General features: G+C 37.6%; 2 protein-coding genes across 2 annotated transcripts; both read right to left on the bottom strand.

Moving 5' to 3' along the window:
• Window positions 1-28436: 28436 nt before the first annotated feature.
• Window positions 28437-28910, bottom strand: LOC145039944 (zinc finger protein 5-like). Its single transcript, XM_078987938.1, has one exon. It carries the CDS (start codon window positions 28908-28910, stop codon window positions 28437-28439), a length of 474 nt encoding a protein of 157 aa, XP_078844064.1.
• Window positions 28911-29944: 1034 nt separating this feature from the next.
• LOC145042452 (DNA glycosylase superfamily protein) lies at window positions 29945-31405 on the bottom strand. Its single transcript, XM_078990876.1, has 4 exons — window positions 30905-31405; window positions 30540-30740; window positions 30413-30469; window positions 29945-30335 (listed from the first exon to the last, which is right to left on the bottom strand). The coding sequence occupies exons 1-4, from the start codon at window positions 31301-31303 to the stop codon at window positions 30105-30107; spliced, it is 888 nt and encodes a 295-aa protein (XP_078847002.1). The 5' UTR covers window positions 31304-31405; the 3' UTR covers window positions 29945-30104.
• Between the last annotated feature and the right edge of the window lie 40684 nt (window positions 31406-72089).

Genomic DNA, 72089 nt, shown 5'->3' with positions numbered 1-72089 from the left:
ATTAAGTTTTCTAATCTTACAAAAATTAAATAACTTCCACCTATGGAATCATTTCCATATTCTCATTTTGACTATCACTTCTGAACAAGAGTTGACTCTTTTCAGAATATGTCAATATGGTCCTTCCAAAAATTAACACTATACTTCCAACTGTCCTTGAGCAACCAATCTTTGGTAAACCTTAGATTGTCCTCGACAATTGCTTAATCATTTTAGTCATGTCCAATTCTAGACCTTTTCCCCTCTTAATGCCCCATGCATTTGGAAAATTTAGAAAGGATAAATATTATAGCACATGCAATCGATCCTGTACCCAAAACAAATGGAACACGATTCATGATGACTCACATAAAGACATGATTATAGACCAGTCTTTTGCTACAATATTTTTTATTTGCCATGTTTTCAAAATTTAACTATGAAAATGGATGTCATAATCATAATCGAATTTTGAGAACGCAATATATAGAATTTTATTAAGTTGAACCAAACCAACATAAAATTCATATATATTTTCTTGACTAAGATGATTAAAATTTCAATCTAAGCCTTTTAGAATTGAAATGAAGTATAATATCATCTCCCTTAATTATAGCAAAACAACTTTTTCAACCCCTGCAACCTCACAAATTGAAAATTTTGTTTTCCATATGACAACACATTCTAAATAGAATCATATCTATTCATAATAATGTTGATATGGTCCATCTAATACTATACTTCCAGCTGCCCATAAGTGACCAATCATTGGCGAACTTTAGATTGTACTTGACAGTTGTTTAACTTACTTTAGTCATATCCGATTCTTGTCCTTTTCCTTCTTAATTCCCTAGGCATTTGGAAAATTAGAATGGTTAAATATTACAACATATGTAATCGATCCTATACCCGAAGCGTATGGCATACGATACATAATGTCTTACATAAATACATGATACTTTACCAGTCTCTTACTATAATATTGCCATATATAGAATTCTCTTATGTTAAATCTTTTCAACATAACATTCATATATGTCCTTTGACTAAATTTGATTATAATTTCTCGATCTAAACTTTTAGATTTGAAATGAAGTGTAAATTTCTCTCCCTTAATTATAGCAAAACAACTTTTTAAACTCTACAACTTTGCAAATTGAAGCTTTTGTTTCCTATAATTAATATTGCTAACTTGCAACATAATAATCATGCTCCCACTAACATGATAATTATATCTTTACTAGCATAACACTTATGCTTCTACTAGCTTTGACATGTACTTAGAAAACAATTGGACTTCTAGAAATCAATACGTATTGACTTTCTTACCAAAGTTCATAATTTTGATAGGGGATGCTTCGATAAGACTTTATCTAAGCTCATACACCTTTTATTAGAAAAGCTCATATGTGTGTCAAAACTATTTCAAAACTTATATCAATAAGCCCCAAATGTTCATACCAATTGCCAAATCTCACAATTCAAACTATGAAGAGGGATGTCGTAATCATAATCGAATTTGAGAATGCAATTTACACAATTGTTATCTCCTTAAAATCTTCCTAGTAAAAGCATTTCCTCACAGTCATTTTCATGAAGTGGAAAGAAACCTTACCACTTCAATTTTCTGGTGTATACGTTCATACAAATGTGAATTTTTCATAACCATTATCACAAGACAAAGTTTGCGACAAATCCATACTCATATGGACTAAAATTGTTCAATCTTTATTTCTTGCCATCTGGCAGCACAAGGGCCTACCATTTCTTCCAAGTAGTTGAGCAGCTCACGCATACAGATCAATGAACTTTCATTGATTAAGGTGCTTTGCCTTTATGCATTCAAATAAGAATTCATAGAACTCACATTCATATTCAATTCAACTGGAATGGCACAGAAAAAAGAATATGTCAACACAATAGGTTACAAACCTCAAGTCGTGTGCTAGTGATAAACAATAGGTTTAGCTTGATCAGTTTTGAAGCTACTCAAGACCATTATGATTCCCACTGACCTCTTAACATATAAGATTCTCTTGTTAAGAAACATTCATCGACAAACAAATATTCATGAGTTAGTGCAGATTCTTATCAAGACAAACACTTCATACAATTAGTCTTATTTTATCTTTGTCTTATCCAAAACATCACAACTTACCAATTTCAGATGTGCAGGAATAAGAAGACATTTTCTAATCCATATTTGATGAGTGTGTTATAAACCTTCTTAAGATGTGTCACTCAAGTCACAATCTTGCAGTTCAACTCTAAGAATCGATTTTGTAACAAAGTATGATTCACCTTTTGATTTAGCCATTCCAATAATTTCTGATTCCTCTTCTTAGCCATACTAGTGCACTAAGGTGTCCTTAGAGGATCAATTTTTGTACTTTTCATAATCACTAGGTTAATCATAAAACACGATACTTAAGTACTCTCCCTTCTTTTCAGATTGGAGAAACTTTTATCTTTCTGCCTAATTGATTCTTCCTGTTTTTTCTGCTTAACATTGAAACCTTTTCAACGATTCAGAATTACACTTAATCTAGTAAGTATAACCATATTTACTAAACTTTTAGTAAATCATGATGAATAGTCTTGTCGTTCTTTGTTGTGGACTTGACCTACTGCACAACAATGCGTACTAGATCCTTTAGTCCTTTACTTGACTCACATACTTATGTGAACAAAGAATTAGTCTTAATTTCCCAAATACGAAGGTTCTCATTCATCATACAATACAAGTTGCATGATTCCAAGTTTCTGTCCAATTGAAACTTGGGTGATGAGAATCATTCCTTATTTGGTAAATTTTCGACACTACCACAAATCAAATAAATAAGAATCACATCCATTTTCAATATTGCTAACAATAGAAACATACAAACATCAATTTTCACAAAATGTCACACAAAATCAAAATTTTATTTTATTTATAAAAATAAGGAAAAACTTGTTCTTACAACGCAATTACAAATGAAAAATATGTTACTAAATATACCTAAGCAATCTATCATAACTCTTATGAAGCAGCTCAAAAATCCGATCATCGAACCATGCGATCGAAATCCATCTCTTCTCGATCAGACTCAACTTACTCTTCCTTTAAACTTCCTTTCTTTTCTTCAATCCTACAAAACATCAAAATGCAATATTATCACATCATGTACTAAGAATCTACAAAAAGGTACTTAACAGAGTTAGATAGTGGATTTTACCTGAAGCAGAGTCATACATCTTAACTCTCCCATCCTTGCGATCTTTCAGGTAAATATGTGTCACACCCCAAAACCAAGAATGGCGGAAACGTTCTAGGGCGGAGGACGTCATGTAAAGTATCACAACACAGTAAATGTAAATAAGCAAACAACATCATCCATTGCATTAAATATAAAATTTTAATACAAGCGTGTTCCGTACAGTTTTAGACACCAAAAATATAATGTAAATCACAATAGTATGATGAGTCTTGAATGCGCTCTATCTTCTCAAAAGCTAGCATCGGTACCTGTCTACTGATGACCTGAGAATACAAATTATTTTGAAAGAGTTTATCAGCATTAAGCTGGTGAATTCATAAGTATTTTAGTGTCGAGGTTTATTATCAAAACGTTTGAACCTGTCGCAAGTATGAGTTGTAAATGTATGTAAGTATTTGTAAAAGTTTGAATCTCTCAGAAAAACCTATATTTTCTGTTAAAGTAGCCCTCTACCAAGCTTAACTGTTTTGTATGCTCGTTTGATGTAAAAGTGTGTAATTTCCCAAGTGTAACTATCATTTAACAAAATATAGTTTGTACATTAAAGTTTAAGTGAGGTTATCACCAAAATGTAATGGGTAAATTATTGTAGTACGGTAGTTTTGTTTTATAGGAACTACTGATGTACTAACTACCTTAAACCGGGTTTATATTAAGGTATCATGTGATAAATTGCACCATACTATCGACTGGTAACATCGACAACGTATAGTCGAAAAATAAGGTATGACATTTGGCACCCGCAGACCTGTCGGTCCCACTGTAGCTAGCAGTGAGGTGTAGGACAGTCAATCCAGTATAGATCTATACGCAAACTCACGCTCTCCCTCCAAGAGACTCTGGCTACAACTCGGGTCATGACAATTAAGACATGCTCCCATACAGTGGATCACAATTGTTAACGTATTCGTGTATATGCAATATAATGTTACTTGTTCTAGTATCGTTGTATATGTTCTCTTAGTAATAAGTATTGACTCCTGAATGAACTGACTCGTTGATCTAGAAATTGTAGTAGTATGATCCCGTGTTACCCCGATGGTAACTTACTAATGATGTGCTGATAAGTATGAATATGGAAGTACTTTTATGTCTATACATGTATATATGATATATAACTAATATTGAAACGACCCTCGGATGGTCACCCGAAATCCCACCAGACCACATCTCAGTGCGCGAAAAGGAAATAGGGCGGATGGCCTTCCTAAGCCCTTTAAACATTTCTTATATATCTATACATATATGGACATGCAATTTATAAGTAGTAAAACAAAGTTTAAATAAAAGCATTTGATAAGTAAAAGAGTTTGTGAAACATTTTGAAGTAAAACAGTTTGAACAGTGATAAAAATCATTGGTTTCCTAGTTATTAATCACATGTGATTAATGCAATCACATGTGATCGAAGCAATAACTATAAGTGTTTAACTTGTATCCCCCCATAAAGTATTTAAAACATTTAAAAGCATTTCAAAGGTTGAATAAAGGGGTATGAACTCACTTAGAAGCTTGAAGATAGCGAGATCGAAAACCGGGCAGAGTTTCGTCTCGGGAAATGGATTTTTCTCGGGATTCTCGGGAATCTCGGGAGTAAAATCGACTCTCGAGACTTGAGCAAAAAGACCAGAGCTTCGGGCTTGAACGGGCACGGAAATCGAGGCAAGATCGTGAGAGAAAGAGAGAAAATGAACAAATTTTTCGGAAAGGCTCGCATCCCTTTTATAGGGGTGCTGAACCGCCTCCGAACGCGGGGCGTACGGGCGTACGCAGCGCGTACCCGTATGTCATCGCTTACGTATTTCGGATGGGGCGGGTCGGATAGCTTCGCATAGGGTGACATGGACGATCTGAGGCCGTGGCCTCGAGTACGCGGGGCGTACGAGGGTACGCGGCGCGTACCTCGGCCCTAGGCTGACTCCTCTTCGGATAATACCGAATTTTTAATAAAAATTATATATAAATTAATTATCAAACTTCAAAAATTCATATCTCCTTCATACGAACTCCGTTTTCGACGTTCTTTATATCCCCGAGAAGGTGAGACTACGATCTACAACTTTCGTTTAGATTCCGTTGGCAAATTCCGAAATTATTTTTATTATTTATTTATTAAAATGACGTGATTAAGGAATTTCTTTAAAAATTCATAACTTCTTTATCTGACGTCGGTTTTTGCTAGACTTTTTACCGTTGAAATACCATTGTCGAGACCTTCGATTCTCGTTTAGGTCATTCCGGCCAAATGTCGCTCGATCTCCGTTTCGAGTTTTTAGCTGTCTGTTGCTAAGTTGAACTTGGAAAAATCATAACTTCAATATACGAAGTCGGATTTGGGCGTTATTTTTACGTACGATCATGGTTTAATGATATTTAAACATAGAAGAATTTAAATAGAAACTTTTTGGACATTTTATTATCAAAGTTAATTTTATTAACTCAAAAATGTTTACAATACTTGACCTATTAGGCCATTACAAAGAGTTGAAATATCGGGTTGTCACGTCATCCCCCCGTTAGAGGGAATTTCGTCCCGAAATTCAAAGTAAGAGAACACTCGTGGATTAGGGAAACAAATGTGGGTACTTGCGTTGCATCTGATCTTCGCATTCCCATGTGAATTCAGGTCCCCGCTTAGCGTTCCAGCGAACCTTCACGATGGGTATGCGACTTTGTTTTGTTTGCTTGACCTCTCGGTCCATGATTTCTACTGGTTCTTCCACAAAATTGAGGCTCTCGTTGATCTCGATCTCTTCGAGTGGGATTATGAGAGTCTCGTCGGATATACACTTTTTCAAGTTAGATACGTGGAATGTAGAATGTACGTTACGAAGTGCGCCTGGTAGATCGAGTTTGTAAGCTACGGGGCCGACTCTTGCAAGAATTTCGAAAGGCCCTATGTACCTCGGATTAAGCTTCCCACGCTTGCCGAAGCGTATTAAGCCCTTCCAGGGTGAGACTTTGAGAAGGACTCGGTCTCCCACCTGAAATTCCAAAGGTTTCCTTCGTTTATCTGCGTAGCTCTTCTGTCGGTCTCTAGAGGCTTTCAATCGTTCACGGATCTGAACGATCTTCTCTGTCGTTTCCCGGATGATTTCCGGACCGGTAAGAGTAATGTCGGAAGCTTGCCCCCTTGCTAGTTGGGTATCACCCACCTCAGCCCAGCACAGAGGGGATCTGCACTTTCGGCCGTAGAGGGCTTCAAATGGAGTAGCCTTGATGCTCGTGTGATAACTGTTATTATAGGAAAACTCGACAAGGGGTAAATGAGTATCCCATGCCTTCCCAAAGTCAATCACACAGGCTCGCAACATGTCTTCCAGTGTTTGGATGGTCCTCTCACTCTGTCCGTCGGTCTGAGGATGGTAGGCTGTGCTCATGTCTAGCCTTGTTCCTAGGGAATGTTGTAGTGATTGCCAAAATCTTGAGGTAAACCTACTATCTCTATCGGAGATAATGGACATAGGTACACCATGTAGCCGTACGATTTCCCTAATGTATGTTCTCGTAAGTTTCTCCATCTTGTCGGTTTCTTTGATAGGCAGGAAGTGTGCAGACTTGGTTAATCTATCAACGATGACCCATATGGTGTCAAGTCCACCTGTTGTCTTTGGCAACTTGGTTATGAAATCCATAGTGATCCGCTCCCACTTCCATTCCGGGATCTCTGGTTGTTGCAATAAACCAGAGGGCTTCTGGTACTCGACCTTAACCTTTGCGCAAGTAAGGCATTTACTCACGAAGGTTGCAATCTCTGCTTTCATATTAGGCCAACAGTATAGCTTTTTAAGATCCAGATACATCTTATCTGAACCTGGGTGAACGGAATACCGAGTGTTGTGCGCCTCGGTCATGACCAAGTCTCAGAAACCACCGTGTTTCGGTGTCCAGATCCGATCCATGAAATATAAGGCTCCGTCACCCTTGGCTTATAAATTCTTGTCCATTCCTCTGAGGGATTCACTCGTCACATTTTCAGGTTTCATGGCTTCAAGTTGGGCCGTCTGAATTTGATTAGACAAGTGTGAATGGATGGTTATTGACAATGACTTGATTTTTCGACCAAAATATTCCTTCCGACTTAGGGCGTCTGCTACTACGTTGGCTTTACCCGGATGATAACGAATATCGCATTCGTAATCACTGAGTAGCTCGACCCACTGTCGTTGTCTCATGTTGAGCTCCTTTTGATCGAAAATGTGTTGTAAACTCTTGTGGTCGGTAAAGATAGTGCTTTTCGTTCCATACAAGTAATGTCTCCAGATCTTCAGAGCAAACACCACTGCTCCTAGTTCACGATCGTGGGTCGTGTAGTTAACCTCGTGTGTCTTCAACTGTCTCGAGACGTAGGCGATGACCTTACCTCGCTGCATCAGGACACATCCGAGCCCTTGATTCGATGCATCGCAATAGACTACGAAGTCTTCTATTCCTTCGGGAAGGGATAGTATTGGTGCAGTGCACAAGGCTCGTTTGAGCGTTTGGAACACTCTTTCTTGTTTCTCTTCCCAGTCAAAGGCCACGCCTTTCTGGGTTAGGGTCGTAAGAGGTTTCGCTATTCGAGAGAAGTTCTGAATGAATCTGTGGTAGTAGCCAGCGAGACCTAGAAATTGGCGAATTTCTGTAGGCGTCTTAGGTGCTGACCAGTTCTCAATGGTTTAATTTTGGATGGGTCCACGTGGATTCCATCTTCGCTTACCACGTGTCCTAAGAATTCGACTCTCCGGATCCAAAATTCACATTTCAAGAACTTCGCATAAAGCTTCTCTTTTCGTAATGTCTCTAGAACTTGTCGCAGGTGATCGCCATGCTCTTTCTTACTTTGGGAGTAGATCAGGATGTCGTCAATGAAAACGATGACGAACTGATCCAAATAAGGTCGGCATACTCTATTCATCAAATCCATGAAGAATGCGGGCGCATTGGTCAATCCGAATGGCATCACCACGAACTCGTAATGTCCGTAACGAGTTCGGAAGGCTGTCTTCGGCACATCCTCCTCTAGCACTCGTAACTGGTGATATCCGGATCTCAGATCAATCTTAGAAAAATAGTTCGCCCCTTGCAGTTGGTCAAATAGATCGTCTATGCGAGGCAGAGGGTAACGATTCTTGACCGTCAGTTTGTTGAGTTCTCTGTAGTCAATACACATACGGAATGATCCGTCTTTCTTCTTAACGAGCAAGACCGGTGCTCCCCAAGGTGAGAAACTCGGTCTTATAAAGCCCTTGCTGAGCAGTTCGTTAAGTTGACCAGAGAGTTCCTGCATCTCAGCTGGTGCTAAACGGTAGGGCGACTTGGCTACTGGGGTAGCTCCTGGGACTAAGTCGATTCTGAACTCGACCTATCGTTGCGGAGGTAACCCGGGTAGTTCTTCTGGAAAAATGTCGGGGAAGTCGTTCACTACAAGGATGTTCTTTAGTTCTTTCGTTTCGAGGCTCGTGTCGACGACGTGAGCAAGGAATGCATGGTATTCCCTACGCAGATACTTCTGTGCTTGAATACTTGATATGATGCGAAGACTTGCACCGGGTTTGTCGCCGTAGACTATAAGAGTTTCGTTAGACGTAAGGTTTAGACGGACTGCTTTCTCATAGCACATGATGTCGGCGCGGTGAAGGCTTAATCAATCCATGCCAACGATAACGTCGAAACTTTTTATTGAGACTGGCATGAGGTCGATTGGGAATGAATGGTTATCTAGAGTTAGGGTACAACCTAAATATATGCTACTCATACTTTCAGTTTTTCCATTAGCCATTTCTACTGTGAATAGTTCTTTGAGTGCGTGCGGTGGTTGATTAAGCATGCGACCAAATTTATGGCTTACGAAGCTTCGCTCCGCTCCACTAACAAATAGAATGCATGCATAGGAGTCATCGAGGAGGAACGTACTAGTCACCACTGTCGGGTCAGCAACTGCTTCCCCGTGGCCTATAGCTAGTACCCTCCCTGCTCCGCCAGCATTTTTCGTCTTGGGGCAGTCCCTCTTATAGTGGCCTGCTTCGCCACATCCATAGCAGGTCGGGCTCACGCCAGAGCCGGGGACTTGGGCGATCGGTCTCGCCGGAGATTTACAGAAACGGACTGTGTGTCCTCTCCTGTGGCAGTTAGAGCACTGCATTTCATGGCAGGGGCTATTGTGGTGGTAGTTGCATTTGTTGCACTTGGGCGAACTTCCAGCATACCCACCCACCGAAGTAGTAGTAGCAGCAGCAGGGGTTATTGTAGCATGTATTGCCACAATTTGCTGCTTTTTGGCAGCCTGTTGCTTCTTCTTTTCATCCCAGAATTTCCGCTTAGTATCAGCGGGTTTGGAGAGTTCCGGGATGGCTAGGGTGGTTGTGGTTGCAGGGGTTTTGACTCCATGGTCAATGAGTCGTTGTGCCAATCGTTTGGCACTGTCGAAGGTAGCGGGGTTTGATGCTAGAACATTCCCCTGATACGGAGGCACAAGCCCCCATATGTACCTTTCGATCTTTTTCCCTTCAGTGGGAACCATATTAGGGCAGAGGGCCACCAGTTCGCTGAATCTGGCGGTGTAAGCGACAATGTTGGTGCCCTTCATGGTCAGGCTCCAAAGCTCCTGCTCTAGTTTCTTGGTCTCGCCCCTCGGGCAGTATTCCTCAATCATGAGGTCTTTCATCGCTTCCCAGCCTATGTCGTTGGCTACGACAAGAGTTAGAGATTTAACGTGGCCGTTCCACCACGTTAGGGCCTTTCCTTCAAAGGTGCATGCGGCGTATTTCACTTTGCTCGCAGCAGGGCATGAACAAATTTCGAAGACCGCTTCAGTCTTCTCGAACCATTGCGAGAGAGCAATGACTCCGCCGGTCCCATGAAAGGACTTCGGCTTGCAGTTGGTGAAATCCTTGTAAGAGCACTCTCTCGAGCGCACAGGGGTTTCAACCGGGATTGATTCTACAGGGGTTCCACCTCTGCTGGCATCAGAAGAGTGATACTGAGCCATGGCAGTTGCCACTGCTGCAGCTACGGCAGCATTTAGGGCTGCAGTATCGATGACCGGAGGCGGAGGAGGTGATGGTGCATGATTATTCCTGGGAGATTTGCGAGGAGGCATCTTCCAGCTATAAGTTTATAAAGGTAAGAAAAATGGTAAGAATCATATTGTAAGCAACGTGAGAGTGACACATGGACTAACTAACCATAGCCCAACAGTTGAATGAGTGTTTGAAATCACAACAAGAAATATTAGTAGGGAAAACACAAGTGCATAGATTTTTCCCACAATTTAGATAGATTTCAATAACACTGGTATTACTGATGTAATAAGTTCAAGGAAAATCGACCTAACAGTAGGTCTTACATCATACCATATAGAAAAGTTTGACAGTTCTTAGATTCCTAATTAGAGTACTGAAAGTTAGGAATATTTTACAAACAAGTGCTACTGAGAGCACAGATGTTAAAGGCTAATCCTTAACCCTAAAGATAATGATGTACTAGACATCATCTAACGGCGATGAATATTCCTCGGGAGAACCCTAAGGTCTCTCATTTGACGGACCACCTCTTGAAGGTGTTGCTCATGAGCACTTTGACGAGCGGAGTTCCATGACTTCAGCTTGAGAGGCAACCAGACGTTGCTGTAGGGTTTCATTGGTTCTCCATGTCCGTTCCATGTCTTCTTCAAGACGGCGGATGCGGACTGTGTTGACACCTGAGTTGGCATCAATCTCCATGACCCGGTCGATGGCTGCTCTACCTTGCTCGACATTACGAGCTATTCTGCGGATAATGACAGGCAGGGCTCGGTCAGCAGACTGACGTTGTAAAAGCTTTGGTCCCCAAAGTATGGTAAGGGTTGACCCTGTTCATCACTCCAACGATTCAAGTTGTTTGCCCATAAGGGAGTAGGACCTGGAAAAGCTGGTCGAGGGTTGTTGTTCGGGGGTTGACCTACGAGCAGTAGGTTGTTGACTTCAGGCTCAGAGTCTGATCCATCTGAGAAGCCTTCAGCTTGATGATCATCCAACGGAATTTGGTGTTCATTTTCAGACTCTGCTTCGAGCATTCCTATGTTTCCTTCATTTGGAAAGTACGGGTCGTCGTGATGGAATCCAGCCATTTAAATCTACGCGAGAAGAGAGGTATAAAGATGTAGTATGTATGTAGTTAATAGCACAAAATACACCTATAGTATTTTAAGTTTAAGTTCCACTGATCTTTTTGTGGCATTGTTGGTAAGTTTTTAGACTTGTTAACACATCACAACTATTCTAGGGCATATGCTAATCACTCCTCGGACCAGCATAGTTGATCAGGCTATGCCATTCCCAGGACTAACCATACATCCCCTAGCTTACCTGTGATATTTAACAATCGTAATACTCTTGTTCTTGTCGTTGTGACACTGGTTTTAGTATGAATGCAGACTAGTATACTTAATTAATTTTTTAGTATTTAAAGTACAGACTCTTGGTCAGAGTGTTTTAATCCCAAATGGGTTTATAGTTTAGTATATCTTTTATGGGTTGATATACTTGCTTCACTATAAACAATGCTCTGATACCAATCTGTCACACCCCAAAACCAAGAATGGCGGAAACGTTCTGGGGCGGAGGACGTCATGTAAAGTATCACAACACAGTAAATGTAAATAAGCAAACAACATCATCCATTGCATTAAATATAAAATTTTAATACAAGCGTGTTCCGTACAGTTTTAGACACCAAAAATATAATGTAAATCACAATAGTATGATGAGTCTTGAATGCGCTCCATCTTCTCAAAAGCTAGCATCAGTACCTGTCTACTGATGACCTGAGAATACAAGTTATTTTGAAAGAGTTTATCAGCATTAAGCTAGTGAATTCATAAGTATTTTAGTATCGAGGTTTATTATCAAAACGTTTGAACCTGTCGCAAGTATGAGTTGTAAATGTATGTAAGTATTTGTAAAAGTTTGAATCTCTCAGAAAAACCTATATTTTCTGTTAAAGTAGCCCTCTACCAAGGCTTAACTGTTTTGTATGCTCGTTTGATGTAAAAGTGTGTAATTTCCCAAGTGTAACTATCATTTAACAAAATATAGTTTGTACATTAAAGTTTAAGTGAGGTTATCACCAAAATGTAATGGGTAAATTATTGTAGTACGGTAGTTTTGTTTTATAGGAACTACTGATGTACTAACTACCTTAAACCGGGTTTATATTAAGGTATCATGTGATAAATTGCACCATACTATCGACTGGTAACATCGACAACGTATAGTCGAAAAATAAGGTATGATGTTTGGCACCCGCAGACCTGTCGGTCCCACTGTAGCTAGCAGCGAGGTGTAGGATAGTCAATCCAATATAGATATATACGCAAACTCACGCTCTCCCTCCAAGAGACTCTGGCTACAACTCGGGTCATGACAATTAAGACATGCTCCCATACAGTGGATCATAATTGTTAATGTATTCGTGTATATGCAATATAATGTTACTTGTTCTAGTATCGTTGTATATGTTCTCTTAGTAATAAGTATTGACTCCTGAATGAACTGACTCGTTGATCTAGAAATTGTAGTAGTATGATCCCGTGTTACCCTGATGGTAACTTACTAATGATGTGCTGATAAGTATGAATATGGAAGTACTTTTATGTCTATACATGTATATATGATATATAACTAATATTGAAACGACCCTCGGATGGTCACCCGAAATCCCACCAGACCACATCTCAGTGCGCGAAAAGGAAATAGGGCGGATGGCCTTCCTAAGCCCTTTAAACATTTCTTATATATCTATACATATATGGGCATGCAATTTATAAGTAGTAAAACAAAGTTTAAATAAAAGCATTTGATAAGTAAAAGAGTTTGTGAAACATTTTGAAGTAAAACAGTTTGAACAGTGATAAAAATCATTGGTTTCCTAGTTATTAATCACATGTGATTAATGCAATCACATGTGATCGAAGCAATGACTATAAGTGTTTAACTTGTATCCCCCCCCATAAAGTATTTAAAACATTTAAAAGCATTTCAAAGGTTGAATAAAGGGGTATGAACTCACTTAGAAGCTTGAAGATAGCGAGATCGAAAACCGGGCAGAGTTTCATCTCGGGAAATGGATTTTTCTCGGGATTCTCGGGAATCTCGGGAGTAAAATCGACTCTCGAGACTTGAGCAAAAAGACCAGAGCTTCGGGTTTGAACGGGCACGGAAATCGAGGCAAGATCGTGAGAGAAAGAGAGAAAATGAACAAATTTTTCGGAAAGGCTCGCATCCCTTTTATAGGGGTGCTGAACCGCCTCCGAACGCGGGGCGTACGGGCGTACGCAGCGCGTACCCGTACGTCATCGCTTACGTATTTCGGATGGGGCGGGTCGGATAGCTTCGCATAGGGTGACATGGACGATCTGAGGCCGTGGCCTCGAGTACGCGGGGCGTACGAGGGTACGCGGCACGTACCTCGGCCCTAGGCTGACTCCTCTTCGGATAATACCGAATTTTTAATAAAAATTATATATAAATTAATTATCAAACTTCAAAATTTCATATCTCCTTCATACGAACTCCGTTTTCGACGTTCTTTATATCCCCGCGAAGGTGAGACTACGATCTACAACTTTCGTTTAGATTCCGTTGGCAAATTCCAAAATTATTTTTATTATTTATTTATTAAAATGACGTGATTAAGGAATTTCTTTAAAAATTCATAACTTCTTTATCTGACGTCGTTTTTTGCTAGACTTTTTACCGTTGAAATACCATTGTCGAGACCTTCGATTCTCGTTTAGGTCATTCCGGCCAAATGTCGCTCGATCTCCGTTTCGAGTTTTTAGCTGTCTGTTGCTAAGCTGAACTTGGAAAAATCATAACTTCAATATACGAAGTCGGATTTGGGCGTTCTTTTTACGTACGATCATGGTTTAATGATATTTAAACATAGAAGAATTTAAATAGAAACTTTTTGGACATTTTATTATCAAAGTTAATTTTATTAACTCAAAAATATTTACAATACTTGACCTATTAGGCCATTACAAAGAGTTGAAATATCGGGTTGTCACAATATGGCAGCTTCGCATCCAATGCACCTTCTCTTGGCAGTAGAAGCAAACCGACTCTTTTGGAATAGCACACGAGATAATTTCAAATTCAGCCTTTATCTTTACCAACCATTCAAACAGTTTGACCATAGCCGATCTCTTTCCATTGGGAAGAGAAGACTTTTCTGGAATTGCAATGTTACCATTGTCAATGTCCATGGAAGTTTGGGAAGTTGATCTACCAGTCAAATTTGCTTTACCAGTACGCCAAATCATTTTTGATTCAACAACAATAAGCAAATAGGTAAGATCAATGAGGGTCACGTTGTGATCCATCATATAGTAATCTTTAATGAACTCATTATATGATTCAGGAAGTGATTGAAGAACCAAGTCACCAACCAACTTCCTTGGGAAAACGACACCCAACATCCTTAATCTATCAATATGCAATTTCATATCCAAGACATGAGCACATACAAACTTTCCATCTTCGTGTTTGCTTGCCAATAGGGCTTGAGTGACCTTGAACTTTTCAAGTCTTCGAACACGTGGGTTAGGGAGAACTATTGGAGGAGGTGGAAGAAGTGAAGCATGATTTCCGTTTCCACGATCCAATCATGGAACATCATCTTCATGAGGAAACTTTTTCCAAATGATTCAGGAAGACCATAGTTGTTAGATTTTGACATCTACAAAAACAGCAGAAATTCAAGTTAGATGATTCAATTTTTAATACAACACCCAACTGAAATATTAAGGCTAGGACCCAACACAATATTCTATAACTTGGAAGAGGGGTGTCGTAATCCAGTTGCAAAATATTTGAAGGTAGGTAAATGACGATTTACCAATTTCCACCATGAAAAACAAAAACAAAAATTAGATTTTAAATGAATTAAAACTCCTAGATCTTTTGAGATTCATTGAACTTTTCAATGGAATGTTTAATCTCGATTATTCCCTTCAAGTTTGTGACTGGGATACCGGGGATCACAAACATGGTATGAATAACCATGAAAATTAGCTTGGTACACTCAAAGTCATTTATCACGTAATCAATGTGTCGGTTAACCACACACACTCTATTGATCTATGACAAACTACGAGCTACCCATTTCCATCGTTCATTGGTCCCATGTTAGTGTGTCGGTTAACCACACATGCTCCACTAACAACCAACAAGGTACAATGCGCAATTTCATGGATTAGCATCAAATTCACATTTTTCCTAAAGTAGCTAAGATTTAGGAATTTATAAAAGTGTTTAGTTACTTTGTATTTCATTATACTTATAATGGAAGTTTGTGTCCTATCCTATTCGTTCAGCTAACGACTCTCCACTAGTCAAGGGTGCGGTGGGTAAGAGTGGATACCCAATGTCGGTCATTTTACAGGCCGCTTCCTTAAGCACCCCTTATAGAACAGCTTCGTGGATGAGGCCTACTAATGGTAAGACTGACCTTTTATACATATATAATATATTAGACCTTTAATATTATACCGTATAAGGGTGTATTTTGTACATTTAAAATACTAAGTAGTTTAATCTATTATAAATTAGACTTTTAATTTGATTAAACTTAAATCATATTGTTATGGATTTATTAATTCTCTCTTTTAATTAAACACTTAATTAATTTAATAAAATCATAAGGGTGTAATTTGAACTTTTCAAAGTACTAGAGTTTTAGAATTTAATATTTCAAAATTAATACCTTTTAATTAAATTTTAAATTCCAAAACTTGAGGACAAAATTTGAAACTTTTCAAAATATTAGGGTTTAACTATTTAAATTTAAACTAAAACTTTTAATTTCAAATTTAAACTATAAACCCTAAAAGGGTGTAATTTAAAACTTTTTCAAAATTACTTGGCTAAATATTTGAATTAAAATAATCTTATATTATCCACATTTAACCAAATCCACTAATTTTGATAAGGATACCCATACCAATCATAAAAAATCAAATTTAGGCAAGAAAAACGAGTTTTTTTTAATTATCCTAATCAAAATCTGGCCAGAAAATCAAAAATCCTGGCACCAGGTCACTCAACTCGCCAAGTCCACTATGGAACTCGTTGAGTTCATGTAACTCGTCGAGTCAGCCAATCAGGCAGCAAGTTTTTCGATTTCATGATCTTTGGCAGTTCACTTTTGCATCTATTTAATGGAAAAATGACCTAGGCTTTGATACCATTGTTGCATTTTGAGCATAACATCATTCCTATGGTGTACACGCAACCCTAATTTCTTTGGATCTAGGTTTTTCTAATTTGAACATACAACTATGAATGCCATAGCAATAACCCTATGACTAGCATACGTATATCGGAAATCACATATAATTAGGGTTAGAAACTTTACCTCACTTGTTATATTGTAATAATAAGAATTCCTTGACCTTTGAAAGCTTAGTGACCTAAGTATTGCACCTCTAATGGAGTCACAAACACCACTACCAACAAGGAAGAACAAGAGAGAGAGGAGGAGGCTTCAAAAGTTGGCTAGGATTCCTTTTAAAGGCATTCGCCAATTTTGAGAGCCATTGGGGTTCCTTTTATAGTTGAGGATTACTAGGGTTTTCAACTTGGAAACCCTAATTCCCTTGATTAGGCCCTAAGCAACATATGGACTCCTATTTGTCAAGCCTTGGATGAAATCTTTATGGACTCTCATATGGATTTCGTCCACCTTACACTAATAAGGTCCATGATCCCAAACTATAAATATTATTGATTTACATAATCAGTCCCCGCTAATTTAATCAATCTCTTTTGATCACCAAATTAATTCCAAATTAATTTCTGATAAATACTAATTAAATAATATGATTTCTCAATTAATATGTTATTATTATAATATATTAATAAATCATAAGTCATCCTTTTTCTCTATAATTCATCATATCAGTTGTTATGGTGAAGGCAACCCAAAAAGACCATGCTCATAATCAAATCAAGTATGTACCAAAAATAGTTATGGGCTTAGACATCTAATCCAACAACAACTTACGTTGCGGCAGGCGTGGAGAAGGGGAAAAGAGCTTTAAGATAACTGATGATTGTCGGGGAGTTTGATCTAGAGGTGGAGGTGGATGTGACATCCCCAAAATCATGGCCAGAAAAGACCGATTTCATTTATGCTTTTTAAAATAATTTCAGAGTAAATCCTTTTGATTTAAAAGTGTTGCGGAATTTGTTCCCAAAACAAAACATGATAAAATAATATTTATCAAAGCATTTCATCAAGAGATGCATTTTCATTATATAATTAAAACTCGGGGTGTCATGTTCCGATACATACCATAAAGCATAAACGATAACATTACAAGTCATTCAACAAATATATACATATACAGACTTGTAAACAAAACAACTTGATGGTTCATCCATCTTACGCCCTTGCGCCACTTCCTGTAATACAAATAAAACTGAGTGGGTCAGGCTTGGGAGCCTGGTGAGCATATAGGGTTTTCAACCCACAATAAATAAATTATATTTAATTTCACCAACCAATCACTATCCCGATTACCCATTCCCGTTATCCTCACTTTACGTCCCTAAAACAACATCTATCTCAAGGGACCTAATCTAGGATTTTCATCGGGACGGACATTACTGCTAAGGGGTTTCCTCAACAATAGATATCCTAAAGCCAACCATGAGGGGGATAGAGTACACCGGTGAACACATCGTTCACAACACCTACAGGTTATGAACCTGCTAGCGTTCCACGAGACTATCTAGAAGGAGTCTGTGGTCGTTATCCATACTCCGCTGAATAACTAGGTCAACAACAACAACAACATCGAGGCCTCTCATCTGTTTATTACACACCAACTATCTACCCATGTTCTACCCAACATATTAGTAGATAAAAATATATATTTTTATACATAGTTTAAAACCTGTATAGCATTTTCATCCAATACATATTTCACATAACAGATGAGGCATACCCACATAACACGTATTTCATAGAAAACAATTCAGATCTATGAGATTGAAAAGAGTGAATATACATTCACGCACATAACAACAAAGTTATACACATAACACGTATTTCGTATAAAATACTTCATAATTATGCGTTAGAAGAAAGTAACTACACACTCACTTGATCAGAAGATGATCGGACAGCACTACGGTTTGTAGAAGTAGTATTCTTCAGTAGATCTGGAAGATCTTCACAAAAATCGAACTTCTCGCGGGCAGAGCTTCGGCTCGAAAACTGCACTTCTCGGGATCTTCGAGATCTCGGGACTTGCTTCGGGACTCGGGAATATTACCGGGGCTTCGGGATATTTCTGGCACGCAAATCGAGGTAAAACGGGAGAGAGAATAGAGAAAAATAGCAAAGAAACTCGGCAGCCTCGCATCCTATTTATAGGAGGCTGGAACCTCCTCGTACGCGGGGCGTACTGCTCCGAAATCGTAAGCGCATGCGTCATCCGAAGTCCTCGAGTGCGAATGTCGACATCTTCGCTGTACGCTGGGCGTACTCCGGATGAGTCGGGTGACTCGTCTTCGGATAAGGCCGGATTTAATAATTAAATTTAATTATTAATTATTTAATAAACTTCGAAAATTCATATCTCCTTCATACGAACTCCGTTTTTGACGTTCTTTATATCCACGCGAAGGTGAGACTACGCTCTACAACTTTTGTTTAGACTCCGTCGGCTAATTTTGACTTTATTTTTATTATTTATTTTTAATAGGCCGGGACAGAAAATTTCGTTATAAATTCATAACTTCTTCGTTTGACGTCCGTTCTCGCCTAACTTTTTATCGCTTTGATACTAACAACGAGATCTTTGATTCTCGTTTAGATCACTAAGGCTAAATATCTCTCTAACGTAAATTTCACTTTTTACGTTAATCAGCGTTGCCGGTTCTGTCGCGAAACTTCGACAGGTCACAACTTCCTCGGTATAACTCGGATTTCGGCATTCTTTATATCTTCAGAAACCTTGTTTCAACTACTACAATATTATCTAAAGATATCGAGTTTATTTTACACTTAAATTTTGACGCTTATATTTATTTTGAATTAATCAAACCACATAATTAAGCAATTAAGCACAAAACACATAATACTCAAATAATACACTTCTAGTATTTCAAAACGGGTTACAAAGGTTAACCTAGACTATTACATTGCTAAAAATGGCAAGCCCAGGAGCACAGACATTACAGTGGATGTGGCCACCAAGACTCGGGAGATGGAAGACGTCTTTGTGGCGTTCACGGAGATAGATTTTGCTGGCTATCTCCAACTTGGCAACGCAAATTTGGCTGGCCTTCGTGTTCTTAGTCAAGATGCTCAGAATGATGAGTCAGGTCCTAGCCTACAAGTAATGTTATTTTCCTGGTTTGTTTTGATGTAACTATATGAACAAGATTTTATCTCTCTCTCTCTCTTTCTCTCTCTCTCTCTTGTTTTTGCTGCCCTTAGTAGCAGTCCTAAAGTCCAGGAGTTCGACGATTTGACAATGTTTGCTTTTAATTCATGGATGTGAATGTTTCCTATTATCGCATATATTCTTTTGTTTGGTTTCTTTGAAAATGGTTTATGTTGGCCATCACATAGTATTTATGTGGGGGTTGCTTAAATCCCTAGTCTGAGTCCTTTTGCTTGTGAACTCTTTGTGCTTTACTCATGCTAGTCTTTGAGAAATATGTTCTGACTTGTTGCTTAAAGACCCTAGGTGTAGCCAAGATCGTCATCTTGAAGCCCACCTAGTGGTGCTTCTATCAGTAGTGAAGGTTATGACTCTTCTACACTTATGTTACATGTTCTTTTGGACGTTTGTTTTTGGAAACGTTTGCTATAATGTGAGTGATAAACATGTTTTGGGGGAAAGGTTATGAACCTTTTTTATATAAACCCACTGGATGCCTCCTTGTATCGATTTTGCTCATGTGATGTTGGATGATCATTCCTTGTTGTCACATGGTAAACGTACACAACCTCTTTATTTTATTTTTCATGCTAAAAAATAAGGAGCATCTGAATTACTCTTTCCCTTTTTTTTCTAATTTTATTGTTGTAGTGTTATAAGACTGGAAGTGGTAAAGTAATCTTTGTTGGTTAAATTTACATTCCAAAACTAATACACAATGCCTTTGCTAACTTTCGATTTATCTTTGACACTCGTTTTAAGAATAGAAATGACACAGGCTCTACGTATTCCAAGTTCTTGGGATTGCCCGCCCATCCTGGGCTTCTAGTACATAAGCGCCATTGTTATGGGCACAATTTTGTACGGTCCCTCCCAAGTGATACTGAGTTTTCCCAATGGATCCGCATGGCTGGACTCGTTTTTCCTTAGCACTCGTTCTCCAACTTTGAAATTCTTGACCCAAAATTGGTGGTTGTAATAGTTTTCGGTGCGTGATTTGTACAATGCTTGGCGCATCTGTGCAACCTTCCAAAGTTCTTTGTCGGCTTTAGGCTCCAATGGGTCGATAGATATTACCATCGGTACTCCCTTGATAGTATCTAAGATTTCGACTAGGAAGTCTGCGGAGGCCTGGGCCTTGATGCTAGTCCGAAGGTGATAATTGATATTGTGTTCGCCTAATTCTATGGCCCACTTAGCCAGGCTCCAAACTTCTCTGGCCTTAGCAAAACTTGCTTTATCGGATAGTTGGTTAGGACATACACCTTGTGGGCTTGAAAATACCGTCGTAGCCTCCTGACAGCGTATACCAGGGCGAGGACCAGTTTCTTGAGTAATTAACCTCTGGCCCTTGCAAGGCCCTACTCAAAAAGTGGATGGGGACCTATTTTCCTTCCCTTTCCACCGCCAACACAGAGGAGATAGCTTCTTCCGAAGCGGCTAAATACATCTGTAGATTCTCCCCTGGTAACGGGCAAGTAAGAGTCGGTAGTTGGTGTAAGGCGTCTTTCGGTCGTTGCAATGCTTTGTCTACTTTTTCTGTACATTTGAATTGTTTTTTATCTAAGCACCCTTTGAGGGTTTGGTACAGAAGAAGTGCCTTTTCTGCTGATTTGGCGATGAATCTTCCCAATGCTATTAGCCTACCATTGATCTCTTGTACACCCTTGAGGTTGTGGGGAGTTTTCGACTTTAGGAACTCTTGGATTTTGGTGGGATTGGGCATAATCCGTTCCTTGGATATTTGATACCCAAGGAACTGACCTTACTCTACACCGTAGGTACACTTAGTCAGGTTTAACCTCATTTGCGCTTTAGCTAGCATTTAAAAGATTCTTCCACATCTTGGAGTAGAGTTTCTTCGTTACGGCTCTTGATTAGTCTCTGATATGTAGTGCCCACATTTTTTAGTCCAAACGGTATTTTCTGGTAGCAAAAAGTGCCATTCTCGGTATGAAAGGTTTTTTTTGCCTCGTCCTCTCGTTTCATCTGTACATGATGATAATCTTTGTACGCTTCAATGAAACATTTGAACTGGAACCCTTCAAGTGATTGAACCTTCTGATCGATCTCCGAAAGAGGATAACAATCCTTTGGACAAGCATTATTAAGGTTTGAGTAATCAATGCACATTGGCCATGACCCATTGGCTTTCTTTACCATAATAGGGTTTGTTATCCATGTCGGGAACATTACTTCCCTAAGTATGCTGACACTTACTAAGTCAGCTACTTCGGCATTTATAGCCTTGTTCCGATCTTCCTCCTGGCCCTTCTTCTTTTGTATGATAGGATCGCTTCCAGGCATGATATTGAGTCTGTGCTTGGTAACCTGTCGATATACACCTGTTAGGTCTATTGGCTTCCAGGCGACAACAGTGGAATATTGCTTCAGGAGCGCTACCAGTCGTGCATTGGTTTTGCCTGATAGGTGAGCACCGATTTGCATGAGCTGCTCTGGGTATTCCACGTTTATCTAGTGTTGTTCAGTGTAACATCCCTCCTTCGAATTCTTTGGTGCTCGCACCAACTCGGGAGCAGCTATAATCTGATGACAGTGTTGCGCCCTAGTCTTTGTGGTGATGATTGTTGTTAATCCCTACTGTGTGCTAAATTTAACTATGACATGTATCATTGATGGAACAAACTGTAGTAGGGAGATTGCTGACCATCCAAATAGAATATTGTGTTCTGCTGGAAAACGGATCACAGAGAATTTGATTGTTCTTGTGATTCTGTCCCTTTCTTCGTGACTAACCAACGTCAAGGGTAATCGGATCGTGCCTAATAGCTACAAGCTGTGACCGATGAACCCCACCAACGGTCCTCCAATTGGGGGTCGTAGCCCCACCTTCCATGCTTCTGGTAGTTGCCTGAAACAATGTTCATAAAGCATGTTGGAGCAACTACCATTTTCAGTGTATATTCGATGGATTTTCATATGACAAATGAATCCAGATATATGGGGTGGATCTCACAGATCCCAATTCAACAGCCTGGAATCGTTGCTTGAAAAAATGATATTGAGTAGATTTCTCGATAGTACCTCTATCTCATCCTCTGTTTGGTGAGTTGCGTTTCTCTTACGAGATTTAGAGATAGTGAGCACCTTGGTGCCATCATACGAAGGTTCCTGCAGCAGGTCGGGATGTTCACTATCTGAGGTAGTGAACCTTCTGACAACAGTTGTCGAAAACTGCTATGGAGTATTAGCTCTGTTATTTTTGTCGTAATCGGTGGGACCTATGCCATTAGCACCTAGATTAGGGCATGTGTTCTACACTCGCGGTGGTGGTCGTTGTTTACTATCACCGGTATTCTGAACAGATCTTTTATTGTTGTCCCAGATGCTGTTGGGTTTAGATCCCCCTTTTGCAGAGAACCAACCTCGTCTATTGGTTGTATCACTCTGAGGATACGTCCGGATGGCGCCAAATGTTGTGACATGTTCGGCAAGGAATTGGTTGCTCATAGACGGGTTTGTCCTGAAGTTTTTCCTGTGAACACAACACAGAAGAATCTTTAAAAGGACGATCGGGGGTTCTCCCGGAACGTCACTCCGGCGATCAAATGAGTTCCTAATTAGAGAGAGAGTTTAGGGTAAATTGTGTAGAGAAGAAGATGGATCTCTTCCTTAGGTAAGAAGAGATCCTTTTATACTTGTTTTTAACCGAATGAAGTGACTCTCTCATGTGGGAGTGAGACGTGGTGCTCTCTTATTGGGAGGAGTATGCCCACGATAACTAATTGTCAAGTGACGTCAATTCTATTCACCAGGCTCCTTGTCATGACCTGATTGGTCGTGAGAGAATGAGAAGATCACGAGGAATATTCTTTCCTCATGAGGGGACGCGGGCTATCAGCTCAACGCCGTCCTACTTGGGCCAAGGTTGGGTCCCGGCCAAGGCTCTGGCTTGATAACGCTCCATCAGTGCTTTCCGTTAAGTTTAATGTGGTTGCATACGGTAACGTTAACATTATTAAATTAGTACATTCTTAATAGATGCACTTAATAATTAAGATCTTAATAATCATTCACAACACAGTTTCTATTGCACAAGAAACTATTGTCATTATTGTACCATTACACAAAAAATAATAAAAAAAACATTTACATTACATAAACTTCCAATGTCATTAAATAACACTATAATGGTTATAGAATTTCATTCAATTATAACTTGTACATTAGAATCGCTACCAAGAAAACACAACCAAGCGGTATCAACATCTTAAAGTTTTGATTATGGTCTTCAAGCTTCTTCGTTGACCTAATCATACCATTATCATACCAGGGATGTTACTTCTTGCACAATTAGGTGTCTCTTCTTCAACCCAACCAATAAACTCACAATTTCATATCTAAAATTTTCAGAATTTGTTGGTTATGGTATAGAGGGTGAAAAGGCTAAAAATGTTATATTGTTTGTACAAGCATAAAATGGTCTTATTTGGTTGCTTTCGGTCCCCGACATTCATAATATACTTGGATGACCGCAATTACATATATTTATCATTATGGCTTTTCTTGATCGATTGGTTGCATAAAATAAACATTAAGGGGTGTTCAACTATTTGGACATTTTATCATTGGCGTGTCTTGCATGTGATGCTCACTAACGGACACATTTGATGACTAACAAGTGTAGGGACCAAACGTGTAACAAAACAAGCATGGAAAATGGACCAAGTGCATAAAAAGATTAGGGATCAAACCAACATTTTTTCTCAAATCACATGGAAAATTTCTCAGTAATTTGCTCTAAATTAAAGAAAAAGGAAAATTACACATTTGGTTTGCTGCTTTCTTTGGTTACACTCCAGTGAATTTCAAAATTGTTGATATAGTCTTTTTGGCCTACTTCATTATGAATTTGATCATTCTATTTGAAACTACCAATTATATGTCGTAAAACTCTAGGAACGACCACTTCACCTTTAATTTATATTTGTGTTCATTTATTGACCAAGGCTTATGATATATATATATATATATATATATATATATATATATATATATATATATATATATATATATATATATATATATATATATATATATATATATATATATATATATATATATATATATCCCCTCCTTGTTTGGTGTACCCACTATATGTGAGTGGGTAAGTGTGTGTATGTGTTTGATTTTTATGAGTCAGGGATACATATATGATAACACCCTTATCAAACCCCTTTCACCCCTGTATACGAAATAACCTATAAAAACATGTTTTTATATTTGGATTAGACTTTATAGTCTTTTTAAATAGACATTAGATTAGAAAACCACTAATGTAAACACGTAAGGGTTTGGTAGAATGTTATTGTAATGTTCCTAACAAATTGGTAGGCATGATCCAAACACCTTGCCATTTAAGAAAAATCACAAGACTTTTAGAAGCTTACCAAACTATGGGTAAAGCTCAGTCTCGTCTATTTTATGGGGAAAAAAATAAAAGGCAAATCATAATTGTTTAAAGCAACCAAAATAACATTGATACATCAGTTATTACCAACTTCAAAATAACGTGATGTGTGGGCTTGATGGTAAGTTCAAAGTTAAGTCATTGGAAGCTTTGGAAAACCATAACGTTATTCAGTAGGTGACTATTTTATATAAATTAAAAAAGATAAGTCATATAATTGTTGGATCTTATCAAATATATCAAGCCTTTAGAAGTGTTATATAAATATTTAATATAGAAAAATTAATAAAAACTCATTACTTTAGGGCCGATTAAAAAAAATCATGCCTTGAAAAAAACTCCCGTCATAACGCGATAAGGCGTGTCTTGACACATTGTTTGAGCGTCACGCTTAACAAACCCGTTTTGGACGTTTTCGTAGCGGATAGGTCACGCCTCGCGCCATGGTACGTCTTGAGACACACCATGATGCGCTTTAGAACCGTGCTTATTACCCTCTCATTTGAGAATATTTCTTTTTATCTCAAAATGGATAAAATAAATTGAACTTTACCAAAACAAATGGGTCAAAGGTTAAATAAATTGTATTCAAACATTTATAATCTCTCTCTCTCTCTCTCTCTCTCTCTATATATATATATATATATATATATATATATATATATATATATATATATATAATATTGATCGTATATTTTTTAGTCAAATTTGATTAATTGTTTAAGAATTCAAAAATATGGCCAATGGATATTGATGAAAAGTCCATTTAATGTCTAGTTACCCGACAAGATCAAGTCACATATTTTGTCATTTATGTTATGGTCACAACCTTCCACAAGATCTTTTGCAAATTAAGTTAAGTTTCAATGTTTCATAGAGGGCCACCGGTCATGTAGGCAAGTTGGCAAGTACCACGGAAGCTTGAAAGATGCAACTATGGCATCATGTGACATAAAGCCAATTCCCTCCGTATACCTTTTAAGAATATCTCACCCTTTGAATTCAACTACCCCCTTCACTTTCATTTGGATATTTTAGACCTGCTTTCATGCTATACTTTTTGGATTTTTAGACACGAAATCAAGAATACTTGCTCTTTACTTTGCATCATTGAGCACAAGTGAGCAAAATGGAAGATATGCATTTGATAAAGGTTAAAGAGTTGTTTTATATTTTTTTATTGGGTTTGATAAGAGGTCATACGGTTTGATATCACAATTAGAAGCTTTAAATTCAATCTTAGACATAACCCCAATATACTCAATTAGACATTGACTCATTCAGATGATTTGACCCTAAACTATCAAACAACATCTAACATGTTTAATTAAATAAGTTATGTAAGTGTAAATTATACACTTGCACTGAAATTATAAACTTACACTTTGGATACATCATTTAATCCAATGTATTGATTATTCAATCTGCATATATTAATGTTTTAATTTTTGGACTTGGATAACTATTCGACTATGATGACATTTCAAGCCGTGCAATCTGAATTTAAATGTTATTCAGAGGAGAATCTTATGTCTCAAGTGAACAATTTGATCAACTTGGACTATTGAAGAACTCAAGAAATTCGATATCCAGCTCTTGCTCGGATAGTTATGGACATCTTAGTTGTCCCGATCTCAATAATGGCATTTGAATCTGCTTTCACGTTGATGGTAGGGTCCTTGATGATGATATAATTCTTTCAAACTTTCTACAATTGAAGATATTGTATGTATGATAGGTGAGTCTTTGGTGAATGTTTGTTTTAGCTTTTTATTTATACATTTCAAAATATCACAAATAACTATGTATTTGCTATAATTAATAAGTTACATTAATTAATCTGTTTTAATAGCGAAAATTGAACCTCAACTTGAGGAGCAACGTGGAGCCACCATAACAAAGAATCCAGAAGAAAATACGAAGTGAAAGCGAAGTTGATAAGAGTGAAAGTCAAGTTGCTTGGAGCTTACACATTTCCAATATTAATTGAATTGATATATATATATATATATATATATATATATATATATATATATATATATATATATATATATATATATATATATATATATATATATATATATTTCAAACCTTGAACAGTTATTGGAAATTATTGAAAGCTGTAACTTATTTAGGTAGATGTGATCTTTTTCTATTTATGTTTTGAAACTAAATGGGCCAACATAGGTTCAACCCTTTTACTTAACAAGTTTGGTTAAAAAAATAGATGGATTCAAGATGATGTCATATTATCAACCCGTTTTGCTAACAAGTTATTTTGGATTGGAAATCCCAGCCAAAAATGGTCCACATCATCCCCAAATGGTACAAAATCATTACTCTTAATGTGTTTATGACATATTTTGGTCTAAAAATAATCTAAAATCTAAGGTTCTTCTAGGTATGAAACAAGAATGGGCAGATGAGGAACATATTGGTAAGATGAACCCAACCTAGCGACTCTTAGAGCATCTGGTATACTCTCAACGAACAGGTTCATTGTTGATGCGGCCATGGACCACGACCCTGCACACTATCTCGTTGGTTCATGGTCGGATGTTGTCATGGTGATTTGTGGTGGGGAAATGTAGGACAACGACCACAATCAATGTGGAGAGTATATCAACTATATTGTGGAAGGAAGGTGGAAGACGATGATGGTGACATGGGGATGAAAGGAGATTGCGGTTGTGAAGACCATAACGGATGGTTATATGTGTTCATGCATTCTCTTTTTAATCACTTGCTTATATGCAAAATAAATAAATAAATGACGGGGTTTAAATGGAAATGTATTTGGATTTCGAATTATAATATTAAAGATTGATCGCATTTTAAAAAATGATTGCATTAAGCTATGAACATAATGCCATAATGCCCTTATTCAACATCAATAGGAAAAAGCTTAATAAGAAACCAAATCTTTTACAGAAACAAAGAACATCAATAAGAAAAAGTTAGATAAGAAACCAAATCTTTTACAGAAACAAGAAACAAGGTGATTTAGAACATATGAATCCCTTGTATAGCAAAAATAAAATAAAAAACATGATGTCATTTTCAGAATTATTTGAAGTCATCCACTTGTGAATCCCTTGTAGAGTAAATAAGAATACAAAAACACAACGGTATTTTTGTAATTATTGACATGGTTGAGCAAAACCCTAGTAATCATGTGAACTAAACGACCACAACTCAAACTACTTTCTACTTGCTTCTAATACACACACTAGAATTCTAGATGTACACCAACCTTACAATACCTAGAGCCTCTAATAGAACTCCTATATAATCAAAAACAATATTACAATAAAAGTCAAATTCTTGACATTTTTACATCAAATTTCTTCTAACATGTGCCATTATTTCCTATCCCTAAAGTAAACCCATCTTGTTCAAACTTAGAGCAAGAAGAAAGGAAAGGCAAATTGACAATATGGGTATTGCTAAAGTTCACATTTTGATAGTTGTCCAAGGAGTAAAAGGTAAAATCAGAGGAAATCCCATTGAAGGATAGAGTAGGATCATGGATATCACTCAAAAGAGCCCCAAAGTAAAGATTGAATTTAGCTCTATTAGCTTGAAGCTCCATCTTTTTCTTCTTCATTCTCTCTTTCTTATGGGCATTTTGATGACCTCCCAAAGCTTGTGAATTCATAAACTTCTTAAAACAAAATGAGCATTTGTACTTCTTGGGATTTGAAGGGATTTTTGACCTTTCTTCCTCCTTGGAGACATTTATGCTTCTATCTTCAGAACTTTTTGCACATGGATCGATTAGAAAACCAAAGAGTTTTAGCTTTCTATCCCCGAGTGATTCCATTATTTGAGATGGGAAATTTAGTACACATCCTAGGATTAAGGTTTGGCCTATTTATAGAAAGCATGTTATAAAGGTTTTAATTAATGGCATTAAGGATATGTAATGCACCACTATAATATAAGCACCCTATGGAATTGTACAAGTGTCATTAATATAAGATTAAAAGATGTCATAAAGTTGTGAGGTTTTTCCCACTTTTGTTGTAAAGATTGGTCAACATTTAGGAAGGATCCAAGTGTATTGATATCTAGAAATAGGCATACCCAAAATACAACAAGGAGATCAATAAAGAGTTGGAATTCAAGATTCCATTCCATGACTTGTTGGATGGAATCCAATTTCATTGAAATCCTTCAAATTCTATGGTTGGAAGTAATTTAATACCACCCTTTTCTTACTAGTTAAAAATCAAAATATGTTTTATATTGTTAATTACAACTTACTTCATGGGAGGGGGTATTTTGGTCATTTTTTTAAATAAGGGAAGGAACAAAACTGAATACCATCATTCCCCCCTAGGACTTCCATGGATGGAATTGATTTCTGTCCAAAACTGCAAACAAACAATGGAACGGAATCCCAAATTCCAATTTTATCAGATTCTAACTGCCCCCTGGGAGTTTGAAGAGTTTGCATTTAAACTCCAAGTTCATATGACAAATACTATATTTTTTTTAGCATTCCAGACACAGACACACACACACACACACTCAAGTTGACACTTTTGGAAGTAATAATTGAAATAAAACTTGCAATACATATAAAGTTATTGGAAGATGATGTTTGTAAATCAACTAGCAAAGCCTTTTTCATGGATACAGGGATACATCCACATAAGCCACTAACTATTTAGAAACTACTTAATTCTCAAAACAATATGCTTAAAAGCTAAAAAGTGATAAGAACTTTTATTTTGGACCATCTTTCCAAATGGATTATTGGCTATTGGCAAATTAACTTGAACTTTTTGGTCATTATTTACTAATGATCAAGATTTCCCAAATTTGATACATCCTACTTTAATCAACTCTATGTTTTGGTCTTATCCACTAGTGCAGTATAAAATTTCTCAACATTAAAGAAAACAATATACACATGACACACACACACACATGCTTTATCATATGTGGAAATGATCTGTGTATTGCATATCCAATTGAGTACATAAATTAGGTACATAAGTGTTGTGAAAATTTACTTTTTTCTTAAGTAGTTAAGTAAAGGACATGAGCTAGTTGTAGTTTCCTTCTTTTGCTGGTTACCTTCTTTCCTTGTGCATGATTTGCAGGCTTTACCATGTGTGAACAAGAGACAATTTAGGTCAAATTTCAGTTCATTGGGTATTCTTGTATTGAGATGAAGATATGTCCTTTTAGTGTCTGCATCTAAGGGCACCCAACCAATTGCCTTTGCAATCTGAAAGATCTGTATAAATGTCTCAATGTCAACTAAAACCCTAATTACAATATATGCTTGTTTGAAATGTTTGAAAGTCAACTTACATGTGTATCTACAGGGAAATCGTCTTGCTGAAGATTAAACATCAATACACATGCCACCTGCCATCCATCTGAAAATTATTAAAACCTATGAATGATTTTGAATACTAGTGATTGAACTAGAAGATACCGTTTTAGGTCCAATCCCTTTGAATTGAGAGAGTTCTGTCTTTATTTCATCAATTGACAAATCGTGCAGGTATTCCAAACATAGTTTTCCTCTCTTCTCATGCAAGCAAATCAGCATATTCTTAATACAAGAAGCTTTTGTTGGGGCTAATCCTCCACATCTTATAGCATTCTCAATACGCTTTGAATCAGCAGCAAGAACCTGAAGAATTTACGCGATAATCACTTTGAAAGAACACATAATCGGAAATTTGGAAATCCGGCATTAACCCTATGTTAAATAATAATGGCAAAATGGACGAAGTTTGATAATCGTGTGACAGAGCTAATATGCAAAAGTTAGTTAGGGTTTTGAGAGAAACTAACATCCTCCCATGTTGGGAAAGCAGATTTGAGTGAAGAAAAGGCCCTTTGAGAGTTCGCATCAGTAGTATTTTGTGACAATATAATGCTCACTAGCCCGTCCAAAACACTTTCCTTCGAAGAAACCGCCAGTTCCGCCTGCGGTGACGCCGTGGATCCATATTCATCCTCGTTGGGAAGAAGCTTCAACCTTTGTTCGCGATATTTGACGAACTGTTGGGGGAATCCATGGAAGGCTAAGAGGTCGTCTCGAACGGCTCGGCATTCTTCAGATGAGGGGCGAGGGTGGTTGGGGTAGGGGTTGTTGACGGTGAGATTGTTTACGGTGTCACTTTTGAGTAACTTCGCCGGCGAGCATTTGAGTTCCGTCGGCTTCCTCTTACGCTCTTCCTGTTTCCGCATTGTTGGGTTGGCTAATTGACTCGAACAACTCGTGTTAATCCGCCCGATGTTTTGAAACCCGGTTTAAACCGGGACCAGAAATCAAAAAAGGATTCAACAATAATCGATTGTATGTCAATTTCTAAATTAACCAGTTTATTCAAAAACGATGCGATAAATTAATAAAAAACCGTTTGAACCGGTTATTTTCATTTTGAGTATTTCCAACTTATTTTCATTTTTTTTTTATTTTCTCCTATCCATTCTTCTCCAATTCCCTCCTTTTATTCTCTCATTTTAAAGAAAATGAATAGTATAACATATGAATAGTATTATATTAAATATGGTATTATAATATTTATTTATGTTAAAATGGAGATAAATTTTGCATTATCGATTTTACTTTTCTGTTTATATATTTATACATTTTAGTTTATTTTTACCTATTAATTATAATTTAAATATAATATTTAATATTAATAATATCTTATTATATATTAAATTATATTAATTAATTATAAACTAGTGAGTGAGTCCGTAGTAAACCACCGGTCACTTTTTTATTGATTTTTTACATAAATACTCTCTAAGATAGAAGTAAAGATAAATATAATATTACTACAATATTCTTAACTTAAATCAAAGTGCTACTTAATTCTAATTCTTACGGTTAAAATAATCACATCAAATGCACACAAACAATCAATCCCTAAATATGATAAATTTTCATATTAATGTAGCAAAATCACATATTCAAGTTAATTAAACATAAGGTACGACTCTATGTGAATATGGATTTTGCTCTTTCTTTACTTTCTTTTCTTCAAGTTTCCTCTTGCTCAGTTGTCACATACAGCAGACCATAAAAGTTTAACTTTGAAGTTATAAATCTGATATCAATTTACAATCTAATTCAATGGTAAAAAAAGATGGCAAATGAATGGAATAGGAAGCGTGGTATTGCAATTTACATTTTATACTTCTTTTTCTAGGCTTAAGAGATACCAGTGTGATTTTTTCAACATGCTTCACCAACGCCACAATTTGCCACCCGCGCCACCTCCATTGCCGCCACTACCACCACCATTATTATAACTATCTTGACAAAGCACCACCATTTGGAAAAACTGCCCCTAAAATTCAATACATGTGCAACATATGGATATAAAGATGTAATCCATTTTTGGATAAATCAAGAATTGATCAAACATAAAACATTACCAACTTATACAATTACACCATCAACATCAACACTTAAAATCCTTGCAAACAATGCTGAATAATGACTAGTAGCGGTAACATCTATCTCCTATTTTCTGTATCATGTGATTGTTTTCTTCTGTTTGTAAATCTTAGTCTATAATTTCCTTTTATTTGTCATTTGAGTGTCTTCCTGTTCTTGGGTTTATTAGGATGCATACCAAATGTTCATTTTTTCCCTCATGTTTCTTTACTTGTTGATATGGGAAAAAGAGGGTGCCTAAAGTTTAGCCTGAGGATAGAACTTTGAAAAAGCAACTTAAACATGAAATAATGAAGACAAACTTGTCATGCTTTAAGATTCTTGCTTCCAAGAGCTTTGTTTTCAACGTTTCATGTTTAAACACTGAATATACATAGTCTATAATGGATAAAAAGCGAAAGTCTCTAAATTCTATTATGTAAAAATACAATGTGTAGATAATAGTTGTAGTCTTTTAAAGTCTAGGGGTGAAAGTAAATCTTTATCCTGACTGTGTAGAAGGACTAAACATCCAAACATTTATATGAGCAAATGCATATTGAAAATATTAAAAGCACTAACCTAATATAGTGTTGATCGTCCTTAATTTGGATAAGAATTAATCATGAAAAGAAAGTGCCTCCTACACATAAGGCTGAAAATGTCAAGGTTGTCAATGCCAATATTTGAATCCAAGAAATATATCTGGATAAGAATTCACTTTCCCTTTGTAATAATTTGAATCACAGAGTTTTGAGTTACAACAACAAACTTGAATTTGTAGGAGTGTATACAGCAAGGAAAAGTTCCCATACATTGTTGATAAGAAGGGTGTCCTATAAGTGACAATAGAATGAGTATTTGGAAGAAACAAAAAATAGGATGAATGATATAAACTTGTGAAAAATGATTACATAAAGTCAAAGTAAAAGTCGATAAAGTTTCAGTCAAAGGTACTTAGCGGAAAATCGCTAATCAAGACCAGTTAGCCGCAAATCACAAATTGACGGTGGTATACATGTCGAACCCTATAATGGTCTGAGTAATTGATCATGTCGAGCCCTCAATCAAACAAATTGAGGTATCATTAACAAAGACATAGTAATTGAAGATGGAGAAAAAACATCAAATTTCCCAATAGTCCATAGTGAACGACAAATCAGTTTAGAAAAAAATTGAGGAAACGACAAAATAATGGTTGCCTAAAGTCGAATTCCAACTTTCTCTTTCTCTTTCTCCCACTTTATTGTTCGTGTTTCTCTTGTTGTCAGCTATCTGCGTCTGCTGATTCTTGGTGACCAACAGAGGAGGTGACATCGAGGATAAATGGGTGGTTGGTTTTGATCGGAGTTGACAGTAGTGTCGAGGACAGCGGTTACAGACCTGAAACTGAAACCAAGCGAGTAGCATTAAGGTAAGTATGAAACTGGGAAGCTTGTTTCACTGTAATCGGTATCGCCATGATTTTGGGGGTAGAAGAGGAGTGGAGAAGGGTGAAGAAAGTTTGTCGAGGTTATGGGGAACGAAGAGTGAGAAAGAAAATGGTTTTATCCTTGTTTAAAAGTGATGAAGGCGGTGGAACAGGTGTACGCATATGATTGGAAGCGGGGGAGGTGGAGTAGACCAGGATGAAAAGGAGAGAAGCATATCGCAGACATGCAACCAATCGTGGCAATCGAGAAGATATGAGGCCAGTTTTACTTGAATGAGAAACCGATCCAACCTAGCGAAATGGATCCAACCTAATGAAACGGATCTACCCTCTATAAAACCGGAAATCATATTTAGTGTTCATGAAACCGCTTTTACTGTTGCTAAGAACCATGACTATTAATAGAGTATATAAATATAAAGTTTGTTTTTTTGTTTATCAAATTCATATAAATACATGTAAAATATTTATTTAAAAGTGTGTATGTGTAATATTTCTGTAAATACATGTATATTATTTATTTATAAGTGTGCTATAAATATAATCTTATTTATTTAATATTATTGTAATGATATATATATATATATATATATATATATATATATATATATATATATATATATATATATATATATATATATATATTATTTGTTAAAACCAAATTAGTAGAAGGAATATCCTAGGAATATATTTTTAGGGGTAAAAATGGAATATAGTTGGAGATGAAACGCTATTTAACCTGTTTTTTACTCCATTTTTTTTGTGGGTGGGTGGGGGGGGGTGGGGGTGGGGGGAATGTAAGTGGATTGAAGATGGTCTTAGCATGTTAAAAAAACAACCAATTTCCAAAAACAAATTGAAAAGTTTGATCGATCAAGTTAACCAAAATATACACAACTTAAAGGCCGATGCACATCATTGCTAGATTTAGAAAAAAATTTGCATTTACATATGTATATACGTAGGAAAAAAATTATGAAAGTTGGGTTAAACCGATCGAACTGAAAACAGACCTTCAGACCTTGTTCAATTAAAAAAAAAATCATATTTTAAAATTATACCGGTTAAATGTTAGGATAAAGTTTAAGGTATGAGTACATTATATTTTAACTGAAAAACTAGTTTATAAATGGGAAAATAACTTAGCAGAATAATTACCTTTTCGTCTTATTCAACAACTTTTTTTTGTTTATATTTATCAAAAAACCTGTTAAATTTATTCACATATTATCATTGTCATATATTATAGCAGGTGATAATGGTAATATGTGAATATATTTAACAAGTCAAATATGTACAAAAAAAAAGTTGTGTAAATGTGAACACTATTTTGTACAAACTTCTTAAGACTTATATAATTTCTTTAAACATTTTATGATTTTTTTCCCATAAGTTTTTCTAATATAATGTTTTAAACTTTGTTTATATATTTTTTAAAAACTTTTTTTATACTTTCAAATAATTTGAATATAAGTGCTTTTAAACCAAATATTTTATAAATGTTTTAAAATTTTCTTACAAACTTTGAATTTTTTTTTTCATACAATTTTTATATAAGTTTCATTCAAGTATTTCTAAACTTTCTTTTACAATATTTTTGAAGTGTTTCATAATTTTTTTTTTTTACATTTTCATACAATTATCTTTTTAATTTTTTAAAAGACACTCAATACTTATTGTTACATATTTAATATATTTAATTTTAGTGTTAGATACTATTTGCTTTAAAAATATTGTATATGCTTAAAAACAAAAGAAAAAAAAATATAAGAGGCTATATAAAATATTTCACAAACTAAAAACATATTTATTAATTAAAAAATAAAATTTAGAAGTGATCAATATTTAATTAATATTTAGTACGTTATGATTATTTTAAAAATAAAGTTTGAAAGAAAATAATACTAACAAATATGAAAAATAAAATCGATATTAGAAGTCAGGAAAATGAATTAGCATGGTATTTAACTTTTCCTTTTGTTCACATTTAGACAATTTTATTTTTTTTTACACATTTGACCATTTAACTTGTTTAGTGTATCCACATATTGTTATTGTTACTTGTTATAGCCGATGATAATGGATTATATGTGAACACATATAACAAGTTAAATGGTCAAATTAATAAAAAAAAAATCTAAATTTGAACAAAACGACAAAGATGATTACCCTGGTAAATCATTTTCCATTTATAAATATGTTATTTGAATATTGCTTTATTAATAAACTACTTTAAGGTAATTTATATAAATTATCTCGAGTTAGCTTATAAGTCACGTTATTATATACTACGATAAACTATTTTTATGATCTTAACAAACGTTAAATTACAATAAGCTAAGTTATTTATGTCAAACAAAATCTAAATATTAAACAGTTAGTTATTGAATTTAAAGCTATTGTATGGTTCTCTAACCTCTACAACCATATAAAAGTGACCGATCTTTGAATTATTGACAATCATGGACACTGAATCTGTGGTTGTTGGTTATCAACGTTGTCTTTAAATATTGTATGTGATACTTGTATTCTTTTTCAATGGTAAGAAAATTGTATCACGGATTGATCACAAATAACCCGCTAATTAGTACTTGTTGAAATGTATGATCTCACACCAAATAAGTGTCATACTATAGACTAAAATGAAAGAATTTAAAGAATAACCATTGTTCGTAAATAAATTGTAATGTGTTTATATCCAAAATGAAGCTCAAAATTTTATTATTTAATTGCAAGAGTATTTTTTATCTAGGTGAAGAACCATTGTTTGGTTTGTCTTTTGTTTTAAACTAAGTTGTGAATTATTAAACATGTATGCATTTGGTTGCATGAATCATCTACTTTTTCTGCATCCTAATAACCAAAAGTACCACAGTTGGTGATTAGATGAAACAATATTATCCAGAACACCCACTCACACTTAATTCCCCAATATAACCGTTTTGAGACGATATGCGATCATCAGAATTAATGTAGAACGATTGGGAGTCACAACAGTTTGATTCGTCACCTCTAGCACCACCATCTTTAGAATTAGAAGTAACAAACTTTAAGGTCATGCATCACAATATGGATTATAGCATTACCTCGTAATTCATTTCTCACTTTGAGGTCCCATTAAGGGCCTAAAAACCCAGGACCTGCAACAATCAACCATTAAGTGTACAGCACAGGTCTTCGAATTAAGTCAATGGCATATTGGTCAATGTAATTCACACCTATGGGAAGCCATTGTATGACATGAGAGAGCGCATGACTTCAATGAACGGAGTTGAAATCTTGTGTATGTCACATATAATGACTTCAATGAACGGAGTTGAAATCTTGTGTATGTCACATATAAAACTAGAAGTGTGAGTTACATTGACCCCTCATGCCATGGATGTAACAACCCAAATTTCACGTCTAAAAATTTCATTTTTTAATTAATGGATTTGCAAAACATTTGAAAGTAACAATGTGAAATCATATCATCTCATAAACAATGTATCATGTCTGAAACCCAAATACTGAAAATAATATCATGTCATAGTACAATCTTAGAATATCTCATAATATCTCATAATAGGGAAGGTAATGAGAGTGTGTATGATGTGCAGCTACAGCGCCAGCTCCTTCCCCTTTGTTGAAGAGGTACCTGAAACCAAAAATGTAAACTGTAAGTACGAAGGTTAGTGAGTTCCCCCGTCGTACCACATACCATACAATCATATAACATACATACTGTCGGACAATTTTGGGGTGCCCGACTTACCCGGTACGGCCATTCTGGGGTGCCGACCTACCCGTGTCAAGCCATTCTGGGGTGCTGACCTACCCTTCAGTCCTAACAACCGAACCTCGGGGACTATTCCACCCCTACTGCTACTATCACATATATCATAACATAAACATACTGTCAGACATATCTGGGGTGTGCGACCTACCCTTCGGTCCTAACAACCGAACTTAGGGACTATTCCCCTCCTACTACCACTATCATATATAACATATCATGTTAGCATATAAACATCTCATAACATACTGTCAGACATATCTGGGGTGCCTGACCTACCCTTCGGTCCTAACAACCGAACTCTACTACTATCACATATAACATAACATGCTAGCATATAACTTATCAGATAGTAGAAAACCTAGATGATATCACAAAGACAATCATCTAACATAGAACTCCTACTAGTGGGTCGACATTGTGGCTATAGACCCACCACTACTAGAAGGTAACTCACCTCGTAAGGCTGACTGCTGAAAAGTTGATTTGCAGATGTCTGACTGCTGCTCCGATGATCCTCCGACTATAATTCCCATAAAACACTTAGTCAGACATTGATAAGTGCTCTTAGGGTAAAATGACTATTTTACCCTTGACCAAGTCAAAGCCAAAGTCAAAGTCAACTTCTAGTTAACCTGACTCACCGAGTCGGGCCTTTAACTCGTCGAGTCCCTACCCTTCATCTGCCCTTCTTCACGCTTCTACTCGTCGAGTTTAGCAATGACTCGATGAGTTCTCCTTCTAAAACAACCTCGAATGAACCTTCATCTGACTCGCCGAGTTATATGAACAACTCGTCGAGTTCATCCTCGTCCTACAAACAAGTCATGTCCTTGACTCGCCGAGTTGTATGAATAACTCATCGTGTAACGATCGTCTTCCGAGGTATGAATTTATTTAATTCTCGAGTTTATTTTTTTGGGCTATAATAGAATTGTACTTGAGAGTGGGCTTTTATTTTGGGCTGAGGTGTAAGCAGCCCATAAGCCGTACGTGGGTCGTAACCCCTTGTACGTTGGGCGTAATGTTTAAATGAAACGTGGGGAGGATGAGCGTACGCGCAACGTACCTTATGGTACCCCCAGCGTACACGACCAGGTGGAAAACCCTAATTTTAAGGGTTGAGATGTATTTAAACCCCATTATAGCCTCCTCACTTATCATTCACCCCAAAGAAACCCTAGTTCGTCCCCTTTACTCTTTGCTTGTGTGTGTTTGATCTTTGGGCTTATTTTGTGAAGAATGAGAAGAAGAGAAGTGCAAGAAGAAGAAATTGAGTATCTTGAGCTCAAAGATCTGGGATTATTTCTTCATTTGGCATCCAAAAGAGGTATAAAGCACTGAACTTTCTTCTTCATACGCTAGATCTAGAGTTATGGAAGTTTTGGTACATTTTGGGTCCAAAGGTTGGACCTTTATCATGGAAATTCGTTTTTGAGCTTGGGATTTCCACCCTTTGGGCTCAAAGCACCTTTTAAGCAGTAAGGTTTTGATCTTGGAGGTTTGCATGTGGCCATGTAAGAGATCTAGCCATTTTTATGGAGTTAGGACATTACTTTTTGAGATTTGAGCCCTTGTGAGTCATCCAAGCCATCAAGTAAGCAACTTTATGGCTTAGGATAGAGAATAAGTCGTGGATATGAAATTATAGCTTCTGAATCGATGGAATAAGCTCTTAATAGAAAGTTGGCTTAGCCGGCTTGTACGCTGGGCGTACGAGGAGGTACGCACGACGTACCATCCATCAGCCAGTACGCTCAACGTACCTAGAGGTACGCCCCACGTACCTGGTCAGTTTGGGCTTCGAGCATTTGGGCCTCGGTGTGGGCTGTGCTTTGGACTTAGAGCCTTTTGGGCCGTAGGGGCCATCAGAAGTTAGTGTTTATGGGCCAAGTATGGGTATGGGCCTAGTGTAAGGCCCAATAAAGAGATTTGGGCCCAATGTAGAAATTGGACCATTAGTAGACTCTTTATTAGGCCATTGGGGGATTTAGAAGGAATTAAGGGTTTGGACCATGTTAGTGACCCACACCATAGTAGGGGTAAAATGGTCATTTTACCCATAGAGGAATCCATATTCTGATTTAGTATTTTATTTTCCATGATAATTGGGAAGCAGCCGGAGCAGCAGTCAAGGATTTCTCATTCAGGAGTTCAGCAATCAGCATCACGAGGTGAGTTTCCTTCTAGTAGGAACGGGTCTAAGGCCACAATACCGGCTCGTTTAGTTAGCAGTAGTTTCCGGACCTTGGTTCGATGCAGTAGTTAGTATGTTTGATGTCTCCGTGACTCAGACAAGATTATGTGTTATGTGTTCCAGACTAGGGTCCGATGTAGTATGCAGCTTATGTGATCATGCTAGTTGATATTTTTTTATGCTATGCTATGTTATGCTCAGTTAGTTTCCGAACTTCGATTCGATGCAGGGGACAAGGTCCCAGTCAGTTCCGGATTTCGGTCCGATGCAGTTAGATTTGGACTTCGGTCCAATGCAAGGGACAAGGTCCCAGTCAGTTCCGGACTTTGGTCTGATGCAGTTTCCGGACTTCGGTCTGATGCAGAGGGCAAGGCCCTGGTTAGTTCCGAACTTCAGTCTGATGCAGTTTCCGAACTTCGGTTCGATGTAGTGGGCAAGGCCCAGTATGTGTTTATATGTTATTGTATGGTATGTGGTGGTTTGGGGGAGCTCACTAATCTTCGTTCTTACAGTTTTAGTTTTGGTTTCAGGTACTTCCGCAAGTAAAGGGAAGAGCTCAGGATGATGGCATCGCACACACCACAACTTCAGTTTGTCCTGGGAGTTGATTTAGTTTTTCATTGTTATGTTTTAATTCAGTCTTGACACAGTTTTCTTGTGCTACGTGTTATGGTTTTGATATATTGACGTATGGGTTTTATTTTATGGTATTGAATGATGATTTTCGTAATGATTAAACAAAATTTTTTTGGTCGAATTTTGGGTCGTTACACGTCGAGTTCATCTTCAAAAGTTAGGAGATTGCCTTGGACTCACCGAGTCTACTCATGCACTCGTTGAGTCCTATGAACTTCAGGTATATGGCTAAGTCCAATGCATTAGGTCACTCCCCCAGACCCCTCTAAGACCATTCTAACACTCAATGGGTTCCTTTGAACCCAAACAGAAAAGGGGAGTCAGGCCTCGGACTCGTCAAGTCTTAAGAACAACTCGCCGAGTCGAGGTTGTTCAAGTCTCATTTCTCGATTTCTGATGTACAACACTTCTCCAAAAGATAGATCTAGGCTCCTAAGATTGATCTAGCACATAAAGTTACAAACTTTACGTGCATGCATGGGAGAATAAGCTCAAAAGGCTGTAAAAGAAACTCTTAAAATGCATGGGGCTTTCTAAGGCCCCAAAGTCAGCCACTTTATGTATTGTAGTCCCCTAAGGACCTTGGATCTGGAGTCTAAGCCTCAACCATGCTTACACTCATAGTTGGTCACCAAAAATGGCTCGTTAAAGCCCTAATTTACTCCAAAAAGGGATCTAGAACATGAATGAGCAAGGTATAAACTTTATACCTCCAAAGAACTGTAGATGTAGCACAAACTTGGGATCTTCTGATTTCCTCTTGGCTCTTCAAGCTTTTCCTTCCTTCTTGTGATAAAAAATTACCAAAATCCACCAAAGAGGCCTTAGATCTTCACCAAAGACTATTAGGGTTTAATGTGAGGTGTTCTGAGAGCATATGGGACGAGGGAGGCTGAATAAGATGTTTAAATAGGGTGCAAACCCTTGGATTAGGGTTTTGTCCAGATAAGGTCTACTCGTCGAGTCTTGTTGCCAACTCGACGAGTCCGCCACTTATCCCCCGAGTCCAAGTCGCTTCTACTCGACGAGTTGGGCCTTCAACTCACCGAGTCCATTCCAAAATGTGAAAAATACTTGAATGAGATACATACCAGGAACCGGGTGCTACAATGGACTTAGGTCGAAGTTTCATCGAACTATTTGATTGATACTAAGACATCGATTTAGGAAGTACTTTAGCAATTTGAACGTACCCTAAAATTTTATTGTTCTTCTTAAGTTTAAAATTATGTAACATGAATGATCTATGGTGCATTATGTAGCATGTTTTCCTATTTGGTGTATTTGTGGCAATAAGTTGTTTAAATATATTGAAGTCAAACTATAAATCATAACTGCAAGCATCAGTTTGGTTATTTAAATTAGACGTAGGAAATAACTTGATGATTACTTAAAAAAATAAACTTTGAAATATCAACAGGTAATGGAGATCAACAATTTAGACAAGTATGCCCTTTTTGGTGGCACCTCTAATACCCGTTTTATTAAGTGTAGTGTATTACATAAATATAATCTTAGTAGGAGTATTATATGTTTTTCCTTGATTAAAATGAGAAAATGAGTTTTATAGTGTAAAAGTTCAAGTGATTATAGTCTAGCGATCAAATGTGTAGAAACCACATATTTGTCAAAACCAGATCATGGCAAGAATGAGGCCACAACATGGGCTCACAACGGTGATTTGAGCAACGTAAAACAAATAGTGATAGCAACATACTTTGAAATCCCATGACGTGGAGGAAAGTATATTTCCAATTATTTTAGTGATGGGTCGAGTTATGTCGCGAAAGAGAAATATCATAAAAGCATGCCAAGACGTGGCATACAGTGTGCCACAACGTGGCTACTAGAACATGTTAAAAAAAATAAAGCAAACTGCAAACATATTAGTTCGATAAATACTCTCAAAAGCACAGACCAAGGTGAGATTTCACCTATCCAAGCCCTAGGAGTCTGATTTTTTATGAAGGTTACAAATTAAAGCTTCAATTTGGTGGATTAAGGTAAGAATTACTACTTCTAATACATTAAATTCTGATTTTGGGCAAAATTATGAGGCTAATGATGAAATCCTATGTAAAGGGTATAAACTTGAATGATGAAATTGAGTTAGTAGCTAATGTTTTATAGCTTAATTACACCTTATTCAAATGATTATGAACTTTATAAGTGAGAAACAGGAGTTAAGATAGAAACTTAATCCATACAATTAAGAGCTCGTAGATAAACAATATGATTTAATGGATTAAGTCATTAAGTGGTAAAATAAAATGTACCTAATATTCATAATTGATAAAATGAACTCTCTAAAGACCATTAAATATTTGATACACGAAAGGTTGTGCAAAATTAAGATGGTGATATGATTTCATAAAATAAAGATGGTTTATATGAGTTAAGCCACGAACAGGACTTGATCAATGATATGTATGAATTGGTTTTGTGAATATGAAATCAAGAGAAAAGGCTAAACAAGGAATTTATAATTTTGGAATATCATCCAAACATGCCATAAACAAGGTGAGTAATTTTTTATTTAATTCGTGAATTTGACAAATAGAGATTGAACTTATTTATTATAGATTGTGAAATTGTTTAGAAAGTAATCATATAATGGATTTCGGTTATGATAGAACTTGATTGAGTATATAAATTATATATGATGAACTCATGAGAGACGAGTGAGTTACATTATGTATAAGATCTTTTGAAAGAGATATTTTATTAAGATTATGATGAATTACATGATAAACCATGAGTTGTGGGTGGATTATATCATGTAAATAAGTTATTCATTTGATTATCAAGATGGTAATATGAGACTTACATACCTATGAGAGATGATTAGGTTCATCAAGTAAAGATCATTACTATGTTAAAAGATAATAATTACTATTGTAATAAATTCTAAATATAGGAAATGAATTGATGATAGTGAAAGCATTAAATTGAGTACGTTATTCAGATTATAGTTATATGTTGAGTTTAACCACATGTTGATAAATTACGCATTTAACATGGTGGTTTAAAGTAATAACTAACTGGGAGGTCTTGGTTCAATTTCAATAAGAGGAGAAAAATATATAATTATTTGCCGTTTCAAAAAAAACATGTTGACAAATTACTCACTAAGCATTTTATATTAATATTGTTGATTTCTCATGATTTCTGGTACAAGTCATACAGATCGAGGGAAAGGCATGGAGCAATAACCATAATTAATATTTTCAAACTAAAACTTAATGTGATATTTTGATAAATTGTAAACTCGGCTTGATAATGTACTAGTTCTTTTTGTATGTTTGATAATAACTTGTATGATATGTTAATGTAATGTCCACTCCTTTTGTTTTTAAAAGAAAATTTTTCAGGAGCACTTTATTTTAGTCGCGTGTGAAAACACTGATTGTTTTTTATTTTTACTTCTCTCATTGTGATGGTATACAAGTGTTGTTATTTGGCCTAGGGGTTTACCGTTTGTCCATAAATGGTGGTCTAATTTCCATCATGTCCTCAGGTATCTTCCACTTGGAGAAATGAAAAACAAGTTTCGTTATCTCCTCATATGTATTTGATATGCATAAACTATGAAGTACAAGTATGCATAACTGAATCTTCTCATATAATATAAGCTTAACATAGTCATTACGAAGTAACATAAAGGTATTATTGATCATTGTTACTTTTTAAACAATAATTATTTTGGTTTGTACTCCAAAGAACCGGTTCACAATAGGAAAAAATGTTAACGTTGATGAAAACATAACTTTCCTCTTTAATTTATCCTCTACCATTTGGTGAGATTCCATTTATGTTTTGTGCATGTAATAGACAAATACGCCAATTACATAAGTACATCAATCAGTTATGTATTATACATTTCATATTTACCCCAGGTCATCGACACATAAAATACCACTCTTGCAGTATGCTCCAAAAAAATTCAACTAGCACAATTAGGTATTTTCATGCATATTTGGTTAACATATTCATGAAATCAACAATATTATGCGGATTACATTATAACTTACCCTAGGTACACCATTAGTCACTTTTCATATCCAACTTCGTCTAGTTTCTTACATGATTTAGGCACTAAAGGATGCAATATCCATATGTTTATGAAAGTTTGATTCCCTATACTTTTTTCATACTAGAAATACTATTTTAGTTGTGGTGACAATAGAAGTATCCCTATAGAAAATTATGACCAAATTTTTTTCAATATGAGTGATACATGCCAATAACTTTCTTAGAAAAGGCCAAGCATACCCAAACTCCATCCTCCCCACTCTGAAGCCTAAAGGGTGTATATATTTATTTTCGTCCATACCAAGCGAAAGAAACATTGTCTCTAAGTACATCCCTTTAAATGAATATCGATTATAATGATCAATAAAAAACAAAATAGCCCATCCCAAATTTATATTTTCAATATGTGGTTTTGGTGCCTGTCCAATTTATCTCAAGAATTAAAATTTAAAATAACTTACATGTGAGTAAACAGGGCATTTTCGAGTTGAAAATTTTACCCTAACCCCACTTTTTTTTAATTTTCATGTCATGTTGTGTCATATCAACCCATTTAACTAACCAATTGGAATTTCTTACCTAAACCCGTTTATTTTATGTAAAGTTTAGTTAGATTGGCGTGTCATGTCATTTTTTTCCAACTCTAATATATAGTGAAGCCTTAGAGGCAACTACACAAATTGTTTGAATTATAAGTTCATTATTGTCACACCCCCAGTCGACGACGGAATCATAGGGGTGAGCGACATAAATTGAATATCACCGTCAAAGCACATATGAACATTACATAATATCAGAAGGTTTCAATATTAAGCATTACCAAAGATATCTTACGCTAATACAAGTATCATTACAAATCTTCATTGATGTGAACAGTGGCGCAAAACATAATTTATATAAAAACGATGATTCCATATAACCCGCTTGTGAATCTCCTGCATCTTACTTTCTTGAGAATACATGTATTAAGATATGTCAACAATATATTATTGGTAAGTGTGGCATCCTTTAATTCTCAAAACCAATTAAAACTTTTCTTTATGCTTTTAAAACCATTTATTTATATTTGCGGAAAATCCCAGTACAAAAGATCATTTTGATTACAAATGTTTGTTTCAAAAATGTTAAAACCCTAAGGATTTCATAATCAATATGGATACATAAGTTACAACATAAAGATCTGATAGTCCTAAATATTATTATATGTTGTCTCTTAACAATTCAGCATCCTAATCAAGTTCTAATAGCTTAAGTCTTAGTACCTATGATACATATAAACGGAATGGGTCGGGTTGGGGAAACCTGGTGAGATACATAGGGATTTCAATCCAAAAATATTGATATGATAATATTTCTTAATTATCAGACCCTCAAAACCAACAATTACCATACTAAATCGATATAGGCTTACATTCCTACATATTTATTCTTACCGATCCTCATAGATCCTAGTCCAAAATCATTAGGGAGAATCATCTCTCCGATGAACCATTTAAGGTAAGGTTTGGCTACACAACTAGGGGCTTCCTTGGCCGGTGTAAGTCTTAAGGCACCCAAGCCTTCAAAGTAATTTGATGATTAGGGTATTACCTTTCATCAACATATGTAGGTTATAAGTCTACACTAACAACGTAATTCACAAGACTGCCAAGAATGATCAAGTTTTGTCACCTACTTTGCTAGGTGATCAAACATACTGCTAACAGTTTCATGATCGGGACCCACCATTTCTGGTCATCCTGTATGGAGCTACCGTACATCGCCACCTGATAGTATCATGGAATAGAACTTTACTCTCTGTTCCTAGGTTATGCACATTCTCCTAATGAGACTACCTAATATCAACTTAATCGACCTAGGTATCATCAATGAGTCTAAGTTTATCCTTAGACTAGATTACACTACCCATAACAAACTTTTTAATACCAACTTTATTCTTGGGCGACACTAACCTATCTTAGTGTGTGTGTGTGTGTGTGTATATATATATATATATATATTCTATAAGAGTATTAGATATTATTAATCATTTATCTCGTCAACAATTATACTTTGAATATGATCATATGTATTATTATCTATTTATCCTAACATAAAATAGAACCACATTTGATTCGCACAAAGCACCGATGCGAATTTGGAAGGCACTTCAAGCTGTGATTCTGGAGATGATGGATTGCGACTGGGTCCAACAACCATTAGTTGCAAAAGTTCGAATATAACTGTGATTTGATGTGAAAGATGTGATTGGTGGTTCAAAGTTGGATTGTTATGAATGATGGCTCACATCGGGTTTGGTTAGCAGTGCTCATTACGAATGGGATTCAGGGTGATGCAATTGCGAATGGTTGCGATTCTCAGATGCTGGCTGGTTACGATCAGGTTCTCTCGGTTGCGATTGCGAATCAAACTTTCATGCTTTCAGTTCTGAAGTATGCATGGATCAAAGTGGTGCAACTTGGTTTCGATTCTGAATAGCTTGGTTTTGATGGGCTGTTACTTGGACTTGGTTCCAACGGGTAATTTGTTGTTTTTTCCTATTCCAACCACATCTTAGATTCCAATGTACTACTTGATCCCAATGGGATATATGGATGCGATGGATTTCTTGGTTGCAACTTGTTTTGGGATGTGAATGCGAGTCTTGGAATGCTATCGAGTTGAGCGACATTAAATGTGAATTGGAAAACTCTGAAAAGTCTGATGAGTGTGAAAGTAATCTTGGACGCAAGTAGAGATGTGAGAGGAGTGGTGGTTATGATGGGATGCAAATGGTGTATGTTGATGGCGAATGATATTGGGACTCGGTGCTACTTTACACGTGACATTATCGTGGATGCCTTGGAAGTTGTAGCCGCCTTTTTAACTTCCTTAAACTTTATCTTCCCAATACTAATTTTATTACTTTTATTATTCTTTTATTTAGTGTTTTCATAAGCCATTAATTGGCATAGTAACTAAGTGGCTTTTAAGTTTTCATACCGACAATTTGTAAGGTTGTATATAGCCATGTCGATTATTTGTAATAGATGTATTATGTCTAATATATTGTTCATATAGAGTTGTAGCGTACAATTCGAAATTGGTCTTTGTTGGGACGCGTTTTCTTATTCCGATCTTGAACTCAAGTTAACAGGCCTTAACTTGTTTTCACCGAAATCAAATCAATAGGTCTTGATTTTCACCAAAGTTTCAAGCTATAGGTATAGTTTGATCTTCATACTATCCTTGTAAAACCTCGAATTCATAAATTCAATAAAGGAAAGAAAAACCCCAATTCAAGAGGCCTACTCGTTGATTTCAGGGAGGAACTCAATGAGTAGGAGCGAGTTCTGTGTCGTGGATTAAGTGGCCGACGGGGGACTAACTCGGTGAGTATGGCATGGGTTGGGAAACCCTAATTTCAGGACTTGGTGCCCTATTTAAGAATCATATTCTCATTCCCTCGGCCTCATCTTCAGCCCCCAAACCCCAAACCCTCACCCACGAAACCATAGTGAACCTTGTGAGTGTTTAAGCCACCTTTATGTGATTTGTGTGCTCTTGAAGAGGAAGAATGAAAAGAAGGAAGTTGGAGGTTTAACAAGGAGGAAGTAGATCCATAAGATACACTCCAGTGGCTGCATTTCTTGGTAATCAAGTTTTCATCTTGGCTTCTAATTTATTAGATTTCTTTATAGTCCCTTTTATGAAGATTTTGGTCCATGAATGAGTACTTGTGGGATTTGGACGACCGCAAGCAAGATCCTTTTAGATCTGAGAGAATTGTGGGTAGTTAAGGCATAAATTTGGAAGCTTTATGCCATTAGAACTCCCCATGAAAAGTTTAATAGGTTGTCATGGCCTTTTGAGCAAAAAGGGCCAGATGTAAAGGCAGTAGATTTGCATGTTATTCTGACCCTAAAAGGTTAGATCTGGGTCCTGGATACTTGGTGCTTGACTGAAATCGTCTGGATAGATTTGGACATAGAGTGACTCGGCGAGTTAGGTCATTTCCTTGCCCAAAACCCTTCTGCTAGCAGGTACGAGTTGAGTTGGTTAGGGACTTAGCCAGTATGGGTTCATAGTGGACCTGAAGATCATCGTACTCGACGAGTTCAAGGAGGAACTTGGTGAGTCCAAGGTAATCTCCCTAATTTATGAAGGTGGACTCGACGAGTTCAAAGGAGAACTCAGTGAGTCAGATGAAGAAGGGTCCCGACGTGTTGAAGGTGTACTCGACGAGTAGGATCAAAGTCCAGAGTTTCGTTTGGATTGTGGGACTCGATGAGTTGGTAGGCCAACTTGGTGATTTGAGTCAACTCTGAGCGTTGACTTTGACCAAGTTTGGCCTAGTTTGACTTTGAGGATGTTGTGGTCTAAGTGCTATTTTGGGTATTGATAGTTCGGCGAGCCGAAGGATCAGCAGTTCAGGAGTTGCCAGATAGTTGTCAGAAGTGTTCAACTAGTCTTCAGCAGTGCAACGTGAGTCTCCTCACTGTTTTTACGGGTCTAAGGCACCAATGCAGGCCCATTATGTTTATGTTTATGTATAGGAAGAAGACCCTAAGGTTAGCCCTAGGCACTTATTGTTATATGTTATGTGTTACGACCTGATGTCGGGCGAGGTCCGAGGAAGGTTAGAATGCTATAGGTCTTTGTGATTCTTGCATGAGTAGGTATGATAGATTCAGGACCGAAGGTCCGATGACAGGGTAATCCTGAGGAAGATTCTTATGTTATATGATAGTTTATACATGTTGTCTTTGTGATACTTGTATGTGTTTGGTAGGGAAGTGAGTGTCAGTGAGGTCTCATAGCTCATCACTAACTGAGTATGAATGGGGTCCCATATCATATTAGCAGAGTAGGGGCGACGCCCGTGATAGGAAGGGAGTGAGTATGGGCGGGGGGTCCCGTATCTCACCACTAGCAAGAGTAAGGACGAGGTTCCACGACTTCCTCAGTAGTAGACGAGGGGCGGGGACCAAGTTAGGCTAGGCCTTAGATCATGGTACAATTTGAGTATGTTTATTTATGTACTAGTATGTTGATTGTATGTGTATAGTGGGCGAGGCCCAGAGACAGGCGGGGCCAAAGAGAAACAAATATGTACACCGAACGGGGCTCGATGCTAGGCAAGGCCTAATACCGGGCGGGGCCCGATTCCGGGCAAGGCCCGGTGCAGCGGGAGGGGGCCAAGTATGTGGTTATGCGTATGTGGTAGGTTGGGGAACTCACTAAGCTTCATGCTCACGGTTTGCAGTTTTGGTTTCATGTACTTCCGGTAGTGGAGGGAAGAGCTCGGGGTGATGGCATGACACTCACACAAAAGGAGTTTTAGCCTGGGATGTTTACTCTGATAAAATGAACAAGTGTTTGAAATGATACTCTGATTAGTTACGTAATCCTTTAGTTATGGTTGAAATACTTATGGTTTTATTAATGTTAAAAAAAAATCCAGTCATGATTTTTGGGATGTTACAAGTTGGTATCAGAGCCTTGGTTTGAGGGATTCAGGTACACTCTCGGGTGTGTCCGAACTCAAACTGAGAGCTTGGTATGAGAATTTTCAAAAGAGAATCATTTTTATAAAAGAGTATGGGAAAAAGGAAAAGAACTTTTAGAAAAAAAAAACGAACCTTGAAAAGTGAAAAGAACTTTGAAAAGAGAAAAGGGCGTGGTGCATGCAATCAGCTGATCTCAAGTAAGTTATCCCAAATTGAACTTAAAAGTTTATGCTATGATATGATTAGATGATCAGCATGCTAGTTTAGAGCTAAAGATCTTGGAAGGATGTCTTATATGCATGTTATATGTGTTTGTTGAGTTGCATGCTAGTACGGGTTAGATAGTGGTAGGATAGTCTGATTAGGTTATGCCTGATTATATGAGCTTGTATCGCATGCTAGTGCAGATTCGTGATATGTGAATATGATTGCTTGCTTGTGTTATGGTTAGATTTAACTTTTTTTTTCTGAATTCTACTTGTTTTATGCTTTGTGGGACACTGAGTGATGGGAGATAGCCATTAGGAGAATACGCCAAGTCACATGTGATCAGGGTTGGATAATCTTAGAGTACTGGATTTGGCCCTATTGCGCAACTCTTGTTTGAGTCCAACCGTTGTAGGGACGATTCCTTTACTCGAACGATTATCTGAGCCTCGTCACATGTGATGATATTCAAGTAATGGCTAAATAGCATTATGAATATACCTTCAGTAGTGGAGGACTGGGTGCGAGTGGAGGTTACCCTAGGGAAAGCCTAGGATGAGAGTAGTATTGGGAGCAGTAGTAGTAGTAAGGGACTTGGTGGAGTCGAGGCAATTCTTTATGAAAGTATGGATAGATGTGGAAGGTAGTATGGGCCTGTACCACTGAAAGAACAGGATCCCTACTCGATTCAAGAAGGGACGAGATAAAATCAGGAAACTTGTAGTGTGTGTGTGTGATCCCTCAACAATGATGTGTATTTTTATGGTTGTTATGATATGTTTTCAGCATGGTGACATTGTGGGAGAGACCAATAGGCGGTTCAGGCGTCGGTGAGGGATCAGGCTCGGGTTCAGGACCTGAACAGCTCGAGGAGTGGATGAGGGAGTTTGTATCAGCTGAAATTACGTGCAGTATTCTAGATCGGACTCATGTAATCTTTGGCACAGTCAAGGAGGGCATACTGGAGATTTTGGATGAGAGGTTGGGAGCTTTCCGCATTGAGATGATGGTCATGATGGGAGCGCATACATTGACATTTCGGAAGTTCAGAGCTTGTGGAGCTCCAGATTACCATGGGGCTAGGGACCCCATTGCTAGCAGCAGATGGTTGGCTGATGTCGCCAACACTTTTCGTTCTAGTCGGTGTCCTGAGGGTGACAAGGTTCGACTCTCCTCCTGTCTCCTGAAGGACAGAGCGTGGGATTGGTGGGAGGAGGTTGGCCATGCTATTGGGGATGATGATGCGTTGGACGTGATTACATGGAGCGGTTTCTCGACCAGGTTCAAGGTCGAGTTTGCTCCGGTGATTGAGGCACAACAGTTAGCCCGGGAGTTCTAGGATCTGCTACAGACTACAGAGTTAGTGGCAGAAACCAGCACCAAGTTCAGGGAGAGAGCCCTTCTGGTTCTGCAGTATGTGGCGAATGAGGAAATGAAGAAGGCTCAGTACCATGATATGTTGAGGAACGATATTAGTCAGTTTGTAAGTCGATCCAACTGCAAGACGCTGGAAGATATGATCGCTCGGGGCAGAGAGAGATTGATCTTGAGATAGAAAAGAAGAGGAAGCTAGCAGAGGTTCAGATATCTATGGGATTGGGCAAAAGCCCCAAGACATCAATTTCTAGATCGAGAGGTCCTCAAGACTGGAGCCGTTGTGGCAAGTGTGGCAGGACACACGAGGGTGCATGTAGGAGTGGCATCAATGGTGATTCTGGTTGCTTCAAGTGTGGTTGGATTGGTCATTTTAGCAGGGATTGTACCACCACCACCACCCAGGGTTCAGACTTGATATGTTTCCACTGCAGTCATAGGGGCCACAAGAAAGCCTAATGCCTGAGTTTGCTTTCAGCGGGACAGGTGACAACACATGCCCTTGCGACTTTGAGGATCATCGACGGCCATCTGGGCTGGGCAAATGCACGTATAGCAAGGAGAAGGGCGTACCAGTTGGTTTCGGAAGAGGTGCGAGCAGCGCTTGATGTGTCAAGTACGTATCTTTCATTTCCTCATCAGCTTATATTATGATTTTATTGTTATGGTTTTGCATCGGTATTGGTAAAGGTATTTCTGAATTTTGAGGCCTGCTCGTGATTGAGCTATATGCCATATGCATACCCTGTATTTTAGAATAATAGTTGGAGGTCGTTCCCTTTTAGAGCAAGACCCTCAGGATGCAGTAACTGTAGTATGCATGTGTGGGAATCGGTAGTGTCTCGCTAATCTTCTGGGGAAGGAATCGTTTGGGAATTGGTCGAATAGATCACCAGAAATGGTAAGCGTGGATTGGCAATAGGGTGGCCAGAGGATGATAAAAAAAAAATCTGGAATTTCCTTCAAAGCTGTGAGTTGTGAGGAGCTAGTTGAATCGAAGTAGGGGAGAGCCATCCAAGTAGTCAGGAGCTGAACTAGGAATGAAGCTGAGTTGAGTTTGTAATCTGGGTAAGGAAGAAAGCAGCTTGAGTGACGATTGAGTAGAGGAGCACGAGAAATGGGAGTTTGGGAAACTTCCTGAAGTTGGGTTCGTGTATGCACGATTGGTTGAGGGCTGATTGGGAATCGGGTTGGAAATTTTCGGCAAGGCGAAAGTCTAGGAAGGATTTAAGACTGCACAATAGCCGCAACATTTCCTTAGAAGTGAGTCAGTAGGGGAAGCGATGTAAAACTGCGAGTAAGCTGTAGAATTCACTAGCAGTTTAGTTAGCAGAGTGTGGGCGGGGCCCGTACCTCCTAGTTAGCGGAGTGTGGGCAGGGGCCCGTATCTCCTAGTAAGCATGGTAAGAATCTGATGGGTTTTGAGCATTCTAACACTTCCTAAGTGTACATGCAACCCTAATAACCTTGGATCTATGTTTGTCTAATTATCATGCAAAGTTGAATTCCAAGGTTATATTCCTATCTAGCATACATGGGGAACAATTTTAACTTAAAGTATAGATAGAATAACTTACCTTGTTGTTGTTTGTGTTCCTTGAAACCTTGTGAGCCTAGCACCCCAAGTGTGATGCCTCAAATGCTTCACACAACACCAAATGCTCTTGGAAGAACTTATGAGAGAACACACACTTCTCAAAAATCGGCCAAGCCCTCTTGTTTCTTAGTGTAGCCGATTTTGGTGGAGAATATGTTTCTTATATAGTGTTGACACATCTAGGGTTAAACCCTAATGTGTCATGACTCTTCATTTCCATGACCCATGGGTTTGTAACTCCCATGGAGCATCCTATGGGTGGAACCCAACTTGATAATCCATGGAGCCTCTTAGCCCACTATACAAGATATGGATGATTTACATAATCAACCCATATATTTAATTAGTTATCTTTTGATCACATAATTAATTCTAAATTAATTCTTGATCAAACTAATCAAATAATATTATTAATATATTAGAACTTATAATATATTAATAATCTCCAAGTGTTATTTCTCTCATTTAGTCTATCCAATTGCATGGTGCCATGCAACCCAAATGGACCATGCCGGGTCGGGTCAAGTACATACCAGAAATAGTTATGGACTTAGACACCTTATCCAACAGTCTCCCACTTGGATAAGTCTAATAACTATTACTGCAAGTATGACTTCAGGAACCGATCGGCAATCGTAGCTTTTTACAAGGTTTCTCGGAACTGAGAAGATGATGGTACGCCATTTAAGATAAGTGATCATATAATCCTCTGTTCTAGATATCAGTCGGACAAATACACGGAACAACGTCTTACTTATTGTCCAACAGTTTGTTTCCCGATTTCCGATTTGTTTGACAAAGAACTTCATTGAACACATCAATTTAGTTCTGACCGGGCCCGGTACATAGGTCAAAAAAATCATCGAGGGGCCCAGATATCAGCTTCTAATCCAAGAAGGAACAGATAAACTTCGACTCATATGTTTGTTCTACCACTCATTGAATTACACACAAGAGCATGTTTTATAACATCGAGTTACCAATGCGTTTTCGTACAATCAATGCATAACCAATTTGTAAGTAACAAATCATATCTCTGGGTTTGAAGACTTATATGATATTACCGTCTCACGATCACTCGAGATAGAATTCCATGAAGTGATTCCAGTGAGCGTGGGTTGAGTCCAATGCTCAGAACTTATGAGCACTCATGATTGTTGTAGCCTTGTCCAAGACCTCTACAACCAACCATGACAGTCTTGATTCATACCTACTTCCGACATATGACCGACTGTGGAGGTTTGAATAATATGTTATACCAAACAAAATTATCCTAGAAGTCAAAACATGCAAAAGAAATATAGTAAACGATCGACATGAGATAGCAACATTTTACTCATAAATAAAAACATTTTTATTCATCATCAGATGTCAATTACACTTCACAAATTTCGAGATTATCTAACTACTAAATCTAATATCATCCTTTAACCCGATGCTTCGAGCATGTTGGAGATGCTTAACCCGAGTCAGTCCCTTCGTGAGGGGATCTGCCGGATTCTCATATGATGATACCCTCTTTGCCACGAGGAGTCCTTCTTCGATCCGATGTCTGATGAAATGGTATTTTCTGTCAATGTGTCTGGATCTCCCGTGATCCCTTGGTTCCTTGGCTAAGGTAATAGCACTTTCACTATCACAGAAAATTTCCATTGGCTCTTTAATAGCTGGTACAACTCCAAGGTCTCCAATGAAGTTCCTCAGCCACAACGCCTCCTTTGCCGCCTCGCTAGCTGCAATATACTCTGATTCACAAGTAGAATCTGCCACTGTCTCTTGCTTGGAACTCTTCCAAGAAATTGCTCCTCCATTTAGGGTAAAGACCCAGCCCGACTGAGAGCGGAAATTATCCCTATCAGTCTGGAAGCTAGCATCACTATACCCTACAACTCTCAAGTCATCACTCCCACCGAGGGTAAGGACCCAATCCTTAGTCCTTCGTAGGTACTTGAGAATATTCTTTACCGCAGTCCAGTGTGCCTTGCCAGGGTTCCCCTGAAACCTGCTAACCATGCTCAGGGCAAAAGCTACATCAGGTCGAGTACACGTCATAGCATACATGATCGATCCTACAGCCGAAGCATAAGGTATTCGACTCATTTGTGCTATCTCAGCCTCAGTACTAGGGCTTTGTGTCTTACTCAGTTTGGCGTTACTCTGGATGGGCAATTCTCCTTTCTTGGAGTCCTGCATGCTGAATCTCTTCAGCACCTTATCCAAGTAGGTACTTTGACTAAGTCCAATTAGTCTTTTACTCCGATCTCTCAAGATCCTTATCCCTAAAATATAGGCAGCTTCACCAAGGTCCTTCATAGCGAAACACTTCCCAAGCCAGGACTTTACTTCCTGCAGGGTTGGAATGTCGTTTCCTATGAGTAGTATGTCATCCACATACAATACCAAAAAGCTAACTATACTCCTACTAGCCTTGACATACACACAAGATTCATCTTCACTCCTAGAAAATCCAAATTCCTTGACCTTTTCATCAAAGCAAAGATTCCATCTGCAAGGTGCTTGCTTTAACCCATAAATGGATTTCTCAAGCTTACACACTCTATTGGGGTACTCGTTGCTGACAAAACCCTCTGGCTGACTCATGTAAACATCTTCAGCCAATTTTCCATTAAGGAAAGCGGTTTTGACATCCATTTGCCAAATTTCATAGTCATGAAATGCGGCTATGGCTAACAGAACCCGAATAGACTTAATCTTGGCTACCGGAGAAAAGGTCTCATCATAATCCACTCCAGGAATTTGAGAGAAGCCCTTTGCAACCAGTCTAGCCTTATAAGTGTGTACTTTACCATCCATGTCGGTCTTCTTCTTGAAGACCCATTTGCACCCTACAGTCTTTCGACCTGGTACATTCTCAACCAAGTTCCAAACTTGATTGTCATACATGGATTGTATCTCGCTATCCATAGCCTCTTTCCATTTAGCAGACTCGGGGCCTGCTATGGCTTCCTCGTAGCTGTTAGGGTCATCTTGACTTACTAGTGTTCCATCACGAATAAGTGTCTCACCTTCTGCAGTAATATGGAATCCATAGTAATGCTTAGGTGCACTCCTAACTCTCGTGGAACGCCTCAGAGGTACAGATTCGTCAATTGGCTCAACAGGAGTTTCCTCCTCAAGTTGAGGGCTAGAGTTTGAAGTTCCTTCACCACTTGACTCTTGAATTTCTTCAAGATCAATTTGCCTCCCACTGTCTCCTTGGCTTATAAACTCTCTTTCTCGAAAGACTCCTCTTCTTGCTACAAAGACCACATTGTCACTAGGTCTGTAGAAGAGGTAACCAAAGGATTGCTGTGGGTAGCCGATGAAAATACACATCTCGCTTCGGGGTTCGAGCTTATCATGAGTCTCGCGTCTCACGAAAGCCTCGCAACCCCAAATCTTGATGTGGTCTAGTTTAGGTACTTTACCAGTCCACATCTCGTGAGGAGTTTTGTCAACTTTCTTTGTAGGGACTAGATTAAGGATATGGGCGGCAGTCTCTAAGGCATACCCCCAGAATGAGATTGGTAGCGAAGCTCGACTCATCATGGAACGAACCATGTCCAACAAGGTTCGATTACGCCTCTCAGCCACACCATTCAACTGTGGTGTCCTGGGAGGTGTCAATTGTGAGACAATCCCACATTCCCTTAGATAGTCGAGGAACTCTGAACTAAGATACTCACCACCCCGATCGGATCGAAGCATCTTAATGTTCCTGCCCAATTGATTCTCAACTTCCTGTTTAAATTCCTTAAACTTCTCGAAAGTCTCTGACTTATGCTTGATTAAGTAGACATATCCATATCTACTGTAATCATCAGTAAAAGTCAAATAGTAACGATTAGCATCCCTTGTGGCATGTTTAAATGGTCCACACACATCCGTGTGTATAAGGTCCAACAAACCTTCACCTCTTTCACACGAGCCTGTGAAGGGTGACTTTGTCATTTTTCCAAGTAAGCATGATTCGCAACTATCATCTGACTTTAGGTCAAACGACTCCAAGACTCCATCCTTTTGGAGTTGGCCTATGCGTTTCTTGCTTATATGTCCAAGACGACAATGCCATAATGATGTTTTATCCAAGTTATTATTATTAGTAGAATTAATACACAAAACATTATTTCCTGAGTTATCTACAACAGATACAGCTTCATACACACCATCACAAGGTAATGCTTTAAAATAAAGAACATTATTAAAGAAAGCATCAATAGAACCAACTTCATTATTAAACGAAAAGGTAAACCCTTGTTTGTACAAAGCATGAAAGGAAATAATATTTCTTGCCATTCCTGGCGAGTAACAACACTTATTCAAATCTAAACTAAACCCACTACTTAGCGATAAAGTATAAACTCCAATCTTGGTGACAGGTGAAGCTTTCATGTTCCCCATGATCAAGTTTATTCTTCCTTGCTCTACATCCTCACTTCTTCTTAGTCCCTGCAAGTCACAACAAATATGAATACCACAACCGGTATCAAGGACCCAAGATTTCGAATGGGGTGAGTTATTAGAAATGATAGTGTAAATACCTGCATGGTTGGGTTTGACTTTCCCATCCTTCACATCCTGCTGGTACTTTGGGCAGTTCCGCTTCCAATGAGCTTTTTCATGGCAATAGAAGCATTCAGCCTCTTTTGGGTCAGAAGAAGGAGTAATGAAACCTTTCTTGGTTCCACTTGAAGAAGAGCCATCAAGGGTCCGAGCCTTGGTACCCTTCGAAGATCTCTTTCTCTTCCTCCCTCGACTTTTCCCGATTGCCAAAACCAGAGTTGAGTTTGGAGTAGGAGTGATAGCAACCGACTTCCCCATAAGACCTGATTCTGCAGTCTTGAGAAGTCCCTGAAGTTTGCTAAGTGTGACCTCTTCCTTATTCATGTGATATGTCATGCGGAATTGATCATAGCACGATGGTAAGGAGCGCAAAATTATATCTATTGCAAGCTCCTCAGGGAAGTTCACATTAAGCTTCAGCAATCGATCCACATATCTTTGCATTTTCTGCATGTGGCTCATGACGGAATCCCCGTCCTTCATCATGGTTGTTATCATGCAGCAGATGATTTCGTACCTCTCTTTTCGTGCACTTTGATGGTATCTTTCCATCAAATCTTGGTGCATTTCATAAGGGTAGAAATCCTCATAAGACTTTTGGAGTTCAGCTGTCATTGTGGCCATCATGATGCAAGCCACTTTGGTAGCATCTCTTTCATGAGTATGGAAGTCAGCGATCTCCTGGGGAGTTGCAGTGGACTCGTCAATTTCCTTAAGCTCCTTGTCAAGGACATATTCTTTGTCCTCGTAGCGAGTAATCATCCTGATGTTTCTGATCCATTCATTGAAGTTGGATCCATCGAAGGTGACTTTCCCACACAAACTCATAAGAGTAAAGGAGCCATTAGGATTCGAGCCAGAAGCATTATTTGAAGACATATGAAAGAGAAGAACAAGTTTAGTGTAGATATAAGAGAGTCCTTAATAAAACACCCAAATGTAATATTAAGACTAGGATCCAATCACAATATAATATAACTTAGAAGAGGTATGTCGTAATCTAAGCTATACCATATTTGAAAGGTAGGTGAATGACGATTCACCAATTTCCACCACGAAAACCGAAATATTAAATATTAGGTTTTATGATTGGTTCTTAGAAACTCCTAGATTCTTTGAGATTCAATGAACTTTTCAAAGGCATGTTTCAATCTCGAGAGTGCCCTCCAAGTTTTGTGACTGGGATACCGAGGATCACAAAACGAGGTGTGAAGTAACCATGCAAATCACTTGGTACCCTTAAAGTTTATCACTCAATCGATGTGCCGGTAAACCACACACGCTCCACCGATACTATAATAAACCTTAAGTCACCCTTTACCTACCTTGCTAAGTCCAAGTTAGTGTGCCGGTTAACCACACACGCTCCACCAACGACTTAGACAAAGTGTAAAGTGTAATTTCATGGATTAGCACCTTATTCACATTTTCCTAAAGTAACTAAGATTGGGAATTTAATAAAACATTTAGTTACTTTATAATATTCTTCATACTTTGAATGAGAATTTATAAGTCCTTGTCTTACCCGTTCGGCTAACGACCCTCCACCAGTCAAGCAAGCGGTGGGTGAGAGTAGACACCCATTAAGTCACCATTTTATAGGAAACAACCTTATACCCACCTTATAGACAGGCTTCGTGAATGAGGCGTACTAGCGGTAAGACGACTTTATTCTTATACATATATATATATAATTATTAAATCATCATAATATAAGTATAAGGATTGAATTTTAACTTTTAAAATTCTAGGGGTTGGAACTTAAAGTTTTAACTTAACTTTACTTGTTCCAAAACTTGAGGGCAAGTTTTGTAACTTTCAAAACTTTTCATTTCTTGTAACTTATGAGTTTAATAGAGTAATAAAATGAAGACTCTTCATTTTTCTAACTCTTGTGTTCTTTTAATGGTTTTAATTCAAGTGTGACTCTTGGTTTTCCATAACTTGAGAACAAGTTATGGACTCCATTAAAACACATTATGATCAAGAATTAATCTACCACATAGGTTACAAATAATTCCTATGATCATCTAAAACATCATAAGAACAAGAACATGAATATGAACACATTCATAAATTACACTTAAAACTTTGTAATTTTGATAACTAGTTGTTGTAAATGAATTAGCAAAGACATTACACCACCAAAAACAAGTTTTCAATTACCAAAATAGTTTAGGGTAATGTTTCTAATTCATTTCCAGCAACTAAATCAAAATTCTGCAATCAGTCGACCCTACTCGCCGAGTGCATGAACTCACTCACCGAGTTGGTTGAAGATACACATGAACTCGACGAGTCCCCCCTATAGACTCGACGAGTCCACTCGCAGACAACAAGATTTTCGACTTTTTTTTTCAACTTTTAAGCACAAATAAAAAACAAACAAGCCTAGGCTCTGATACCACTGATGGGTTTTGAGCATTCTAACACTTCCTAAGTGTACATGCAACCCTAATAACCTTGGATCTATGTTTGTCTAATTATCATGCAAAGTTGAATTCCAAGGTTATATTCCTATCTAGCATACATGGGGAACAATTTTAACTTAAAGTATAGATAGAATAACTTACCTTGTTGTTGTTTGTGTTCCTTGAAACCTTGTGAGCCTAGCACCCCAAGTGTGATGCCTCAAATGCTTCACACAACACCAAATGCTCTTGGAAGAACTTATGAGAGAACACACACTTCTCAAAAATCGGCCAAGCCCTCTTGTTTCTTAGTGTAGCCGATTTTGGTGGAGAATATGTTTCTTATATAGTGTTGACACATCTAGGGTTAAACCCTAATGTGTCATGACTCTTCATTTCCATGACCCATGGGTTTGTAACTCCCATGGAGCATCCTATGGGTGGAACCCAACTTGATAATCCATGGAGCCTCTTAGCCCACTATACAAGATATGGATGATTTACATAATCAACCCATATATTTAATTAGTTATCTTTTGATCACATAATTAATTCTAAATTAATTCTTGATCAAACTAATCAAATAATATTATTAATATATTAGAACTTATAATATATTAATAATCTCCAAGTGTTATTTCTCTCATTTAGTCAATCCAATTGCATGGTGCCATGCAACCCAAATGGACCATGCCGGGTCGGGTCAAGTACATACCAGAAATAGTTATGGACTTAGACACCTTATCCAACAGAATCAAGAATGGATAACAAGCTGATTTTACGAGAGGAGTGGGCCTGCAAAGCCCTAGATAGGTGAGACCTGTGGGAGAGGTTGCTCCGAAGTGTGATTCGGGTGAGACCCGCGGGTGAGGCCCGTGTACTTATGGCAACATGTGAGACCTAGTAGAAACCTTAGGGTCAGGGTAGGGGATCGAGGATCCCAAACCTTCTCGAGCCAGAATGGCTAGGTAGATAAAGTGTTTCAGGTAGTCGAATTTTTCTGCAGAAGTCGTTGAGAGCGGCTAGGAGATGGTTCTTGAGTTCAGTAACCGGTGAGAGTTCGGTATCCTGGATAATGGCAGATTAGTTGGGACCAGGGTGGTTACGGTTCAAACGGAGGCGAATGAGATCCAACAGGATTTCAGGTAGGGGTGGTAATAAGAGAAGTCATGCGTAGGACGACTAGGTGATCAGAAGATGGTCAACACTGGGAGTGGTTAGGATTACGGTTTCAGCTGAAGGTTTATTCTTGTCGGAGATATGAAAGGGTTGTGGTTTATAGAAAGCTGCCCTGGGAAGACCAGTGGCAACGCCGAGTGAGGAGGGGGTGATCCCCCCTTAGATGCCGAGTGTTGGTGATCGAAAAGTACTGGAGGGATTGTTGGTTGAGTGGGAGTGTTGTACTCGAAGTTTTTAGTGATTGGATTGTCTAAGGATGATATTCTCAAGGGTTGTTCTAAGGAGGCAAGGTATGTGATGATTTGGAATGTTGTGAGTGGATGTAGGGTTGTGAGCCGGAGCGGACTTCGAGGATGAAGTCTAGTTTAAGTGGGGGAGAGTTGTAACATCCCGAATTCAGAATGGAAAGAAAAACCCCAAGTTAAGAGGCCTACTCGTTGAGTCCAGGGAGGAACTCGACGAGTAGGAGCGAGTTCCGTGTCTCGGATTAAGTGGACGACTCGGCGAGTCTGGCCTGGGTTGGGAAACCCTAATTTCGGGACTTGGTGTCCTATTTAAGCATCATATTCTCATTCCCTCGGCCTTATCTTCAGCCCCCAAACCCCAAACCCCAAACCCTAACCCACGAAACCATAGTGTACCTTGTAAGTGTTTGAGCCACCTTTATGTGATTTGTGTGCTCTTGAAGAGGAAGAATGAAAAGAAAGAATCCGTAGGTTCAAGAAGGAGGAATTAGATCCAGAAGATACACTCCAGTGGCTACATTTCTTGGTAATCAAGTCTTCATCTTGGCATCTAATTTGTTAGATCTCTTTATAGTCCCTTTTATGAAGATTTTGGTCCATGAATGAGTGCTTGTGTAATTTGGATGACCCCAAGCAAGATCCTTTCAGATCTGAGAGCATTGTGGGTAGTTAAGGCAAAAAGTGGAAGCTTTATGCCATTAGAACTCCCCATGCAAAGTTTAAGAGGTTGTCATGGCCTTTTGAGCAAAAAGGGCCATGCATGGATGTAAAGGTAGTAGCTTTGCGTGTTATTCTGATCCTGGAAGGTTAGATCTGGGTCCTGAATGCTTGGTGCTCAAATGAAATCGTCTGGATAGATTTAGACATAGAGTGACTCGGCGAGTCACTTATAGGGCTCGGTGAGTCAGACCGTTTCCTTGCCGAAAACCCTTCTGCTAGCAGGTATGAGTTGAATTGGTTAGTGACTCAGCCAGTCTTGGTTCATAGTGGACCTGAAGATCATCATGCTCGACGACTTCAAGGAGGAACTCGATGACTCCAAGGCAATCTCCCTAATTTATGAAGGTGGACTCGACAAGTTCAAAGGAGAACTCGGTGAGTCTGATGAAGAAGGGTCCCGACGTGTTGAAGGTGTACTCGATAAGTAGGATCGAAGTCCAGAGTTTCGTGTGGATTGTGGGACTCGACGAGGTGGTAGGCCAACTCGGCGAGTTGAGTCAGCTCTGAGCGTTGACTTTGACCAAGTTTGGCTTGGTTTGAATTTTGAGGATGTTGTGGTCTAAGTTCTATTTTGGGTATTGATAGTTCGGCGAGCCGAAGGACCAGCAGTTTAGGAGTTGCCAGATAGTAGTCAGAAGTGTTCAGCTACTCTTCAGTAGTGCAAGGTGAGTCTCCTCACTGTTTATATGGGTCTGAGGCACCAATGTCGGCCCATTATGTTTATGTTTATGTATAGTAAGAAGACCCGGAGGTTAGCCCTAGGCACTTATTGTTATATGTTCCGTGTTACGACCTGATATCGGGCGAGGCCCGAGGATGGTTAGAATGTTAGAGGTCTTTGTGATTCTTGCATGAGTAGGTATGATAGATTCAAGACCGAAGGTCCGATCAGGGGTAATCCCGAGGAAGATTCTTATGTTATATGATAGTTTATACTTGTTGTCTCTGTGATACTTGTATGTGCCTGGTAGGGAAGTGAGTGTGCACGAGGTCCCGTAGTTCATCACTAGATGAGTATGGATGGGGTTCCATATCATATTAGCAGAGTAGGGGCGAGGCCCATGATAGGAAGGGAATGAGTGTGGGCGAGGGGTCCGTATCTCACCACTAGCAGGAGTATGGACGGGGTTCCACGACTCCCTCGGTAGTAGACCACAGGCGAGGCCTTAGACCAGGGTACAATTAGAGTATGTTTATTTATTTACTAGTATGTTACTTGATTGTATATGTATAGTGGGCGAGGCCCAGAGACAGGCGGGGCAGAGACAGGCGGGGGCTAAGAGAAACAAATATGTATATCGAGCAGGGCTCGATGCCAAGCGGGGCCTGATTCCGGGCGGGGCCCCAGTATGTGGTTATGCATATATGGTTTGTGGTAGGTTGGGGAACTCACTAAGCTTCGTGCTTACAGTTTGCAGTTTTGGTTTCAGGTACTTCCGGTAGCGGAGGGAAGAGCTCGGGGTGATCACATGACACACACACCAAAGGCGTTTTAGCCTGGGATGTTTACTCTGATAAAATGATGAAGTGTTTAAAATGATACTCTGATTAGTTATGTAATCCTTTAGTTATGGTTGAGATACTTATCGTTTATTAATGTTAAAAAAATTTGGTCATGATTTTTGGGATGTTACAATCTTTTTTTTATTCTTGTCATTTATCCTTTGCGCATATCTTTTTGTTCTTTGTTCTTGTTTGTGTTGTTATTTTGCTGCAAATTCGATCTCAAGATCCAGTTTTTTTTTTATCAATTGTTGTGTTGGGAATCAGAGTCGTGTTGTGAGATTTTGGAGTCGACCAAATACGCATCATATGGTATCAGAGCTACAAGTTTCTACGTGACCAGAAGTTTCAAATCAAACACCCAAGTTCTTGTGGAGTATTGTTGATTGATTCCAGTTTCTTTTGTAGTTTTTTTTAGAAAGAAGAGAAAAACAAGTTTTCTATCGAGGTTGTCAAAGCATAATTGCTGGTTCAAAATGTCTTCAGTGAGCGAGGAATCCAAATTTATGGGATTAGATGTATACCTCTTGAGTTTGCCTAAATCCTGCCCACTCTTTTGGACAGGATGGATGGCGACGAGAGTGATATCGATTTCGTTTATGACATGGAACCTATCTACCATACCGAAGATGAATGTGAGATGTTTGAAGAAGAAGTTGAGGAAATTGTTGAAGTCTTTAGCCCTGTCTACGATATTGATAGGGAAGGGGATGATGATGATGTCCTTTATGAGTTGAGGACAATTTCTTTCGAAGAGGGAGAGATTGATTCGAATTGGAAAGGCGCTTCAAGCTGTGAGTCTAGAGATGATGGATTGTGATTGGTTCCAATAGCCATTAGTTGCGAAATTTGGAATATTAATGGGATTAGATGTAAAAAGATGTGAATGGTTGTTGAATGGGAACAAGTGCAATTAGGAGCGTTCTATTCACAGTTGGATTATTGCGAACGATGAATTGCATCGGGTTTGTTGGCAGTGTTCATTGCAAATGGGATTCAAGGTGATGTGATTGTGAATGGTTGCGATTCTCAGAGGTTGCTTGGTTATGATTGGTTTCTCTTGGTTGTGATTGTGAGTCAAATTTCCATGCTTTCAGTTCTGACGCATGCATGGATCAAAGTGATGCAAGTTGGTTCCGATTCCAAATAGCTTGGTTTCGATGGGTTGTTCCTTGGTGTTGGTTCAATTGGCTAATTTTTTGTTGGTTCCTATTCTAAACACATCTTACATTCTGATGGATTGATCGATCCCAATGGGATATATGGATATGATAGTTTTCTTGGTTTCAACTTGTTTTGTGATGCGAATGCGAGTTGATAAGTGTATATTTAGCTATATTTTTAGCATAGATTTTTATTATTTATTAGCTAATTATTTGAAAATAATGGAAAAAGGTACTTAATAGTGTTTAAATTGTATTTTCACTCCAAAAGATATGCTCGAAAGCAAAAGGAAGGAGGAGAGGCGATCGGAAGCTCGGGAACTGAAGAGAGAAGAAAAAGAGACAAATCCTGAAGCTACCTGGTGATTAGGAACGTCTACTCGACGAGTACCCACGAAGGTTCTTGAATAAATACGTAAAGTCCTTGCCGTACACGGATTCTTCAGAGGGGACTCGGCGAGTCGGTTATCTACTCGACGAGTAGACCCCGTTTTGTGTAAACTATAAATAGAAGCCACATTCCCAAATTTAGGGTTTCTCAGGAATCCTTACGAAATTACTTGGCGACCAAGAAGGCATCTGGAGCTTTGGAAATCGTGTGAGAACCCTAATCTTCAATTCTAAGAAGATTCAAGGCAACATAAGCTTACTTTTCTACTTTATCTTTGAATATAACTATGTTGGGATTTTTAGAATTCGTTTTTAGGTTTTTATCTACTGTAATTATGAACTAATTCCTTTAGTTTATATTTAGGGTAAATAAGTTTGCTCCTATGGATTGATTTATATTTATATTGATTGTTTATTGGTGAATCTTGTTAAATTAAGCTTGTTAAAGAACCTTATGCATTAACCATAACTATTTTCTGTTAATTGACACATAATTAAGTTGCATTAACATCTCTTAATTGCTTACCTCATATGATTTATGTGAAAACATTGTTATATGCCTAGGAACAGTGAATGTTAAACTAGGGTTAACTAGAGAATGAGTAAATTAATGTGTGAGCTTGTGTGATAAACCATCAACAAGAGGTTAATTCAATTATTAATTTGATTAACTAATTACAAGTCTTATTTAACCCGAATAAATAAACTAGGGAATTTATTAGTTTACCCACTTGATCACTGCTTGAATTAATTTATTTTCTAAGGATTGGTAATAGTGAATGTGAATCTAATCACCTTAGTCGGTAACCAATAACAATTAATACATTGCATTGCCATAAAATCAACCATAGGAGTAAATGAATCGAACCTAAACAAAAACCTTTTTATTATTGAATTTAGTTGGTTTTTACTTGTTTTTCGCTGTTAGTTATTTAAATTGTGTTTTAGTTAGTGTGTTAAAGTTTCTAGTCTTGCAAAACTAGAGAAAACCTTTTACTTTTATTACTTGCTTAGTTACTTCTAGTTATTAGTTTAATTTCCGTTCGTTGAGTTCGATACCCTACTTATTCAACTATACCACTAATAAACAGGTTCACTGCCTTTGTATGTTTAAATTGTGTCTTAAAAGTAGGACTAAAACCCGTGTATTTCTATATACTTCACGAGTCTTGGAATGCTGTCGGGTTGAGTGTTATTAAATGTGAATGGGAAAACTCTTAAATGGTTGATGAGTGGTAAAGTAGTGTTGAAGGCGAAAAGAGATGCAAGAGGAATGGTGGTTGTGATGGGATGTGAATGGTGTCTGTTGGCGGTGAATGGCTTTGGGACTTGGTGCTACTTTACACGTGGCATTATCCTGGATACCTTAGAAGTTGTACCTGCCTTTTCCACTTCCATAAACATTATCTTCACAAGAATACTTTTATTACTTTTGTTATTCTTTTATTTAGTGTTTTAATAATCCATTAAGTAGCATAATAATTAGGTTACTTTTGAGTTATCATAACTGGTAATTTGTAACGCTATATATAGCTATTCCGATCTTTTGTAATAGACTTGTTATGTCGAATGTATGAAAACTTGAACTATTGTTCACATAGAGTTGTTGCATATAATCTGAAATTGGTCTTTGTTGGGACGCGTTTCCTAATTCTGATCTCGAACTCAAGTTAATAGGTCTTAACAAGTTTTCACCGAACTTAAATCAATAGGCCTTGACTTGATTTCACAGAATTTTCAAGCTATAGGTCTGGTTTGATCTTCATACTATGCTTTTGTTATTCTTGTCACTTATCCTTTGTTCTTTGTTCATGTTTGTGTTGTTATTTCATTGCAAATTCGATCCCAAGCTCTAGTTTTTTTTATCAATTCTTATATACATACATACACACATACATACATACATACATACATACATATATATATATATATATACACCCTAACATATGATCCATGTATGTATTATACATAATTCACATATGACTTCCAACAGATATTTAATATTGCAATTTCTACTTGTATTAAATCATATTCATTAAAGGGACTATGCACTCACTTGACTTAGGTGAATGATTGGCAATTTTGGCAGAAGTTCACTTAAAAGGTTTAGCTTTTCCTCTGACGTGACCTAAATATAATCAATACATGGTTTAGTCTAATTATCTTGGAAACTAAGAATAGTATAGATCCTATCTAATCCCAATGTCTACATCAAGATTTATCAAGTAATGATCATCCAGGCAGGACAGTTGGGTGGTAGGATCATTCCAGCATAATATTTTTTCTAAAATCCAACAACCAAGCCAATGTGACCATTCTAGACACATTTTCTGTAACTAGATCAATCAGTATAACGACTTGGAATTACTGATAAATCTTATTTATAGGTTCATAATAACGACTTATGACCATAAATATAAGTTACACTGAAAGCAATATAGTGTAGCTTAAGTTACAGAGCTTCTAGAGAAAACCAGGAAAAACGTATGAACAAAATCTCGAAACTGAAAGCTTCAATTTGTTGGACCCCTAGAGTTCCTGAGACTACTAAAATGTTCTTAGAAGTTGGCAAAAATTGAATTCAAGGTGGGGAAGGGTTAGAGAGAGTTTTGGAATGAGTTGTGAGGAATTGAGAAGGAAATTGAGAAGCTATATATAGAGATTTAGGAGGTGCTCCTTGCACTCTTGTCCTGTTGGCTCCTCCCAGCTTGTGTCACGTGTCGCATATTGATCCGTCCACACATCTTACTTCTAGAATCCACCATGTGTCACTATTTGTGGTGCAATGTGTCGTGTATTCCTTAGGACACATCGCCTTGTCTTTGCGAGTACCACGTCATCGGTGTGTGTCGCGCACTTCGCGCATGCGAATTTCTAGATTTTCAAAATTTCGTAACTTCTTCTTGCGAGCTCTATTTTAAATGTTCTTTATATCCCCAGAAACCTCTTGACGAGATCTACAACTTTTGTTTAGACTCCGTTGGAAAATTTAACTTTATTTTTAAAGCTATATTTTTAATAGGGTTAGACTGTTAAAGTTCATTAAAAATTCATAACTTCATCATATGATATCCGTTCTCAACTGTCTTTATATTAACATAACCATATGAATGAGATCTTCAAATCTTGTTTAGATTGTTTTCCTAAAAATCAAACGATCTCTACTTCGGTTTTTGAGTCGTATACTATCGCGTTGATAACTTCCACTTATGAAGTCAGATTTGAACGTTCTTTATATGCACGTTATCGGTTTAATGAATACACTTTTGTTTAGATCACTTAGGCAATAAAGTAATCTATCGAAAATTTACTTTTTATGAAACGTATAGTCGTGCCCGTTTAATCGCGAAACTTCAAAGAAACATAACTTCTTCATACAAAGTCAGATTTCAATGTTCTTTAGATGTACGAAACCCTTGTCACGTTCACTAAAAATTTGGTTGTGGTTATTTATCCTAAATAACCTTCTAACAATAATTCATTTTTATAGCTTATTATATTTAGTTTTGTAGCTTGAATCTGCGGGTGTTACAGTAAGTTCTATAGGTTTTGAGTCCATATACTTTTAGGACCAAAAAGTATGATTTATAAAAAGGTTTTGAATATCAAAATGAAATCATGGCGTGCCTTTTTAATGTGTCAAAATAATCAGCTTCACCCTTATAATTTTGTACAAGATAGAATTGTTTACATGAGTAACATATTAATTATAACTTTATAAACCCTGTATAGTCGTGTAATAATATTAATTAAGTCTTATATGACTTAATTTGGTAATGAAACTTATCTTTTTTAGTCACAACTTTCCCACTACATACAGTCTCCTTCAACTCGTATAAGTGAGCAAAAGCGCATATAAATCCTATTTTAATTCTATATAGCAACAAAACAAATATGGGGTCTACATTGAGTTTATAACTGAGCTACGATACAGAGCTACGATACAGAACCTCTACACCAGCACTATAAGGGTTGTGTTGAAAGTGCACTCCAAAGTTTTATCAATGTTGTGGAATAAGTAGAGATGGAACGTAAGCACCCAGTTCAACTTGTCAGATGATGGTTGTAGCTAGCAACTGTTGGCACGGATGTCTACTCATATAAATCTGAGCAACTAATCTTATACATGTAGTTTCTCATTCCATACGTATTAATAGTTATAACGCAGAGAGTTTTTACTAAGATTTACAGTCTTAGTTTAGGAAACGAACATAACTCATATAGTAAAACGTGTGTGTTCGATCCTAACAATGTACGTAGACACCATAGACCAAAAAATTTAGTTATAAGTTTATTAGACAGTTATAATTATTTATCGTTTAGGATAAAGAAGTCTTTTAATTTTTGGAATTCACAAGACTTAACATATTTCAAAATTGTTTTATTTGTCGTGAAAAAATCGGGCAACACAATGACTGCATTTGGAACCATTTCCAAGTTTCAACCAATGGGAAAATCAATGATTTACATATTCGATAAGATGCACGTTTTATGATAATACGATCCCTGAACTCAAAAATCAATCGTACTATAATATGTAACAAAATTCATAATTGTGTAAAAATAATTTATATTTTTATAAAATATAAAAATACAACATATCATTTTTAAGGTCAGTTTTGCTGTGTGTGTGTGTGTGTGTGTATATATATATAGTTGATTTTTGATATTTTCAAATAATGTGTAACGCCCTGTTCCGAATCAATTCCTAATTCGAGGTTGTGGCCCGAAGAGCAGTCATCATAAGGATTATGGCTTTTAAAAAGGTAAGATTTAGGCCCATTTGGATGTGGGTAATGTAGATATGTGACCCAATAGTTTGGTTTACACTTTGGAGTCAAAGGGTAAAATGGGATGTAGTGTGTTAGACTTATTTTATGAATTATGGAATTTAGTTTGATGTCTTTTAAGTCAAAAGTAATTATATAGGATTGTAGAGATCCTCAATACCTTTCCATGGATATAAAGAACGTCGAAAACGGATTTAGAACGAAGAAGTTATGACCGTTTGAAGTTTGGGTGGTTTTCTGCCAAGCTGAGTACATTGGGCGTACAAAAAGGTATACGTTGGGCATACTAATGGAATCCTGAGTACGTTGGGCATACGTAATCAGTGCCCAAACCCTATCTTCACGGTTCAATCCCCTATTTAAGTTCCTTAACTCCCCCAAACCCACTCCATTCTCAGCGTCCACCCCTCCAACACCCCTTTCATGAAACCTTAACCTTAGATGAGCCTTTTGTGCTAAAAGAAGGTGATTTTGAGTGCTTTGGAGTATGCATGATGCACCTTGGAGAAGAAGGAACTTCTTGTATATTTTATAACTGGTATGATTTTATAAAAATCACAATGCTTTCATGCAGGTTCCGATTTAGGCGTTCGTTGTTTAAAAATTCCTACTTTAAGTAGTATTACATTTCTTCTTTTGGTGTATTCTGCTAAAAATCAACCGTTCTTTGTGTAGTTTTTGGCGTTGTAACTTCTTGTGCGCGATAGACTTTGATTTACTATAAAAATCATAACTTTTCCATACTAAGTCTGATTTTTATGAAGTTTGTATTTATGGGATTGCGGTAACGCATACGTTTTAAAAATGTTAACTTGCTCTTAAGACACGATTTTCATGCACTTGCATTTTGAGTCCATTCATCGAAGTAAGTAAGGACAAAATCGAACATATTTATCAATATATAAAATGGTTACATAGTAGTCCAATTACATGTTGTTGATAGCGTTAGCTCCTAACGGCGGTTGGAAATGTATTTTTGAGTTATCACAAATTGTTCATAAGAAAATACCAAGTTTCAGAACTATGTTTCTTGGAGACAACTTTTCAAGACTCATTGCATCGGATATTCCATCTTCGATCATCTCGATGGCACTAATCACAAACCTACTAATAAAGAATGGTGCAATATCGACTCTATTGTCAAGTAATGGTTATATGTTACTCTCTCTCAACCGCTTCACCAAACAATATAGAAGAACTATTCTACCACTTATGAAGTGTGGAAAACTATTAAAGATATTTTCTAGGAAAATAAAGAAGCCAGAGCCTTGGAACTCAATAACGAACTTCGCAACATCGTCACTGGTAATTCCAACATTATGGAATATTTTTCGTGCGTCAAATCTATTTACGACTTACTCACTAACATCGGAGCACCCATTTTTCGAACGAAATCTCATCAATTATGCCATAAACGGATTGTCACCAAAGTACGATGTTATCTCCACCACTATCCGACACTGAACTCCCTTCCCATATTTTCAAGAGATGCACTCCATTCTTACTCTTGACGAACAAAAATTGCTTTAAATTCAAAACCGTTTGGTACACATTCCACATTTTGATAATTCTTATCTCACCGTTCTTAATGCAAACCATAACAATCAGGGTAAAAAATTTAACACCAGTCAACACAGCGAGAGAGATGGTAAAACAAGGAGAGGTGGCTGGAATAATGGCCAACAATAGGATAATAACATTGCCTTCCCTCCATCATCGACGAATAATGCTTGGGGGAACTGGGTTTTCTAGCTGACACACTCTTTTCCTTTAATGAATCATCAATGCCCCTTTTATTTTTCTAACGGTCTATTGTCATTTCCTCAACAATTAACCCAATGGCCTAGAAACGTCCAACATCAACAACAACAATCTCAATAGG

Source organism: Lactuca saligna, chromosome 4 (assembly GCF_052625555.1).
Source record: "Lactuca saligna cultivar CGN05327 chromosome 4, ASM5262555v1, whole genome shotgun sequence".
In the NCBI taxonomy this organism is placed as follows: Eukaryota; Viridiplantae; Streptophyta; class Magnoliopsida; order Asterales; family Asteraceae; genus Lactuca; species Lactuca saligna.
This window is presented reverse-complemented; position numbering and strand designations above follow the sequence as displayed.

Coding starts and splice junctions, on each gene's coding strand:
- LOC145039944 (XM_078987938.1), bottom strand. CDS start 28,910: ATGGAATCACTCGGGGATAGAAAGCTAAAACTCTTTGGTTTTCTAATC.
- LOC145042452 (XM_078990876.1), bottom strand. CDS start 31,303: ATGCGGAAACAGGAAGAGCGTAAGAGGAAGCCGACGGAACTCAAATGC. Junction 30,741..30,904: donor CTTTCCCAACATGGGAGGAT/GTTAGTTTCTCT, acceptor TAAATTCTTCAG/GTTCTTGCTGCTGATTCAAA. Junction 30,470..30,539: donor AAGGGATTGGACCTAAAACG/GTATCTTCTAGT, acceptor GATGGATGGCAG/GTGGCATGTGTATTGATGTT.